At 32.9% G+C, this 70,162-nt stretch overlaps 1 protein-coding gene across 2 annotated transcripts; it reads left to right on the forward strand.

Moving 5' to 3' along the window:
* Positions 1–46,409: 46,409 nt before the first annotated feature.
* LOC118183946 (uncharacterized) lies at positions 46,410–60,545 on the forward strand. Of its 2 annotated transcripts, XR_015041458.1 has the most exons (3): positions 46,410–47,109; positions 58,949–59,134; positions 59,229–60,545. XR_015041458.1 is itself a non-coding variant. In XM_085817890.1 (2 exons), exons 1-2 carry the CDS (start codon positions 46,552–46,554, stop codon positions 58,961–58,963), a joined length of 573 nt encoding a protein of 190 aa, XP_085674016.1. In that variant the 5' UTR covers positions 46,410–46,551; the 3' UTR covers positions 58,964–60,542. The 2 variants fall into 2 exon arrangements, 1 of the variants encoding a protein (XP_085674016.1); XM_085817890.1 differs by having other exon boundaries at positions 58,949–60,542.
* Positions 60,546–70,162: the final 9,617 nt, after the last annotated feature.

Raw genomic sequence — 70,162 nt, forward strand, 5'->3', positions numbered from 1 at the left:
ATGAAGTTTAAACCTGTATTTTTTCTTCAATACCTCCAAAACGCCCTGCTCCATCGGCTGACACACCTCTTATATCTTCGTGTCGTAACTGTTCTGCATCAGGATGGTATGAGGCATTTTCTAAAATGAGAATCATATTGTTTTTTTATTTTAAAAACTTTTTCCCCGATGGAACGAACTGCTGATAAAATCAGTCATTAAATATTGCTATGTTCATCCATGCGTTTGACTAATTCTAGTACCAAACAGATAGATCATAGTTGGTTTCGGTCCCATTAGTATACTTTTTTAGTTTTTAAATGGGCTTTCTCTTGTAAAATTGGCTCTAAAATTGGTGTTCTCTGTTCCCTTTCCTGCCCGAACAAATAATAAAGCACCTCGCTAATTTTTGTCGTATTCACCACCTTTCATACTTTTTCTTTCTTTTATACTATCCGTACATGCTCTTTTTACACACCAAGACTCGATTTCGGACCTCTGCTTTTTCCCTTCTATCAAAGTAGTGCATCCAGCACCTAAATCCATGGTATTTTGGTTTACACTTTTCCCCTTTGTTCAGCCTTTCTAAGGCATCTAGCTTCATTTCCATTGTCAGTCACGCTAGTTTTTTCTTATTTTTTTAAACGTTATTTTCACTTTACATAATATCAAAAGTTCCCAAAAATATGTTAGCACTTATATGCTTAGATGTGACTGAAGAACGATACCCGCAATGAACTGGTGTGTGTTTAGTTTGCAATAAGATTCAGTCACAGAACTTCAAGCAAATCTCCTAACGCTTCGCAACAACAGAAAGGAATGTGAGCCAGCAGCCATTTGCTACCTGACTTTCTTCGTATCCTCGAAAGAAGCAAAGAGTATTACGATATACCTTGAAATTTATAGGCAGTTCCAAGAATTAATGGCATATTGTGAAAATGGCAAAACTTACAGAAAAAGAACACTTCAGTATTTGAACGTACCAGGAAAGATATACTCATAAATAATAATTAGAGGTACTGTATGTAATATTCGATCTGTTGGGCCCTGAGATATCTTAAAACGTTCCTACAAGGTTGTCGAGTTATAGGGAATGTCGAGACATCAGGAGTCAAGTTTGCGGGAGTCTACTGTGCTCAAATCGCTCGGGCAGTGTCCATTTGTCATTGCCTCCTCTCGAAATTATTAATTAGCAAACACATTTGCTCTAAATGTTACTTTTGGTTCATAAGTAACGAATACTGATCACTCTCAAACGAGCATCCATTTTAAACAGCACTACAAAAACGAATTTCAGTAGTCATCCATTGTGCGCGTTGTCAGTCACCCAACTTGCAAGACCCACCAGCGGCCAAGCGGTAAAGTCGCTAAACATTGGTAGTTCGGGTACGTGGCTCGAATCTTACAAATAGGCTGCCTGTTATGGACATTTTTGCGTTTTTCCCCATGTGTAACGTGTATACGAACCTGTTTCCCCGACGAAGGCAATTCCTTCCCTAAGCAGATAGTCCTCGACGCTTTGTCCTAATAGCATAAACCGAAACAAACCTAATTTGCATATTTCATATACTAACTTATTAACACATATCCAATTCTGTGCTCAGTTGCAGATAATTTACATAAATAATTACACCACTGGATAACAGTTAAAAATTTTAATGATTGAACATATTTTTTCAGATTAAGTTTTAATTTTGGAGAGCGGGTATATCATTAAAACTACTTTTAAATATTAGTTTGTCTTGTTAATTAAAAGCTATTATTTTTTAGTGTTTTCGGCTTCCAGCTACTAATCGTTACTATCAAATATTATCATTTAATATTTGAAGCTCAAACAATCTTTTTTTGATTCCCAGAATAACTTACGCCATTTTGCTTCTAAACTCCTTAGGTTATCTAAAGTAAAATCTACTCTTTGATCTTTATCACTTCACGTGTATGACTGATGAGACAACGAATATCTTTTTCCATCGCTAGCTTCTCTTCGACGAGTTTTTTAAAACTTATACTTCTCAGTAAAGTAGAAATGAGTTCTAGGAAATAAAGCTGATATTTTCTTACTTTGCTTGCAAAATTTGAACAAGCATAGCAGGAAAAATCTTTACATTAAAGCCATGTTTTGAATAAACATTTCGCTAACGAAAAATTTAAAAGTTAAATGATGTATTACTTTTCCTTTTGCAAGTAATCATAAAAGTGATTATTTTAAAGGTTTAAATTTATTGCTATTAGGCTGTCTGTAATTATATGTTCAAATAAAGGTTTCTGAAATACTAACGTTAAAAAGAATGGCACTGTCTGGTTGGGAAAGGAAGAATAATTTTGTTTTATATTAATTCATGTAATGGTTGTCTCATAGTCTTTTTATCATACAATTTAGGAGAACAGACAGTTTAAAAAGTGAAATTAATATAAAGCTTCCATTTCACATTACATATTCGTACAATGTACAAAAATTAAAAAGGAAATTATATTTCATTTTTCCTTATGTATCCATGTAATATAATTTTAAATCTTGTTTTACTTGGTTTTCTTACAAACATTTATTAGAGAAAAATGTTAGTAAAATGAGTGTAAAATGTTTTCATCCATATTGTAGCTACATATCAACTACGCTTCATTAATATGAAATGAATGACAAATCGCCTGAATTGAAGAATTCTTATAGGGAATTATTTATGTCTTTGTAAATTCATTTCATAATAGAATATAGAAAAAGTATAGTTTCATTACATAATTCTCAAATAATTGCGATTTAAGCATAAATAATTTTTCCTCGTGTTTTAATTTTCAGCAATATTTAAATGCATCTTATTATAAAAAAATCTGATGTGTACACCACATGTCTTGTACGGAATATTAAATTATACGCATTTTTTCTTGCATTTCATTTAAATTTATTGGATTGAATTAAACCTACTTCGCCGACAGCGCATAAACCACAATAGAATAAATGCATTCTTTAAAATTCACTTTGTTTACCATAGCGACACTCTGGCGCTAGGTTCACTTAACAGTATTATATTTCGTTCATATTATAACTCATAATGCACAAAATTTATATCATTTAAAGAATAGAATTATCTAATCGTTGCCACATGTTCTATTCAAAAACTATAATAAAGCTAGAATGATGTATAAAAGAAATTAAGCAAACAAAACAAAAAAGAAACAGTTTTTCACAGACAATTGAGTATTTCTCATTCAATTAATTCAGTTCTCACTTCGCGAGAAGGCAAAAATACATGAAAACTCAAAATATCTATATTAAAAATTACGAAAAAATCTTAAACACTTATTTCCTCGAAAAAATTCCAGAAAGGATTAACCATGATTTAATTGGCAATAATAAATGAAGGCGTTATCTTTCTTGTTGCGAAGCTAAGTTTTTAGCGAAGTCTTTAGACTGGCAACAAATCCGCTATCCTGCTGTTTCAAATGTAAACAAGAGCAATGGCCGCCATCAAAAACATTATTAGGCTTAGCGGCACTCAAACAACAATTGTTGATAATTCTAAAAATATTGCATAGAGATTTACTAAAGGCATAAAAACCTTAACCGGAAGATAAAAACAACATAATTCAATCATTTTGAAAGCAAAAAATTTACAATTTACAAACATATAAGAGTAAAGAAACTGAGATCACTGAGCCGGGTAACAGAGTGGATATATAGTATATATAAATATATTTATATACGTTTGGTGCGGCCGATTGCAACCAAAATACGAGGTGCACATCTACATGTTATAGCAGTCCTATATACAAAATTTCAACGTTCTGAGGCTATTCGTTTTTGAGTTATGCGAGATACGTAAATTCTCTTCAGAATGCCACGAAAAATTCTCTTCAGAATTAATTTTAAAGCAGTTTTATAATTTTTTGAAGGAAAAGAGTATTTTATTCTGTCCTTACGTACAGATATCACGCAAAACATCGTTAAATTGAGTTTGATTGCAGTCAAAATGGATATTTTCGTTGAAATATGCTGCCTGAATCTTTTCGCGATTACAATAGTTCCTTTTTACTTCGTACAAGGAAGTAAAAAATGTACGCATTGCACACAGCAACAGCATCTACGAGATGGACTATCTACATAGTTACGTAAGCGAAATGCCTTTTTCGTCTGCAAACGTTACCTCTGTGTAGGTGTAAACCCGCATTGTAGAACATTTTATGTACATTTACTGTTTGGATTTCCCGCAGATAAATTGCACTGTTACAACAGGATACACTGTTTAGTCTGCATATTTTACTACAATTAAGACGAATTTAATGAAGAAGACAAATTTTTAGAGACTTTTCGAAGGCACCAGAATTTTCAAGATCTGATAGTAATTTAATCTGAAGTTGAATTCTGAAACGCATAGCTTTCGCCACATTACCATTCCATGTCTATTACATAGTAGAGATGGGAAAACCCACTGTTTTATGTTTGATATAAGGCGCATTTCAAATCCAACTAGACATGCAAGACCATATGACTATATTAAGACCAGTCCAATTAGCACTACAAACGAGAATTCATAGGTATCCCATTAAAGCAACACAGAAAAATTCAATCAAAGAAATCAACCATTAAACCAAAAACACAACTGTTGATCATAATAACAAAAACGCAAAACCAAATAAAAGGGACTAAAATCATAACCACCAATGGAATAAACCAAATTTAAACTCTAGCTGCTCTTTTATGCTATCAGATTAGAACCGTTCCTATATTGAACTGAGTTCTTTTTTGTGACTCATCGCTCACTAACTTTGGTAAAATAAATTGGGAACGAAAAAGAAATCAAGAGCGGTTAGCGAAAATGGAGCGAAGAGCAGAAAATATCAAACGAGTAGCGGGATCGGAAATGTTTAGTCAGGTTGGCGCGAAATGCGAAAAGACTTGAGCGAGCAGTGGGACGGGAAGAATAGACGTCATCAAACGATGTCTTTCATATAAAAATTTTGAGACTCCCTAAAGCTTCCTTTGTAAATAGAACTAACTTTCTGGAATAAAAAAATTCAGAAAGCTGCGGAATGATAAAAATTAAGACTCACTTTTGATATGGAAAAATAAACATTCTTTCTAAAATGGGAATCGAACTTTCTTTGCACACTTCCAACAAAGGCTCTTGGTATATGAAATCTAAAAAAGCTTCGCTTTTTTTGGCGAATCATTCGCTCAGTAAAGCGAATCAATTCGTGAAAGTAACTCATCTCAGTTCCTAGCAAGTTTCCAGCAAGATATCTCCAAGAACTGTGAAAGAACTACCACTACATTATCTGGAATCAACTCTTCATTCGCTCAGTAAAGTGAATCGGTTCCTTGAATCACTTGCTTAGAAGAACATCCAACTCTTTTGCATAGGCGTTTGTAGCTTCACTGAGAACTAACAACTGGAACCTAAAGCTAAAATTGAACCGCGAACCTCTGGAATACTCGCCCAGCGTGCAGCCCACCACACCACGAAGGCATGCCAAGAAGGCGGGAGAAATACCTTATAACTTTTATAATTTAGTTTATGATTACGATTTACTTTAGAAATAGTTAAAAAAAAGGAAAAAGAAAAACACTAATCGCTTAATTAAAAGGCTAATGACTTTACCTTCTGTCTTCGCTTGCTGTTTTATGTTTGCTTTGATCCGTAATGTACTACTGAGAAACGATGAAAATCACACTTTTATTGCTATGCGATGTTAATTGAGGATTGGAAACCAGAAATGTCAAAGTGTATTTAGTTTCTATTAGTGCTAAAATATGCTTTTAATGAAATTTAACTTTTTTGATTTCAGATGTTTAAATGCATATTTGCTCTGTAATTGCTAATTAACGTAGCAAGTATTTAAAGTTTTAAAGTAATGAGAATGAATATTCATTTATGTTGTTAATAATTAGCCAGGACTTTGATAATGGTTATTCGCTTACACGTCAAATTAAACTATCACGGGCTCAAGAGACTAATAAACATATTCTAAAGTATTCATTATTGCTGAAAATAAGTTTCGATCTTAAATAAACACAGAATTCATGTAAATAACAGAATATTCTTTTAATAAGTCTACTTACTACACGTACATAATTTTACTAATTCTATAAGTTCTTTTATTGCTACTTCCAAGAAACAAAACTAACAATAAATATTAGTGACCAAACGACGTTAACTACGTATAAAATTTAAAGTATATGTAATATGAAATCCAGTGTTCTCCCACCTTAGGTTCTTGGGAAACAACTTAACCTACTAAAAATTTTAAAGTGTAAAACTTTTAAAAATAAACACAAAGTTTGAAGTTAAAAAGAAAAAAAAGGAACTAAATTAAAGCAGTCATTGAATAGGCTCCTTACTTCTCTTCTACCCCTGGTTTTCACATATTTTACATCTTTTTGGATATTTTCTACTGAACGTCTTTCAATTCTAGCTTGTTCAAGTCTTTCGTTTGTTTAAAATCAGAAAAATATTCGTTTTGTATTAACAATATGACCTTCTTTTTATCATTTTTGACTTCGTAGGATAACTCTTCAGTAATTCGCGAAGGCTATCATTAGCATTTAGACAATTAAAAATAAATCTTCATATCCAAGCCATCAACCGTATCACTTTGTCATAGCTTGAATCACGCTAGCATTTAGACAGTTAAAGTTGCATCACATTAACATTTAGACAGCATCATCCAAGCAATCAACCGTAACACTTTGTCATAGTCTGAAAAATAAGAATAGTACCAACTTAATCCGTAGTCCTACATTCATTATTTTTCTTTTCATAAGTATTGCAGTTAGATGAATAACATAGAAAACAGATAGAATAATACCCATAGATTTTATTTTCCTCTTTTTCTTGGCTATAAAGTATTCATCAAAATTTTGTTCCGTAATGGGCCAATTAGATTAAGGTTCTAATAACCAAATGGATCCCTCCTACCATTTACTTGATATCAGCTGTCTAGCGGAACATCTTCGCAAAGGCAAAACAACTGGATCTTGGATTCCCGGAAGGTATTTCTATACACCAAATAACTTTATCTAATATTCTTTACTTTGATCCCCCTCCTCTAAAACCGCCATGGAATCGATCCAATAATGTTGTTCAACATCTTTACTTTGAAGCTCTTCTTCAACCGATCTGCACATTCAAGCTCCCACCTTATCAGTCATCATTTCCAGTCAAGAGATAGTCATGGATTTTACAGAAGATACTCTAACTTTCCGCTGAGAGGTAAATTTGGGTATTCTAGGAGCTTTCCACTCGAATGTAGACAGCCGCATCGAAGGCTGAATGACTAGCGTCACGAAACGTATGCAGAGAAATATTTTATCTGCTTCGATCAACCAAAAAAAAAAAAAAAACCGTGATACGTTTACTTCCGTCAGCAAACGAAGTTTTGAAAACCAGCTCATACATTCTTTTCCTGTATAGGCGTCGACTTCAGAATTCCAAGTTATGTTCTCTCGACATCCTTTGCAACAATAATGTGGGTATCTGCAAACCAGAACATAATAAACCAACAGGATCGAATACCTTATGAGTGACCAGAAGAATTATTCTTTTGGACAAGGTTTCAAATTGATAGCTATCTAACTAGCCCAGATTTATCATCAGCATATCTTTTTCTTCTATCTCACAAAAATCCTAACACTGAAGTAGATGGTTGAGGATCATTATCATCGGTGACCTGCCAACCTCTCAAATTGAATATATCACATGTTTCATTTACGCTCGTTACTGAATTATCAATGTAGAAACTCGAAAGAATAATCTTAGCATAATGGATAGTATATCGACATATAAAGTTTTTCTCTCGCCTTCTTCGTATGCCTTCGTGGTGTAATGGTCTGCACACTCGGCGCGTATTCGAGAGGACCATGGTTCTAGTCCCAGAGAAGGAATTTCTCAGTTTTCATGTTTCCTGCTTCGAAAAATAACCTAATGTATCTAATAATTCAGAATAAATTTCCGTATTTTTATATTGTCATTAATACATTTTTCTAATAAATAAGTTATACATTATGGAAAACTGCAAAGGTTTCTATTTCACCAGATAGCCAGTGATATTGTTAACATATTGATTTTATTATTGTCTATATTATTTTGCTTGAAGTCATTAAATTAAAATATTCATGATAAGAAATTATTTGAATATTTTTCCTTCTATGTTATTAGCAGAAGATTCCGAACTAATTATCCTAAAAAAATTTATATTTTTTTGAATTATAATAAAATTTGTGATTTGAGATGCATGATTTTCAGTTTTACGTGGACGTAAAAATCTCATAAAATAAGTGGGAAACTGTGAATATATTTCAGTGCAAAAGCAATAATATCATAGTTTTTATGTGTAGTTCTGTTACATGCTGAATTTATCTTCCTTTTATATTCGCTTTACCTTTTGAGGATGTGTTTAAGCATAAAATGTAATATTAGAAGGACATAAATCATTTCTTTTATTTAGAAGATTGTTCATTCCTATTTTGATGTGCTCAGGGCAAAATCTCGTTTTCTATTATTTTTAGCAGTGAATTTACATCAAAATGACCGAACATGAAATTTTTCAAACTTTTCTGTATCAAATTACAGAAGCAGTATCACCTCAAGATAAGATTTAAGCTAATTTTGAAACTGTCTCTCCTAAATATGCCCTAATTTGATTAGTAAAATCAATACACAGAAATGGAAATGCTTAAATTTATTTAACTATGTCCATGTGTTTAAATATTGTATTTTAGCTGCTGCCAAAGGAATATTTTTTCTCTATATATTTTAATATCTCTATATATTTAATCTTTATTAATCATTAAAAACTAGAGAAAAGGTAAATTTTGGTTACTTATCAATGAGAAAGCAGCAAAGAATTATTTCCTTCTTAGGTATGCTTTCATGAAAGACTTTGTAAAGTCATTAGGTTATACAATGCGAGAACGTGAAAAATGTGCAGTGTCCTCTTCAGGGTTCGAATTCCGTCCTCTCGAATATATGTAGAGCGTGCTTTCAGTTACACCACAAATGCATGCGGAATGGACAGAGAAAATACCTTGTATATTTCACCTTTTAAAGGGAGATTGGGGATAAGAGATGGCCAACTCCTGGTGGTGACAAAATCTCATCCACCACCTTGGATCATCCACCACAAAGGATCCTGTAGAATTTCTTCAATGTCCAGTTATATCAGGAAGGCATGCCGAAAAAAGAGAGAAAATACCTTATAACGTTTCACGTTTCATAAAGGACTTCACTCTTTTTGATAGTAAAAATTTCCTAAATTATTATAACAATATATAATATAGAATTAAAATTACTTTACTTCTCTTCCTAACGTTTAATTAAAACACATTTAATTGCAATCTACGTTTAGTTATATAAAGTCTGCAGAAATTATCAAATAAATATATTATTGTGTAATTATTGTGACAAAGGATCTATAATCAGAGTAAGTGTAATTATTGTCCACACTGATTGCATGTCCATGTCTTCTGTAAATAACCTCTAGAAATATCCTTTATATGCTATCAGATTAGTTAAACTAACTATGTGATAACATTAATATTTTTCCTCAACCGAAAAAAGGAATTTTTTTCACATTCTAACCTACTTTACAAGAAATTCAATGGAAATTGTCAGAAACTTAGTTCAACTACAGCATTAAAAAAAAATCAAAAACACCCAATTCCTTTTTGCTATTCGTTGATATCATATATCTTAAATACAATAAGTCAAACTCAAAATACAAAATTATTTGAGTTTAAAATTAAAATGTAAAAAATTTAATTAAAAATGTAACCCTTGGATATTCTAAATTTTCTATACGTAAAATACGTGTTTACCATAATACAAGTGACAGAGTTTTATGTTTCGTTTATTAATCATATTTAACAAAAGTTACACATTTTAACTAAAATGTGCTTATTCCTGTGATAAAAATTCAAAATATATTTTTCTCAATTAAATTAAAAGTTGGAACTCTTTCTTAGTGCTTTAGACATTATTCGTAGTCTGCTGTATTAAGTTTAATAAAAGAACAGTTTTATTTGTATTAAAAAAATAACTTCCATTATTTCTGTCTTGCTAAGATTAAACTAGGACGTTATTTTTGTTTGACATAAAATAATGAACTTAATAATGTAATACATAGCATAATAATATAATAAATAGTATAAATACTTCACTTACAACTAGAAATAAATCTATGAGCTTACTAAAGCATGCAGACATCCATAAAACATGAAAGTATAAATGCTTCACTTACAACTAGAAATAAATTTATGAGCTTACTAAAACATGCAGACATCCATAAAACATGAAAGTATAAATGCTTCACTTACAAACAGAAATAAATTTATGAGCTTTCTAAAACATGCAGACATCCATAAAACATGAAAGTATAAATGCTCCACTTACAACTAGAAATAAATCTATGAGCTTACTAAAGCATGCAGACATCCATAAAACATGAAAGTATAAATGCTTCACTTACAACTAGAAATAAATTTATGAGCTTACTAAAACATGCAGACATCCATAAAACATGAGAGTATAAATGCTCCACTTACAACTAGAAATAAATCTATGAGTTTACTAAAACATGCAGACATTTATAAAACATGAAAGCATAAATGCTTCACTTACAACCAGAAATAAATTTGTGAGCTTACTAAAACATGCAGATATCCATAAAACATGAAAGTATAAATGCTCCACTTACAACTAGAAATAAATCTATGAGCTTACTAAAGCATGCAGACATCCAAAAAACATGAAAGTATAAATGCTTCACTTACAACTATAAATAAATTTATGAGCTTACTAAAACATGCAGACATCCATAAAACATGAAAATATAAATGCTTCACTTACAACTAGAAATAAATTTATGAGCTTACTAAAAGAAGCAGACATCCATAAAACATGAAAGAATAAATGCTTCTCTTACGACTAGAAATAAATTTATGAGCTTACTAAAACATGCAGACATCCATAAAACATGAAATAAAAATAGTTTAATAGAATAATAATACGGTACATTTTGTTTCCCCAAAATAGGAGGAACATGATAGCAACAGACGTTTGAAAATTAACCGAAATTCTATTATTCTATTATATGTATCACTTTGTACAATTAATTTCTGTAAACTAACTAAAAATTCTCAAAACCTACTTAAAATGACAAGCCAGTTATTGCTTTGTCTGTGAAATTACATCAAAGTCCTAAGAAGGTTTCAAAATTTAACTTTTAAGATTAAGGTGATTCATAACAGTAGGCTACACAACAAATGGCTTAACTAAATATTGGCTCTTATTCTAAGCGTGCAATTTAACTTCGGAGAACAAAACGGTCAATGCCTGATAACTAAACAGAATTAGGCGAAAGAAAAGTACACCTGCGAAGGTCGCTTCCAAAAGCTATGTTTTTAACACTTTCAAAAACACTTTACACACACAAACTTTTAAATGTCCTTAACTCATTTGCATCTTAGTGAGAACTGACTGAAAGGATAAATACAAGTCATAAGAAAGTAGATTAATTAACAGAAACTCTACAAATTTGGGGAAATATTTTTACATTATGAATTCATTTACAGAACCTTTTAATTGGATCATATCTTAACGCATTCATGTATTTAATTCTACTTATAAAATCTCATGATATGTGCTTGATTTTTATTGCCACGTTTTCAACGTTTTATATCTGTTTATGATGAAGTCAGTGCTAAGAAAGTACCACACAGTGCAATGACTTGCTAACCTAGCTTTCCATTTTAGTGGCAATCCTCACCCGTTTATTGATTTCGCGAGGCATCCTGTACTGCTTTCGGGTGGCATATGACAAGGTCCCGCCATTAGTGATTCATTATGTGCTCAGTCCCGTTCAACTCTCCTGTTGTGGCTGAAAGGATATGTTCTCTTGGCCGGCGAAATAGTAACCTCTTGGCATAGATGGATACTTTGACTTGTGTAGTTCCTTTAACAGTTAGATGCATAAGCTCTGACTTTGAGACAATTAATTTCTTACGAATGGTACTTAAGAATATAAACTCTACTTGTCCTAACTAGCTTCAGCTAGTAGGTTTTTATATGAAATATAGCAGGTACTATTTTTAAAATCCATTCTGTTAAATAAATAAATGATCTGTTATTAATATATTCCTGAATTATGGGGAAAATATTTGAATAATTTAATAATTATTGGATCTAGAAATTCGGAAAGTGTATAGTTGCGAAAATACTCTCTATCTCTAAAATGCTATTTTCTTGAAATCATAAAATATGCAAAATATATATATATATATATAACTGAGCTGCGTGAAATTTCTAGTGAGCTGAACGAGACTTATATGTTTTCTTCTCTTATTTATAGGACTATCAAAATCTGAATAAGTAAGTTCTTTCAGTATAGAAAAATTCACGAAAACCGCTTGGATATCATATAGCCAAAAACGATACTGAGCAGCACTTCTCTATCTTAGACTACAGGAGAAAGGAATATTTTGATGCGTTGAAAAATACAGCCACCATCTCGTTTTTGTTTCCACCCAACATTTCACTGAGTGGCCGTGATGGAATATCTGTCTTGGAGATTCGGTATCTCTGAGTCCGGAATGCTTTTACGCCCATCGGGAAAACAAAAAAAGACAACAAAATTTCATAATAGATATCAGAATCTAGGCATTGAGATATATATATAAAGAGAGAGATATATATAGATATATACAGCTATCTGAAGCGTCATTGCTTTTTCTTGGTCCAAGAATGATGTCTTGGACACGATCCATCATGCGATGAGAGGATGCGAAAGGCAAACTCTCTTTTTTGTTTGATGATTTAATGCCTAGTAGGAAATGAAAATGTTTCTAAATATAATTGGCGAATATAGTATAACAATACATAACAAGCCAGAGCTGTGAACTACAAAAAAGTAGGCAATGAGAATTAGAAGGGAAGGAAAGAATTCTTCATTTCTGCACAACTTTTATAAGTAAGTTAAGAAAGGGGTACAAGATATTATTCTAAATATCCCAGCTCTAGCTTACTAAAGAATTCTATTTGCTTAAATGACACCTAAGAAGGGATTTCGAATCATTCAGTGTTTCTGATTTACTGAAAGCTGTACTACTTTCTAAACTTGGCGTTGTTTTATTTATTTATTTATTTATTTTTTGAAGATTTAGAAATCTAATATCAAGAGTTGGCATTTAATATCAAATTATTTAGAAATCTAATATGAAAAGCTTTTAGTGTCTGCTAATAATTGCAAAATCTTTCAGAAACTTTTCTCTGGGCCAATCAAAATTTGTAGAATACATTACTTGTATTTCATTTAATTACAATGCAGGCATTTCAAACAATTACAACTAATGGTAAAAGTACAGTATTAAGAAATAACGTAACACTAATTTTTATCATGCATTTGAGTTTGAGTTAATGTGAAGTATATCAGAGTATTTTTAGTTAAATATTATTTTGTCCGTGAACAGGTATGTGGCTTAAACTAATAACAGAAGAATAGGAGATTCTTTACAAATTTATTTAGAAAACTTTGTGTTCAAGCAAATGCCTTCCTATCTGAATTCAACAATACTGTGGATATATTTTCTTGAATTTATGCATTTTCTTGAATTAAATATATAAGGTATTTCTCCCGTCTTCTTAGTATGTCTGCGTGGTGCGGTGGTCTGCACGCCAGGCGCGAATTCCAGAGTTCCGTGGTTCGATTCCCGGCGAAGGTGTTGCTCATTTTTCATCTTACCCTGCTTCCAAAAATACCTAATGTCTCTACAGTAGCGCCTGAACTAAAGGGTGGTGGATGATGATTCGCCACGCCCAGGATTTGACGACTGGGTCCCCTAAAAACCACAGTCGCCCTTTAAAAGGAGGAGTATATAAGGCATTTCTCCCGCGTTCTTAGCATGACTTCGTGCTGTAGGGCTCTGCACGCTGGACGCGTATTCCAGAGGTTCGTGGTTCGATTCTCTGCGAAGGCGTTGCTCATTTTTCATCTTGCCTGTTTCCAAAAATACCTAATGTCTCTACAAGTACACATTTTCTTGCATTAAATGCACACTTTATTGAACGTGCAGCTAATGAATTTCCGTGTTGTCAACAGGAAATGTAATCCCTCTCGACATCACGTACATCTTGCAGATATCTTGTAAGACACCTTGCAAGCGGGAGGACATCACGTACACATGCAGCTGTCTTGTAAGCACATAGCAATCGGGAATCACAGGTTTCCAATTCCGAAGAGAGTACTGCTTTTTTTTTCGTGTATCCTGTTTATAAATACCTAATGACTCTGCAGTAGCTCCCAAACTATAAGGTGGGGGACGATAATTCGTCATTACTACAGTTTGGCAATTGGATCCTATTCTCCCCAGTCGTTTATTAGGTGGAGAATAATGTAAGGTATTTTATTTCTTGTTCCCGAAAGCCTTCCTAATTGGAAGTACATCCGGCTAAAATCGGGAGGTCCGGAAATCGAATTCCGGTAGGACATGGATAAATTTTTATCTCCTACTTATAAATACTTAATGACTGTAATGCTTATTTGGCAATATGAAGCAACTCCAATGATGGAACACAGAAAAAACTTTATTTAGCACTCAAAAAAATGGCGACATACAAACAAGAAGAGAAAACATATTCTAACATTTAAAAATAAATTACATTCTTCGTGCGAGAGTCGCACGAGGCACTCGAGTCTGGTTTCATATATTGCCATTCACAAATACCTTAATGTTCATCTATTTAAATTATTTAAACTACAAGATTTTAATATTATTTAAAGCTGTTACATGACTCTACAAACTGAATATTATTAATATCACATACGATAATTGCAATAAATTTTAGGATTAAGAATATAACATGCAATTAAATAACTTTCTTTGTAGCAGAAAGCAGAGAAACAGATGTCGGAGCTATTATATTTATCTAGGTACTGAGTATTTAAATTATACTTCGCTTACGGATTTAAACCCCTGGCTCCCAAAAGCAGTATTGTTATCATTTGATTTATGAATTTTTCTTTCTATTATTATGTTAAAGCATTTGAAGAACGCAAATAGCTACAACCCTGATATTTATAAAAGGAAATAGTGAAACTATTGCATAAAATACTCATTTGAAACACCATATGCTGTATTTATAACCTTATTGTGCTGCCCAACAGAAACATTAGTTAGCGACATTCGTCTAACATTCGAGATTCGTCTTCGACTGCCGTACCGAAGAGCCCTGGTTCAAATCCTGGAGACGGCATGGATGTTTGTAAATGTGTACGGCATAGGGACCCTCTAAACATGCGGCGAGCCGAAAGTTCTCTCGAGAGGTTGGTGGTAGGGAAGGAGTGTGGGAGACCCCGGACCTGTCCCACCAGAGTGTTGTCCTTCAGATTGGAGGCGAAACTGAGCGAAGTCATTCTGTCACCTATACGGTTCCCGGGGCCTTGCCAACAACAGAGGCGCAATCTTGCGTCCTTGACATGATGAACTTCGTGGGCTTGCTTTGATATCAAACAAGTGAGATTAGTCGCAACACAAGAACATAATCTTGTTGCCATTGAGAAGCATGGAAATATTATACAAAAGCATATGACTCATTGTGACTCGTATAAAGTGCTATGTACTAACTCTGTTGTTGCCATTGAGCAGTACCAAAATATTCTTAAGAAGCTTGACTTGTTAGCTTGCAAATTGATTTGGTATATTGTCTGTCACCGCATTATAAAAATATGCCATTCAGTTTAGAATTTGTATTAAAGTCGGACCAGGGTTGAATGTATATTGATCGATTTCCTGTAAAAACATTTTATTTTCTCTTTCTTTTGTGACAGCAGAAAGTACTGTTACAACTGCATGTTATATACATAGAAAGCATATATAATATTTAGTAAATCTAACATGATTATTCTGGAAAATATTTCCAGAATCATTCGCACCTCTGTCAGAAGTATTTTCAGAATATGACTGCATAAATGTGTTGATCTTGAATAAAAGTAACAGTACTTTTCCGTTTTGCCGGCGCAAGCGATAAAGTTGCCAATAATGGTACAACCGATGCCAAACGGAATATTCTCGCTGGTAACCTTTTACGCCTCATTTTCAAAACAAGTCGCAGCTTTTTCTTATCAGATTGATTGTTTTTTTCAATACTGGCATATAATTGCATAGAATTTTTATCAGATAGTTCAGCTTTATGTCTAAGGCCATTTTCGGTAATTAAGTCAATTAGAATGCAATCACAGTGCTTACCTGAAGCCGAAAATATAGAAAAGGTAAAGTCAAGGGTTAAATTCAATTCTAATGAGAATGCATTAGCGAAGTAAAGCACTACAGTTTTACATAATTTCTGAGTAAGCTATTCGTACGAATTGAAATAGTTCTTGCATATAAACTTGTGTTCCAAATTAAGATTTAACTTGAAATTAATGTAGATAATTACTGAGAGCATTAGAATTTTGTAGAGTAGTTTACGTGAGATGAGATCGCTTGGGGTCACGTGATATGAACCGGCGAATCAGGATGGTGAACCATGAAAGCATAGTAAATTCTTAAATTAATGTTTTTTTTACAAATTTATTGTCTTTATTTATTGGCTTTTTATAAAATTTTAAGCGATAAAATGTTTATGCCTTCAAAAAAAGAATTCTTAAAACTAACATTTTTTAAATATTTTTTATGTGTATACTGTATGTTGTCGCCAATAAAGTCTGCTTGGCGAGATTTGCGCCGGCGAAACGGAAAAGTACCAAAGTAACTTTTGTTGTTTTAAAATATTAAAATGTTTCATGGTATAAACTCTCTCTAAAATTGAGACATAGGCACTACTGGTAGACGGTTGCACGGATTTTTGGCGATTTACATCGGCGCAATTGTTGGCGCGGTTTTTACAGTCGTCAGCCATCTTGAAAAATGCTGTTTTTACGTATTTCACGCATAGTAAAGTATTCGAAACTTTAAAAAAATAAATATCGTTAAAAATAATAAATTAATTTTTTGCTGAAAACTTTTTTTTTTTTTTTTTTTTTTTTTTTTTTTTTTTTTTTTTTAAAGATGGCTGGCAAATGTAAATAAATACATTTACTAAGAGTATAAAATGCTAAAGTAAGGTTAAATTATTACTTTCTTATAATAGAATAAAAACACCGCTATAAAAACATTGCGCCAGCATTTAATTGGATTAAAATATTACTTAAATTGAATATCGAATTAAAAACATCATACCAACGTTTAAAAGAATTAAAACATTACTTAAATTCAAATACTTTAAAATAAGTTTTATAGGATATAATTATTTAACATTAAAACATATGTGGCAATAAATATCTCAGGAATTTTTGAAAAAAGTGTATTAATTTTTTAATAAAAATTGAAGTATACAATAATAAAGTAAAAGAAAAATATGTACTTACATTTTTAAGCATTTTACATTACGTATAAGTACAAGAAAAAAAAAAAAAAAAGGTCATCTGTTATCCACATCTCTCTCGCACTTCATTGAAGAAGCAATTAGCCAGGTTTCCTCAAAATTTTAAATAAATTTCCTCTGACCCTTGTAACAATAAATAAATCTTTGATTAGGAAATCCAGGTTGGCCAAAATAAGGTCTCAAACGGCAATTTTTTTATGCCGATACCAATAATTCTTGGTAATTACCAATAACAACTTTCATCTTCGAAACGGAGACATCCATTCGCTTTGAAATCTGAGGAATTCGAAGAGATGAATAATAAAATTTTAAAATGGCGCGGTAGTGCACAAATATTCAGTAACCAATCAGGGAGCTGATTACATCACGCCTAGAATTAAAATTATTTAAATAATCATTCATAATAAAATCATATTTAAAAAATGCAAAATTAAATTCTATTTTAATATTTAACAGCCATAAATAATGTTTAAAACATTAGATTAAATTTATAGATATTAAAACCAATTACTTTTAAAATAATGTGACGTCATTCATTACATCATTCACAGCGTAAAATTCCATAAAATGTCATAAACAATAAAATTTTTATTTAAAATAAAAATGCAAAATTAAATTCATTTTTATTATTTAGAAGTCATGAATAATATTTAAAACACGGAATTTATGCATAATAAAAGCATTATTGTTTTAAATAAAATGACAACAAAGTATCGGTTACCATAAATAATTTGCTAGCAATGGGTTTACCATAAGTCGTATCGCTCGCCCAAAAAAAATCACCAAAATTCGTGCAACCGTCTACCAAAGTAGCACCGAGACATATTTACTTCTTTGCACAAACTGATGCAGGATTCAGAAAACAGCCACAAAATTTAATGCTCGTACCTTAAACATAAGTACATTAGCATTAATAATTCAGGAGTAGTAATCTCGTTAAGCAGCGTCTTTGCAAATATAACTAGCTAACTAAATATACTAGCAAATTTTCATTCGTCTTTATAATGCTCTAATTCTTTTCATAAACTACTGATTTTTTTCGCTTAAGCAACGAGGATAATTAATTATTATTCATTAAGTACCAGTAATAGAACTGTTTGGAGAGAATATAACGGGTTCTAGAAGAAATTATTATTTTTTTATTTGTAAATCGACATTATGCTACAATTCAGAGATATCAAAATGTAATTTTTAATTACAAACTACATAAATCGCTTGAATGCGTAACCCATTAGCTTAGTTCTTTAATTCATTTCTGTGTCATTCTATAGGCTTTATATATTCTGCTGTGTTAGGTTTTTTAAATTATTCTTCTCTCTCGCATTCTTCTTCTCTCTGTACTTGTATATCGACTTTTTTGGTTTAGATTTTGATTTATTTACACTTAAGGAAATAATTGTTAGAATGGTGAATTGATTTCCGTAATTGACATTGGTGTCCGAATTCAAATATATAGTCGAGATTTTCTGATATTTACAGATCAAAACATTATCTTCAGAAAGGTTCCGTCACTGCAGTTTGCCTTTCGTAGATGATATAAATAATTTCGTACATGACGTAGATAATGACAGTTTCCAGATAAATGAAATCCTTTTTTTCAATGTAGAAAGAGTAAAAATAACGAGTGTATAAAATGTAAATAAAAGAGTCCATATATTTGGAATTCAGAGTGAAGCTAATATATTTCAAAGTTATATAATTAATTCATTTAAAAAAAGTATTGACTTATAATAATTAATCGTAACATTTAAATTGAAATCATTCTAACTAAATAGGTTACTTAGGAATTTTGATTTAAAGGCAAAATTTGTTTTTATTCCTTGCTTTAAATAAATATTTTTAAAAGTATTGGTGCATATTTAAAATTATGTATGTTATTTTTAAAATATGTTCCTTTTACTGATGTCTAAACGATGTCTACGTTTGTAACATGAATTAAGCTACTTTTTTAAGAACTTCATCTTCCATTATTTGAAGTATTTTTTATATCGTAAAAAATCTTCCATGGAAGACTGTAACCTTAAGGTTTCGCTAATATAAGAAGCTCAATACAGAAAGGCGAATTACCTTAGATGTCTGTAGCGAGTTCTTGAAAGTTATTAATCGTATGCCTTGAATCTTAAATTGCGCTTTTAGTGATCTTGTAAACAAATTTTATCGAACCATCAATTTCAACATAATAATTACAGTTACACATTTAACTTCTTTTCCTGCAACAAACATTAGAATTACACCTGCATAAACTGCAATACTTTTGTTAGAAAGCCTCACAGTTTATTCTGTGTTTTCAGTTTAAAATATGTCTTATAAACTCTTCAAGAGGCCTTTATATTGCATGACGAAAAGTTAATAGGCAGGAAATATTGAGCAAAAGAATTTGAAACTTTAGCAAAAGGCTCATGAGTTTTTTTTTTTTTTTTTTTTTTTTTCCTAAAATGTTTTTAAAGTCATTGCTGAATTTTTCATTAACGGCTGGAATTGTCTCTATATCAACAGTGGTTTTTCGTAAAGAAAGAGATGTGATTTCCTTGTTGAAAGAATTTTTTTACTCTTTTGATTTCGTTGTCAACTGTATTTTCTGTATCTGAAGCGTCCTCTTTATTGGTGTCTATGATTCCCTTCTTCCCGCTGACGATGTCTTGCTTTATTGCCAAAGGAAGTTCAACCAATTAGCTTTAGAAACTTCAGGCGCCTCTTTCATCATCACTACATTAGTATTCTTGTTGTCACTCAGAACTACATTAGTTAAATCCTAATTGTTTGTAATAGACTTGTATATCGACATTTTCTTCCATATAAGCTTCTATGTTTCTAGTAGTTGGTATCCTCCATCTAACAGTAGCAGTCGTGTTCTTAAAATCCGTATATCACTGCAAGAATTAAGAGTTTGATTCTTTAAGAAAATTCAGCTTTGTTCAAAATTTAAAACAATACATGCCGTATATTCAATACCTGACAGAAAGTTTTAATATTGTTAAAGGTATTTTCCCAAAATCCTTCTGACAGCAAAAAAATGAATCCCACGGTTTCTATGAAAATTACATCTGTAGCTCAAAATACTGCAGCAAAAGCTTTCAAACTGCTAAATATTTCATGGAATTTCATCTACAGTGCTGGTCACCCAAATTGCAACACCAAGAAAGACAAGAGATATCACAACAAAATTTATTTAGTAGATAACATGTTGACCAAGTATCATATGATTAAATTTATAGACGTCTGTGAAGTGTGGCTCCTTCCAGATTCAGTAGCCAGAGTAGCCGCCATTGTTGGAAATCACCGCTGCCACACGCCTCGGCATTGATTCAAAGAGACTTTGGATGTGTTCTTGGAGTACAGCAGACTAAGCAGCTTCCACACGTTGCCAAAGTTGATCTGGTGTGGCAGCTTGGGATGTAATCTGGGTCAATCGTTCAGCAACCATGGACCACATGTTTTCTATCGGCGAAAGATCCGGAGAGCGAGCCGGTCAGGGAAGCAATTCAATCTAGCGATTGACAATGAACCATTGGACAATGCGTGCCACGTGTGGTTGCGCATTAACCTGTTGAAATAGGACTGTGGGCAAGCCCTGAATGTAAGGAAGGACAACTGGCTCCAACACCTCGAAGTTGTAGCGCTGGCTGCTTAAAGTATCGGCAATGCGTATTAGAGTAGTGCGAGAGTGATATCCAATACCGCCCCATACCATAATAACTGGTGCATAACGCAGCTGTTCAGCATCCTCTCTGCACGGTGTCTCCAGACTCGAAAACGACCATCGTGGTGTTGCAGACAGAAGCGTGACTCGTCAGTAAAGACAATTTCATTCCATTCTGCCGTCCACATCCTTCTTTCATTGCATCATTAGTGGCGGAGACATCTGTGGTTCTGCATCAAGGGTAGACGAAGCAATGGAAGTCTTGCGGACAGACCACTCTGCCATATCCAATACCGCTCCATACCATAATACCCGGTGCAGGACCAGTGAGGCAGTGCATAACGCAGCTGTTCAGCATCCTCTCTCCACGGTGTCTCCAGACTCGAATCTGACCATCGGGGTGTTGCAGACAGAAGCGTGACTCGTCAGTAAAGACAATTTCATTCCAGTCTGCCGTCCACATCCTTCTTTCATCGTAAAATTGGCGGCGGAGGCATCTGTGGTTGTGCATCAAGGGTAGACGAAATAATGGACGTCTTGCGGACAGACCACTTTGCTGTAAACGGCGTCGAATGGTACGCGCAGACACTGGATGATGCGTTACAGACTGAATGGGCCGTGCTTTGGTTCGTGATGTGACTGAGCAATCCGTCACTACCATGCGCACAATGTTCCTGTCATCACGTGAAGTGGGTGCACTGAGGTGGATGCGATCGAACACGTCGGTCCGTCGCACCCTCCTGCATCCAACGGTCACATATCCGCATTACAGTTGTTTGGTTTCATCCAACACGATTACCGATTTCCCTGAAAGATAATCTACACTGTCGGTAGGCCACTATCCTTCCTCTGTCGAACACGGATACTTGATCAAACGATGATCGCTGTTTACTACAAGGCATAATTGATCTTTTTTTTTTTTTTTTTTTTTTTTTTTGAAAAAAAAACCACAAGAAAAACACAATTGCCGATCTTCAAATCGTCGAAAACTCCAAGCCTTAAATAGCGCTTTGAAATGGCACCACAGGCGCGCGTGGGTGCGTCTACGCTGAAGTTCTAATCATTTGCATATCTCACCTCCGCTAATGCATGTTGTAAATTTCATGTTATTTGCATGCTTCCTTCTGGGTGTTGCATTTACGATGGCCAGCAGTGTATAAACGAAACACTAAACTTTAACAGTTGGGATGCGGTCCTTTAATCGTTATTATTATATTCATTAATATGTATTTCATTGCCATTATTATTTATTTAATTCATATATGGTGACAAAACACTGACTGATATCAAGCTTCTTTATACAGGCTACCCAAATGATCCACAAAGATTTCCAAGAAAATGAAAGCATTCTTACAGATTTCTGAAATTCTGTCAAGCGGGCTGGCGGGCCCAACAGCGGCTAATATACTGGGAATCCCACTCGGATTGAAATCCCAACGAACGAGCCGGCTGCATGACAGTTTTCGTAGTTTTCTCCATGAGTAACGTAGCCAGATCGCATTAGAAAGGTAAAGGGAGGGAAATCTCCCTTTAGGCAAATTTCCTCCCGCTAAGGCATTCATCGCCTTAGGCAGATTTACCTAATCTGCTGTTTGAAACCTAAATTATCCAATCCATTCCATTCCGATTGCGCTGGCCACATCGGTCTTGATTTGTCTCATATGTAACATCATATACAATATTCCTTAAAATGTTCTCCATGAAAGCATCTCATCTATACAAAGCAGATATCTGTCGCTTGATATGCCGATATAAAAACAAGCTAATCTACATGCATCCCATGGGTGTCCATATCATCTCTCTTCTATGTTTTTAATAGTTATTAGAAAAAAGATCATGTTTTAGAAAAAAGATCATGTTATTAGAAAAAAGATAACGTTTTGATCATGTTATTAGAAAGAAGATAACGTTTTGACTGAAAAAATTACCTTTATCCAACAACTTAGCTCTGTCAGAGCTATAGAACAAAATTAAATTTAAAGTCAAAATTTCCATACCCACATCTCAAAATATAGAATGAAGTAAAGCTAATAAAAAAAAATAAGTCGATAACCTGCTTTTAGCCCTTTTTTTTTCCTTCTCTCAAAATTTTGATTTGGTCTGACTGTGGAACCAAAGTAACCCTCTGTATACGATATTTTGAAGGAAATAAAATATACAAAAGTATATTCTTTTAGCAACAGAAACTCATTTATGTTTCAAACTAATGTCATTTATATTGAATTTTCTAAAAGAATGCAGTAACATTATTTTAGAAAATAAAGATTGAATTTGAAGTATACCTGACAATTGATAATTATTTTGTTATAGTTCGACCGTCTCAAGCGCAACCCTGGTTGGCATTCTGCCAAAATACATAAAAATAAAAGGGGCGGTATTTGACTGCGACGTGAAAGGTCTTCTCTTCTCCGGAAAAGCTATGCTGGAAGGAAAGAAAGTCCCCATCCTTCCACTCTATTTTGAGAATAATTCGGTCCGAAATGGCGCATGCGTGTTTGCGCTCATGGTCGCGGATGAGGCGGTCGAACTATACCTTCTGCAGGGAAGGAAAACATTTTAGGCATAATACAACCTTTTGAATGCACACAGTTATAAAATTTAGAAGATGAACATCATATTCCATCTCACAAAGAATCTTTCAAGGCCGGTTAACACAGTGTATCGTGTTCAAGATGCCACAGAAACAACTCTGAAATTACTCCAAAATTTAAATCAGTTTTTCTTTAGTTCTACAGTAAATCATCTCTTAATTGGCAGCAACGGGACCAAGCTGCTTATAGATAAGAGATTTTTCAAATTAAATGGTTACATATTTAAGTGTTCATATTTTTTATACCATCTGTAGAAACTGCAGCATGCGAATTCCATCGGTTGTGATTTTCTACCTACCGACCACAACTAAATAAATAGCATCGACAATGTATAGATTATTTTAAATTAAAGCACATGTACATGCTTTTGCCTTAAAAAATTAAACAACATTTTATAATTGCCATACCTGTTATCATATGAAAATTGTGAATTTCTTATAACTTCGATTATCTGCCTGCTTACAAGAATGCCGCCAGAATTTTTAAAAAAATTTTGTGTATACAGTGAAGTACATCATAACATAATGTACTGACATAAGTCAACGTTGCTTGAAAAATCTTATGAAACTCTACAACCCTTCCTCAGTTTCCTTCTACGTAACTTTTTTGTTGTTGGAATGCAGTTTTTATCTTCATTCTTCAACTCCCTCTCTCATCTTTCCCCAGTACATGTTCAGTTCTTTCGCAGTCATCTTGAGAAAGTTGTTTGACGGGTATAGAACTGTTTACATCTACCTAACTTTGCATGAAGATTCTCTTCGTAAACACGGACATAGAACTAAATCCTTCTTTCACTGTAGAACTAAATCCAAGATGCCGTACGCCGGTGCCGGACGTCTCTTAAAACAAAGAGAATCAACGCCGCTTGACTCGTTTTCTACGAACATAAATCACAGGCTTCAATTTACAATAACAGATCTTTACATATTGTCAGGCAAGAAACAAAGTAAATATATCGTCTTTCAACGGGAATTGTTTTTGAATATCATGGATCACAATATTAAAAGCTCACATCTTCTTAAGATTGTGGAAGAAGACGTGACATTGTAGAGTTACAACATGTAAATTTACCTCAATACAAGTGTGCTGCTAGATTGTATTGATTGTATTGATTGATTGCCAGATTGTATTGATTGTATTGATTGATTGCCAGATTGTACTGTGCCCATTATATTTACTTTATTTTAAAAGCCAAAATTTCGAATTTAAACCTTCAAAAGTGCCGTTATTTTGTTATTGGCTGTTGACTGGGAGCTGGTTACCAGAAATTTTACTGTATTATTATTATCATTTTCCTCTACTTCGATAACTGGATATATGCGTCACTCGGCACAAATCGCTTACCTATGTGCGTACATTTCTGCAAAATATAAAATTATTTTCTAAAGTATCAAGCGTATACGAATTTACAGTAATATGAAAGAAATGCATCGAAGTACATAAATATTCACAAAAAGCACTTTTATAATAAATACACAGAACAAGATCTATAAATTTCCAAATCGTGGAAACGTATTCTATCAAACGTCTAAAACTGAGTAAAGTTTGTTTCGTTTACAATTTTTTAACATGATAGTTTTGTAGTAGCTTGCTTTTACGAGCAACCGTTTAGTTTCTTTTTATTTCTGCTGCTTCGCTGTTGCTTCCTTTATCATTTTAGCAACAGTCACTTCGATAGGATTCTTCAACAGAATGGTATTGTTGGCTAATTTTTATCGACCACAGCAATCATTTCCGTAAAAGCTTTTAACTTTTCTTGCATCCTCTTAACTACGAACATTCAAAGTGATCCCACTTTTGATATCAATTGTTGCTAAATACGAAATTGTGGAGATCTCTTCAAATAACTCCTCCAAATGCGCAAGAATAAATTGATAATTCAGCATAATTAACAAGAATACATAGCCAAACTAACATCTGTAAATAACGGAAGCAAAATATGTTTATTATGTAAATCCTCCTTAGTATACGAGAAATACCACAGATTGCCGATTGCCCAGAGTGAACTTTGAAACGCAATTCGTTTAACTCTTGAAACTCCATAATGACTTCTCTGAAATCACCCAGAATTAATTAGCAAATGGCTGCTTGAGTCGTATTTATATGGTGTTGCCTGGCCTTCTGGAAGCTCCTGAAAAAGTCGCTACAAGAACTTCAAAAATGCGTTTTTCCAAAACTTCCAGAAACTGGCTAAATTGACTACAAATCACCAAATGTGGCTAATTTAGCGACAACGATTAGCGGAGTGAAGCCGCCAAGATACGTCAAGAAACTTTAGTCCTATATTTAGGATTTTACTTGAGCTATTTTCAGAGATAAATATTATTGGATTCAGAATAAAAAATGGAAAAAATAAGCACTTACATACAAAGTTAATGGCTTCAAATTTAATTACCAAAAATAAATTCTAAGTAATATATAAATAAACAAATTAATTAATTAAAATAATAGAATAATAGAAACATATTATAATAATACATGAAAATAACACTATTAAACTGCCTGAAATGTTAAAGAAAGTCAGTAAACTGTAATAAGAGATAGTACTCTTTCTTCAGTGTAGCTCATTGATGATGGGTATTATTTCAGGAAGCAGACTAACAATAACAATGCAACTAAACATGCTGAAATACTTAGAGCAATTTACAATAGTAATATATCTGTGAGATACTACCCAGTCTTCAATGTGGTCGTCATACTATTGATAAAGCTTTAAGTTTCGCCGCTCAAGAACTGGAGAAGTGATCTTTCTATGTTAAAGTCAAATTTGAGCCAAAGAAGAGCTTTCTTTTGGGTATTGCCCAAACTAAGACTAGATCAATACATCCTAGGTGCAAACATTGTGAACAACCAATTAGAATTTCTAAGACAATCAAATATTTGGGCATTACGATCGATGAAAAGCTCACTTTTATACCTCACCTAGATCAAATAAAGATCAAATGCACCCATATTCTTAATAGACTTAGTAAAATTAATCTTCAAGGTCAAATTCTTAAGAGTTTATATAAAAGAGCTATTGAGAGAAAGATCTTGTATGCATGTGGCGTATGGTGGACTGGAACGGTCCGAATGTATAACAAAATTTTGAAAATTCAAAGAATCGCTTTATTGGGGATTACTAAGTGTTTCAGAACTGTTTCCACAGTAGCTCTTCAGATTTTAGCTGGATGTCCTCCGATCGATATTTTAGCGGGAAAAGAATATGCTATTTTTAAATTAAAAGCTGGTAATAAAATTGCAGATTGTTTCAGTGAGATCTTCTCAGCTAGAGATTTTGACTTTGAGAAAGGTTTAGACATTCATCCAGCTTTATTGAAACGGTTGAATTGGCATAAAGGCTTCCCCAATATGACCTGTTACATGGTTTTTACAGATAGATGTAAATTAAATGGTCATGAGGGAGCAGCCTTTTGTGTGTTCTCAGATGAGAAACTAAACTTACAAAGGAAATATAGACTTTCTGACAATGCCTCTGTCTATCAGAGTTAGTGACCCTGCGAGAGACTTTATATTGGCTTATTTCTAATTATGCGCTAGATCCTGTGGAAATCTATAGTGACTGCGAAAGCGTAATCGTTTCAATTACGGATGTTTATCCAAGTAACGATTTAATTAAACAGATAAAAGATATGCTCATTTTTCTTAGCGCTTTCAGAGAAATTAAACTCTTTTGGACGAAGTGTCATATTGGTACCATTGGTAACGAGTTAGCAGATAGACTGGATATGCCACTGAAAATCAAATTATTGATTTTGGAGTAAAGACTACCTTTGACAGTTTGAAATCCTTGTTGAAAATGAAAAGTTTGACTCTATGACAAGGTATGTGGAACGACCCAGATTCTAAAGGAAGATTCACATATAATTTAATCTCAACTGTAAGTGAGAGAAGATGCCTAAGTGGCAAGTATGTAAACCAAGCTTTAACTAATCGTGGACACTTTCCCTTTTATTATAATAGGTTTTCTATTAAACATTGTGCCTGACCATGTGGCATGAGTAATGTCGATGTTGAGCACCTGTTATTTAGATGCTCCTATTGAAAAATATTGTTCTAAGATTCATTCCAGATATTGCTAAATTTAATACTCTAAAGGATCTAAGTAAAAATACAGTGGCTGCTTAATGGGTTTGATTTAGGCCTTGTTTTAGATCTCAATGTCTGTTTAATTAAATAGCTCCACTAAGTCCTGTTAGCCTCTATTGGCGTTACAGGAAGTTTGACGAGTCATACCCAGTCTTCAAAGAAGCTTAAGGGGGCTCATACACCTTAAACCCCTCATGATCTTCGAATATGTGACTGTTGCAAGAATTGAGATATTTTATTTATTTTAAAAGGAATTATTTCCAACTTTTTACAGCTGACTACGTGATATACCTGCTTTGGAAACTAGTAACCAGAAAGTTTGTGTTCCCACAAGTAATTTTGTAATTTAATCCGATTTGTGACAAAATGTTTCGTCACGTTTCCATCTTGCGCGCATGATATTTTAAAAATGATTAATGGTACATACTTGAAATTTGATGGAATTCTTTATATGGACACTATTTTCTAACTGAACCAAAAATCTGATGAATATTTTTAAATTAAAAAAATTTTATGCAAGAAAATATTACAGATTTTTTTAATAAAATACATTTTATAAACTTAACTCCAAGTAAAATAAAAATTTAACATGAAATTCTTAGAAATTTTGGTTCAAGGTAGTTTCCAAATGTTATAAAAGCTCTATATTTAATATGGAATTTAATTATGCACTAGAATGTTTTAAACTGTGCGCGCAAGGTGGAAACATGACGAAAAATTTTGTCACAAAGCGGATTAAATTATAAAAATATTTGTGGCAACACAAACTTTCTGATCATTGTTTCAGAAAGCAGCTATATTATGTAGTCAGCTGTAAAAAGTTGGAAGTAATTGCTTTTAAAATAAATAAGTTATTCCAATTCTTGCAACAGTCACATATTCGAAGATCTTATGGGTTTTAAGGTGTATCAGTCACCTTAAGGATGATCAACATTGTTGCAGGAAACTGATTAAAAGTTTCATACATGTGTTTTCTTTTCACTATCGAAAGAGCACAGCAAATAACTGAGTTATACCTTCTTTTCAATTTCAGATTTAGATTCCAAATAACATATTTTTTGTATTTCGATTTGCTTAGATAAATACTGCAAAATTAACTTCAAATTAGGCAATCCATATAAATAATTAAAGTTATCCATTGTCTCATGTATAAATATATTTTCCTGAATGTAAAAGTTAAACATTTAAAATACTGTTTTTTCGTTTTAATTCTTTGAAAATGTAGAATAATCATTGAATTCAATAAAAAATATTAGATTATTACTTCTATTTCATTAACTACTAAATATTAATCCCATTTACTTCTATTCAAATGTCTTCAAACTAAATTAAGTTCGTTTTATTTGCAATTACGATTTTAATATTATTAAATCCTTTCTTGTATACTTAGAATCATAATAAAAATTTTCAGTTAATTTCTAGTCTTTGTTTACTTAAGCAATTATACCAGAAATCAACAATTAATAATCTTAAAAATATTAGCAAAATAAATAACTCTTCCTTTCTGTTCAGTTTCATAATTCGTTTCATAAATAACCTAAGGACTGAAGCCAGTGTGTTTTGTTGTTATAAAATTTGCATTTTTCATTAATTGAATGGTATATAAATATAGGGATATAATTTTCTTTATGGTTATAAGACGTCTCTGATGGGCGAAAATTTCAATTAAAATGATATTACTTTAGCGTTTAATTGAATTTTACGAAATTAGATTTGCGTTCCGAACTGCTGTTTACTTTACATAATGATTTAATAATTTATAATTTCCTGTTGCCTTATTCCTGAACTTCATATTTTAAGCTAATATTTATCAATTAATATGAAAGCAAATTTTCGGAATTGCTTACATAATTAATCGATAACTCTCACGTATGAAAATTTTGAAATGTTTAGGAAAGCCTACTCCAAACTAAAAAAATTACTAATTTAACGATCTTGATTTCAGAAAATGTCCTAAAGAAGGATTTTTAAATAGGCCGTTATTTTATTTTGCAACATTTAAGATTTATTCGAAGTCTTAAATGTTGCAAAATAACGGCAAGAACAAGTTAAATGTTGCAACATAATAAGCAACAAATATTTTAATTTATGTTTCTGAGGTTAATTTATTTAAATCTGCTTATTTACTTAAATGTTTTCTGTGTTCTTATTTTATAACTTTTCATGACTAGTGAAATCTGAAACATACACTCATATGTTAGTAGGCGCCCTTATTTGTGAAATCAACGAAATTCAAAGTTTTGTAACTGTATTCTAAAATTAATATTTGTTCGTGTTTTATTCTTAAAGTTCTTTACAAATTTGTTGCCTATTCTCTTTTTTTATTCCCATGCTTACATATTTTCAGCGTTTTTATTTTTGTGATTACATATTTTTATAGTTAACTGCTTGGTTATTAGTGAAAATAATTGGTTCAGTTAACAGAGTTATATTTTGCTATTTCACCGAAGAATGGTAAATTTAACCCTAAATCTTCTTAGTGTCAAGCACCAAGTCTTGAACCGTTATTGCAGTACGTAGTACCTTAACAAAGGAAGCCAGCCCATCTACGCTAAACCCCTAATACGAAACATAATCATACGAACTAGCTATATTTCATGACCACTTTGAAAAAAAAAAAAAAAAAAAAAACGATTCCGTTCTCTTTTTTTGTTCGCCTTTAGCAGAGCGATGATATAGGGCTGAATTTTTCAGGAAAAGACATTTTTATGGCGAGGAATTTGTCCTCTGCGAAGCGGCAATTCTTGCGGTCCTCATCTTTTCCTCGGCAATGGGGTGAGTGGGAGAAGTCGCGTATATATGTGTGTAATATCTTTTTCAAAACGTGGCGACCGCCTTGAAAAATGGCTGACCATTCCTTGGCGCCAACGTCGCGAATCTAGGAGAGCTCTTCCTCACAAAAATCTCGTTTCATATGCTGCTCCCCCCCCCCAAATCCTTTTTCTATATATAAATAGTAGTCTCGTAAAACGGAAGTTTGGAACTAGAGATGTATGGGAAATATTTTCTAATTGAAATGTCTGTTCTCGTTTGAGTGAGTGCTAAACAATGCTACGAAGGAGAAATAATTTTTCATGCAAGATAAAGCATTTTGTTCTTGTATGATAAAATGACCAATTTTTCTTTTGCTATAATGTTCAGAGACTTTTATGTTGATTAAACATCATTATTTTGTATTTTCTACTAAGTAGAGACCACTTTTATCTACATTCCTATGTTTAACTTTTCTGTCAATAGCATGTATGTATAGTTGCTTCCTATTAACTACTGATATCAGGATTTTAACTGTTTAATAACTTCATTGCCATCAACATATCGGAATTCAAGTCAAATACCCTTTTGTAATGAAATCTCTTTTTTTTTTTTTTTTTTTTTTTTTTTATACTTATCTCTATCGCAGCTAAGTAAAGGGTTTTCATAAATCTAAGAAACAAATTTTAAAATTCCTCAAAAATTAATTACGCAACTAGTACCAAATTGCACTGAACCTGAAGTAAATTCATTATTTCTTTTTTAACAAATTTAACAAATGTCCACTTTTTTCTGGCATATATTTGGTTTAATTTTGGTGTATCTGGTGATACAATATATTCACGGTTGATGGTACGAAAGACTTCTATGCGTGATTGGAGTACTTACATTCATTTGCTGAAAACTGGCTGATACCACAGCTGAATAAAAACATTATTTGGTTTCCTCTTTCAGCAAGACAGTTGTTCAGTGCACAGCCAAGGAGATCATTATCCAAATCATTTGCGAGAGTAATTTCCCTCAAACTTTTCACCTAAGGTAAAGACTATAGTATATCATTCGAAATTTACCACTAGGACATGCAGAAATTTACCACTAGGACATGTGGCTAGGACATGCAGAGCTAAGATTTTATGCGTTAACATGGTGAGCGCCTCAGTCTTCGGATTTAAACCCATGTGGCGGTTTCTTTCTGAGGTTTATCCAAGATACTGTACCTCCAATTCCCGTTAATATCCAGATCCTGAAAACTATATAGATGATACTGTGGTTTTGATTTATGAAAATGTATAGGCATGAAGTAGGGTGAAACGGATTATCGCATGCGTTTCTCTTGTAGCAGCAAAATCGGATATACAAAGAATTTTTAAAATACATAAAAATAAAAAAATGGTAAATTTGCCTCTGCTTCTCTAAATAAAATTGGTTATTGGTTGCATGACTTATTTTTTATGAATTTTAAAATGTTCCCCGAGTTATGTATAACACAATATTTAAACAGTATTTTAACAATTGTCATTGTTTCGTGTAAATAAACACAAATTCAATCTCTTCCTATTTATGGCATAGCTTCTCTGGCATAGCTTTATAGCTTTATGGCATAGCAAGGATTTCTCTTTGAACCCGTCGTATGCAACAACATTTTTCAGTTCCCAATATAACCCTTGGCCTTATCTGCCTACAAATCTTTGTAGGTTGTTGAGAGTTTTGGTTTATGAGATTACAACAAAGCCTCAAGAGCTATCCACCTAAGGGCAGAAATGCCTTCGTGGAAGAATTCCTGAGGGAAACTGGCTTATATACACGTTACTCATAGGGAAAACCACTAAAACGTCCATGCAGCCAGCCCATTCGCGAGATTCGAAAACTAATAGTGTTCAACGAACTACCAGTGTTCAGAGATTTTGCCACCCAGCCGCTTGTGGACCTGTTGCTGAGAGGTTCTAGAAGTTAAGATGCTTGAAGTTCATATTATTATTTAAAGAAACCATGGTAGTCTTATAAATGGCCAATATTATTTTTACACTAATTAATTTTTCCAGTTTGAATTGTAATTCTTTGATCTTTACTAATAGAAGTTGCTGGGAATTACAGATATAATTACTACGACTGAGACAAGTAGAATATGCTGTTAGATTTGGGACTTAACTTATTAAATATGTATTTAAGAACCGTAAAATAATTAAGCCCTCAAAAGTTATAAACAAGCAGATCAAACTTCACATATTTCAGAGTACTCTAAGTCAGTGATCTCAAATTCAAGTTGCATGCGGGCAGGTAATAGAACAGTAATAATAATGACTCAAAGGAAAAAATTCCAGTTTACATTAATGTTCTATCTGTCTAAAAGCTGGGATCTGAAAGAAATATCAATAGATTATACTTTGTAATTCAGACGTAGCTAGCTGTGAAATTTTCAGAGTGATTTTTATTTCACATAATTCTAATACTTTGAGTTAATTTTAGTAATTCGTTTATTTTTGTGTCTAAAGTAAGTTAAACATCTTACTTTGGACACAAAAATAAACAAATTACTGAAATTTTCTGAGAGGAACAAAAGTTGAGAATTAATAATGACAATCTATTATATTTTAGTTATTAAACATTTATCTGACGTATACACACCGAAAAAATATCTATGCTATGTGCGTCAAAAGAAAATTACTTTATTTCTTACTACAACTTCCAGCACAGCATCTCATGGCGTTTGGGTTTCGATAAAGCTTGTAACTTTGGAGAAAAATTACTAAAAACTATCTTTATTACAAATTTTAAATGTTTATCAATCAGACTAGTTATTCTCACTGCATAGCGATTATTCTTATTTCAAAAATTCTAAAGTGAAGGTATTTATCTTTAGGGTTAATCACATTTGTGTCTTCAAATCTTTGAATAAGATTTATATCACGGTATAAATTAATTAGCTTCCTTTGTCCTTTAATAAGAGTAATGAAAATAATGTAAAACTAGATTTAGATTCATTAAAATCTTAAACGTTTCTTCGAATTCTCGCCACTAAACAACATCATAATAATGCTAATTGATTTATGGCGAACGCATTCGCGGGCGGCGTAATATTGCTTCCGAGAGCGAGATTTGAGACCCTACTCTTAAGTATTTCGTTTTGGATTCTAAATAAGGATCCCAGAGTAATTATTATTTTTTACCAGTGTATAACTCATTAACACATCGAATAATCCCTATCGTAAAATTAATGTAAGATTAATTTCCTTAGCAAAATCTGCAAACATTTCATTATAAATATCTAAAAAGAATATTAAAAAGAGAAATAATTTTTTGATGAAAAGAATCAATGGAATTGATTAAAATACGGTGTACAATAACTTTATTTGATTTTTAATATAAAAATGTAACATTAATCCATTTGCTTATAAAATTCTGCTGAATACTTCATCTGTTGTATAACAAGCCTCAGGTATTTTTTTCTCGTATTCTAATAATCTAAATTATCGTCATTAGTAGTTGCATACTTGTGGGACAAAAATTTCTCAAGTTTTTGTTTTGTTACACACAATATCCGCAAAGGTCTCTACCCAGTCTCTTTTTTTTTTTTTTTTTTTTTTTCAACTCTTGGTAGTATACGTATACATTCAACTACAAAATTTTTTTAAATGACACAAATATTCTCTTTTTAGAATTTTTAAATTTAAAGAAATCAGTTTTGCAAAATCTGGGAAGCCTAACTTTTTATGTCCCTCCGATCCTTATACTTACGTTCAGAAAACTTTTGCACTCGTTATAAAAAGTAAAATGCAAAACGTTTGACTCGTATCACAAAAATTATCCGAGATTTTCAATTTTCAATTTTGCTATTTTTGATGTCATTGTGGATTTCAATTCAAAGGTCGGTTAATAAATAAATTCGAATAATTCGGAGGTTAATCTTTTCCCCTTGCATGCCATTCTATAATATTCTTCTGTGAATTACTAGTGTCTTTGATCTAGAATTTATTTTATTTTGGTATACCAAAAGGATTTTCACACAAGTAATTTATAAGATTTCAAGCTCTGAATATACGTTATTGATATTCTCATGAAAGTGTATTACTCTAAAATCATATTATGATAACCCTTCAAAAAATTCCTTAAAGTACATTTTTCACCATTTGATATTAATGTAAATATTATTACAAGATGGCTACTTGCCAATGTTTTCTGATGCACGAATTCGATAAGATTCTATGGCCAAGAAAATCTCTATTTTTTTAAAATTATATTCTTTAATATTTATCACAATAATCAGCATAGAATGCATTATTTAATTTCTTAACAGCATAAATCTTTTTTAAGCTAATATTTTATCTCTAGTTGCGTAAACTTCACTCTTCAAATGGTGTATGAGCTCTAACTACTATAATGCCCAACTTAAAATTAAATATATCAGTCAATTTTTATTGTACCTATACAAGAGTTTTGTATTTATTTTTTTATAATGAGTATAAAATTATCCTAAATATAAATATAGTGATCGGCGAGAAGGTATAAAAAGTTTGATTTGGTAGTTTTCACAACGAGGTTTTTTTATTAATATTATTTTATTTAGAAGTGCTTAAATATGAATTTTTGCTTTGACATTACATTTGACACATTTTTGAAATTTCAAGCACTGAAAAGCGCCAATTAAGATCTTTAAGTGCGATACCAAATACTTTGTCTGATAAATCCCGATTTCTGATTAAAACTGATAACTAATAACTGCAGGTAGGCATACAATACAGGGTATTTACATATTTTTAGAATGAGTTCTGGGCCCTTTAATTAAGGTTTAAAATGTAGAATTTGTTTTAATTATTCGATCTGATAGCATTTTAGATGGAGTATTAGTCTGCATCATGATTTCCATGATAGTGTGATTTTTCTTGAAACTTCTAAGAGTGTTGCTTTACATTCATCTTCGACCTTTTTCCAGAATCCATCAGTTATGATCGGTCTGAGCTTAGAAAGAGCACTTTTCAAAGACACAATAAAGCATAAGTTAAACAACAAAGGACTTCTAAGAAAGGCATTTTGCCTCTGAAACTGATGTTAGTTTTTGACAGAAACGTTTCTTTCTCTCTTTTACCAAGTTCCAAGACATATTTAGTTGGCGCCAAAATCAACTTCAACCACCTACTTGTCCCACTCAAGAAAGTTAATAGCGTGACCCTACCTAAGAGGAAAAATTATTTTGGCTTCTCCAGACTCTTATCTGAAAATTAACAAAGACATAGAGCAACGCTTTCAAACAAGCAGTAGTTGTCATTGAAATGCCAGCTGAAAAGGGGGTACTGCATTCCTATTCCCATTCTTTTAAGTGATCTTACGTTGTATGATCATCATACAACTTTCTCTCGATACAACGTGATCAATTGGGCTAAATATTCGCTCTTTTCTTCGTTGGAGAAGGCGAAGTGACGAGTTTCTCTTGGTGATGACGATCCAGAACTCATTGTGTGCGTCTCGTTGCTAAGTTATCACGACACTTTTGAAATCGACGAGTCTGTCTCGGGAGAAACAGTGAAGTGGTTCAGTACCATGTCATTTGAGTATTCGTCCACGTTTCAGTCATTTTTTGTACATTCTTTGCTGATGTATAACAATATTCTTAGTTACGTTCCTATCTTTTATTTAAATCCACGAAATCTTATACACTATAACAGCTGTTAATATTCGTAATGAAAGTTTTCTTTTTTTTTTTTTACTTTCTCTGCAATCGACCGAAATTTATCCCTCCAACCGACCGAGGATTTAGCACCAAAATCTAAGATCTCCCAAAGCTGTATTTTCTTAATTATAATAACACAATCACAATGTCGCTGGCTTTCTTTACCTAGATTCGTCATTTTCTTCGAGATCAACTAATTTTTCTACGACCTCCATTTTGATATTTAGGTTCCGCGTACATGGTAACCAGTTTTTTCCAAGATATCATGCTCATTATTCTCATCCAAAATTTCCTGACGTAGCAACTTTTTCCAAATTCATTTTTTTTTTACTTTTTTCCAAGAAGTTCCAATAGTCTGAATAAATTGAACAATGTGATATTTTTTCTAGAAATCATGTAAGCTGCTTCATATCCTTTTACAGTTATTTCACGTGTCTAGAGTATTCCTTAACTGACACTAAAAATAGTTATGAAAAATAAGTTACATGCCACGTTATTAGGCGCAGCGATGTTTTAACGGTCAGGCTGCATTGCGCACAAAAAATAATGCGTGTTTGAATGTGCGGCAAACTTATATTAAAGAATATTTAATTTTTTGGGTACGTTTTATCTATTACCTTAGAAAAACTGAAAATTTACTTATGTATTTGTAATATGCATATTTACTAATTATTTAAAAGGAGATTAGAAGTATTTAGAAGGTTTACTAAAGAAGTTTCGAAAAACTGGAAAAAAAAAAAAAAAAAAGTGCTTCGTTATTACTATTTATGGTGCTGCCATCTATTGACTAAAAGATTAAACTCCCATTCAATTTAAATCCCGCCAACAGATGGCGCATTGCAGTAATTTTTAGAACATTTCAGGTTAATTTTTTAATCTTGAAATTTGCTCAAACTTCGTGAAAATAAGTTTTTTACTTCTCCTCATTAGTTTATAAAAATACAAATGCGTTTTAAATTTTAATATAATCATGTACTGTAAGAACACGATTTCTTTCGCAATTGTTATAGTTTGAAAAGACCTTTTCTTTATTTTCAGCTACTGTTAGAGGTTGTGAAAATGCTTTGTTTAGATTTATTCATTATTCAGTGTAATATACGGATGCTTTATGATATAGACTGGGAATTAATGTTAGGATATTATTTATTTTCCGTTTATCGCATGATGAAAACTATTTAATAGATTTTTTCTACTATAAAGTTAACAGCACTATTTGATAAATTTATTCTACTATAAAGGTTCTAATTTGTTTGAATTGGAATTTTAATCCTAAAACCTTACTACATAGGTAGTGAGGAGTTGTTGCTATGTCTGAAAAAATGCGATAAAGACTTGAAAAGGTTTTTAAATAACAAAACAGAACTTTGAATATAAGGGGAACAACTTTGTACTGCAAAATCTCTGCCTAGGGTATGACGTTGAAACTGTTATGCTTATGCATAAACTATATTAATTAAAATTTGCTTTGTATTAAAAAATTATTCTGAAAGTGAATAGGCTGTCAAACAGATACGTTGGAGATTTCGATATTTTATTATTATTATTATTATTATTATTATTATTATTATTATTATTATTATTATACTCTGAAGTATCGTAACTGCTATTTCATCATGAAGTTTGACAACTGACTGCCTGATGTTGGCCATATTCCAAAAAAATTAATTTTTCTGACACTTATTGATATACATAAAGCAATTTAAAGAGTTTTAAACTTTTTTACCTCCCGACATCATACATACCTAGATAGGAAAGAGAAATAATATTTTCTATCCAGATATTCGACGGAGATTTCTTAGTGAATAAGTATGAATTTGGGTCCCCACAACCAATTTTTGCTATTTTTACAATGACATCTGACTGTCTGTGTGCCTATATGTGTATCAAGATTTTTTCGTCCACTATAACTCTTACATGAAACTTCCAAAAATTTCCCTTTTCCGTATTTCAACTTTCAATATTCATATAAAGAATTGATTAGATTTTGTGCATTTGAATGGCATAACTAATTTTAATGAAAAAATGCATTAAAGCACAAACCAAAAATTTTTAATTTTAAAGTCTAAAACTTATCTCTAATATCTATATATCAATGGGTGTGGTGTGGCGTAGTGTATTTAATTATGGCAAAGTACACTAGGGCTATTTGTCTGAGAGGAGGGATGCCTTCGTGGAGGACTTTCTAAGGGAAACTGGCTCGTATACACGTTACACATGGGGAAAACCACGAAAACACCCATACAACCAGCCCGCTCGCGGGATTCGAACCTCGGACCGAACTACCAGTGTTCAGCGACTTTACCGCTCGGCCGCTGGTGGGCCTATATATCAATGGAAGCAGTATACTAATTTTGGCTAATACTGATAAACCGGAGGTGATGCTTCACTAGAAGATCTGAAAAGACTTAGTGTGTTTTCAAGTAATCCATAACTTCCCAAATTCTGCATTTAAAATAAGTATGTGATTGAGTACAATATATTACACTTACAAACATTAAACTTATTTTTTTAATTATGATAAATGCAACTAGAATAAGCTTGTTATGAAAACGAGCTTCTGTTATGAAACAATTAAATCCTCAATTTTGTGTTCGTTTCACTTTTGCATTGAATCGCTTTTCAAGTAAAATTATGTTTCCACTCAATGTTATCGCTATGCACTATTTTTAAAGAAATAATACAGCAAAAATAAAGAATATAAAAAATGAACGGCAGTACTAAGCTCTCTATTTGGAATTTTAAAGATATGCTGATTTTAAATATTTTGTGATGTTGAATTTTTATGTTGCGTAAGCGCGAAGAAAATGATGTTTAATAAATAAAGCTAAAATGACAAATAAAACGTTGATAATCCTATTAAGAAAACTGAACACTGATATCATATACTGAGAAAGGTCTCAAAATATTGATGAAACTGAGACTGGACTGCAAATGGACATACAGCACTTAACATACTATCGCGTATTCTGAATATATGGTGTTTTAAAAAAAATTTACGGTTTTTAAGTCATTGATTTGCGAATCCGAAACACTATATGACCAGGGGATGCAGTATTCAGGATACCATACGTTTGAAAACTGATATGTGTATATGAGAATCACTTTCCGTTGTATGGGAGAATGAAATAATGAAAAACGAGTAGCGTTTTATTATTAACATTCAGCCATAACATTTATAAACAAAGTAGATTTTATTTACAGATGAACAAACTAAAGTGATAGTTTATTTAAAGCTCGTTGCTATTCTCATATGCTGCCGACATCAGATTTTTCGTTCATTTTTTATAAATTATTATTTAACTATGCGTCGTCTAAAGTGTAGAACACGTGATTTTGTTGCCTCTGCTTTCCCAGTTCATCTCTGAACGGTTGCTTTCCTTGCTTAGAAATGTTAACGTTAAAAATGGGAAAACAGATATTTTTCCCCCTTAAGCGCAAATGTATATTATTTCCTTCACGTAATTTAACTAATATAAAATGTTTAAAAGGGAAATTTTGTTGTTTATATTTTACCCAAAATATATTTTTGAAATATTGTCCGAAACAATGAATGTAAAAGGGAGCCATTTCCTTTTCAGGAGAAAAGAAATTTAGTAATACTTTTCCAAGAAAAAGATATCTCGAGGTAAGTTTCACTTTGAAACAAAACATTTGCAATCAAACTTCATTTCACCGAAAAGCGTAGAGTCCGAATTCAGATCGAATAACCGAACAAAAGATTTTCTCTATTTGGGAAAAGTTCTGCTTTAGCCATTGATATATTAAAAATTAATTAATAGTTTTAAAAATTCTGAAAGCTTTTAGATTTTATATTACGCCCAAGAAGGTTTTTTTCTGCCTTTACATACACATGCATATTTCCAGAGCATTTCGGCTAATATTCCTTTGCTTAAAAATATTTAGAAACAGCATATCTGTAGAATTTCGGATAGACAGTCTCGCGAGCTGAAGATAAAAATAATATTTTCGTACAATGTTGCCACTGTTCGCTTTGAAATTTTTGAGTTTGTTAATCAAAAATTCCTTAACGTTTTACAAAATATGAAATAGATAATAAAACAAACTCGAAATTTAAAATTCGGTCTTCCAGGTGCCCATATACTGATGGAGGACTATGTTATTCAGAATTTGATGGCTCTAGGTATCGTTGTTTTTACACATTGGGAGAAACATTTATACATTCATGTAGATTCTTCATTATTTAATTTCATTAATTATAATACAGGAAAATACTATTTGGTGGCAATAATCTGAAAAGCTATACAGCGCTTTTAGTGATTAGGCGCAAAATGCCGCTTCATGACTAATAGCCCTTCTGGGCTAACGCCCCTTTGGGCTAAAAGATATTCCCAACTACACAATTTAGTCTGCTGTTCTTTTTATGTTGATACCTTTTCATTTTTCTGTGGCAGTAGAGTAAATTCGTAAGGGAATATTTTTCGGGAGCGATATGATTTCTGAATCCGAGTTCTAGAATCAATTCTTAAAAAAACGAAATAATAGATGGCAGCGTCAATCATAATGCCCATGTGGAGCTTTCTCTGAGATAGTATCTAGTATAATACCTCCCATTTCTTCAGAATATTTGAAAGCGATATGAAATCAAACCAACGTAGCTTGTTAATATTTTAGTATTCCGTTTAGTTATTCGTACATAACCAGAATTTTGTTTAACGAAATCTTATAATATTTTTGTTTCTTCCTCCAAGTTGCATTCCCTTCTACTGGCAACATTTTCTCATACCTCAAATTTTCATATTAGCATTTTTCCCCGAGTTATTTCTTGCTCTTTATGCAAGAATTAAATTCGTAAACAAAGAGAAAATAAAATAACAATTGCTTCAATCAAACAATGGGAGATTTCTCTCGAAGATAGCTTATGAGTTAGAGAATATATAGAATGAGTTTATAATGCAAGGTAACTAGTGAGTTTATATTACATAACATACGGCAAACATATGGCAAAATAAAAGTTATTCATAGTTAAAAAAGAAAACATACTGCAGTAATTCTCTTTTTCCAGTATATTTTATTTGACTTCAAGAAAACGTATCAAATCCCATCGTGCTACTTTTTTTTTTTTTTTTTTTTTTTTTTTTAAAGTTTTGTAAAATAATTTCCAAATATGTCAGAAGAGAAAATAATATTCTTTTGGAGCTGTGACTTTCTAGAAAAACTATTTCTAATACTATAAATAATGTATTTTTGTTCAGTGTTCAGTCAATTAAATTTTTTATTCTCTTAAAAATTTTGCTTCAGTTTTTTTTTTTTTTTTTTTTTTTTTTTTTTTTTTTTTACGTACTGAGAAAAACTTTTTAAAAAATTCTTTTAAAACCTCCATTCAGAAGAAAAAATTTTAATTATTTTTGTAAATATTAAAAAATTAATGTTAGTAAAGTATACCAAATAATATTCGGTATATATTCTGAGGAAATATGCGAAAATGAATTCTCTTAAATTTCTGTTTACTTATATAACATTTAACCATATTTTTATTCGTTTTCTTAAATATGATATGCATAACTTAAGTATATATGCTAGAAATTAGTAAAGTTTTGTTTGAATTTTGATAACTAAAATTCAGTAACAATTTTGGCTAAGCATTTCTAGTCATTTCTATTCATTTCAATAAATTAACTGACTACTTTTCTACTCATTAATTAACATTTCTACTCTGTTGAATAAATTAATGTTAAGTTTAATTTCTGCTAAATTTAAACTTAACGTTAATTCATTTAAATGCTCTTAATTTTGTTTTAGTTAAAGAAGGAAAAAATGTTTCGTAATTTGTGGTGTAAGTAAAAATACATTATTTTCTAACGCTATGATTTTTATTGAAATAAAGCAAGAAAAAGAGAAAACTCAGAACTCGTACATTTTCTCTAACTATGTATTTAATAGACTGAAGGAGGACAATCTAATTTTCAAGAATTTTAGAATATTCGGAATTGCTGCTATTTTAGTTAGATATTTTGAGTTGTAACTCTTTTCATTAATAATAATTCTGTATTTATTAACTTCTAAGTTAAATTGAATTTCAGTTTGCATTTATTTTTAGGATTTTTAAGCTTACAATTTATTTATTTGTCATAAAAATTAAATTCATTATCTTAAATTTCAAATAAGTAAAACAAATACTGGAATGATATGATTTAATTAAATTAAAAGAAATTTCTGAAAAATCATAAGGTGAAAATAAGTGTTTAAATGATTAACATTAATAGCTGAAAGAATTACAACGTCGAAAGTTGTCACTTTTCAGTAAATAAATATTACAATTTAAATATTTTGAAATGAAGTGAAGTAGATAAATATTTTAAAGTGTAGGAATGTGGCAATTACACCCCTTCTTTCTCTGAGTATTTGTTTGATGAATATTAAAATCCTTACTAATTAGTCACTTGTATATGATCACTTAATGCTGGTAATTTCAGCCTAGGTTTCAACAGTATTACAACGTGCCAATATTTTACAGCGGCATTCCGCATCCATTACGTAAGATCTATAAGAGTTCTTAGAAAGTCTTCTGTGAAGAGAAGATTCTGTCATTAATTAGCTACCAGAATCTATTATCTTGAAATAAAATTTGGAGCATTATCTTCTTTCGCACACATTCTCGCTTACTTTCTGACCAAGTCTCCTAAGGGAATGTCTTGTAGATTTCAATATCTGCATCTTTCCTGAAATCAAATGAGTCAATTTGTACAGAAAAAATAAATGAATAAATAAATAAATAAGGCGTTAACTCTAAAAGTTTATTGGATCCTTGCATGAATATGCCTCTCTGACCACACAGCGGCTATTACGTAGTTCGATAAGTACGATACTTTCTTACACCTCTTTCTTCCGTCTTTTATCAGAAATTTAAAAATCTTTTCTATTAGCGTGATCATCTATCTGCTCTTGTGGAACATGACAGGCCGGAAGCCATTTTGCTACACAGATACCACAAATATGCAAAAATATCATATAAAAGTAAATAGAGGCAGCGAATTGTTTTGTGCTAAAGCTGTTATCGCACACAAAGGAAATTCTGCACAATTAACACTTTGATACAAATTTCCCCTTTCCTACTTATTTACCATACATAAAGAAAGATATATAATAATTGCAGTCGTGTAAGAAAATTTTGCATGGCAACGAATAAACCGTGTTTGAATACTTCCTACGAGCGCTACGAATTTAGCCCTGAAATTTCAGAGTTACTTCAAATGTCACGAATAAATGGCATTTTCTTGACTATAATTAAAACACGATTGCTGTGTGCCTTAAGCTTTTCGTCCAGTATACATCAACCCAAAATTGGATATATTAAAAGTTCGCTGATATTTCCATGTGTAATGAACACGAAAAGCCACCATACCATAACAGAATTGTGCGTCCATAACGTTGAGAGGAGAGGAGAGCTCTGCATTTAACTAGAGAAAATCGTGAACAGAGCGAAATTCAACACCATACGCAAGCGGTATACGATATTTCAAAGTTATATTCTTCGGAATGTGTATGGCATTCAGAGGTGGAGAAGAATCAGGCAAAAAGCAGTGTTCAACTACCAGAGGTTCGAGTGTTTTCTAGTTCTATTAATTCCTTGAGAAATGTGCTACACCATACTTCTGACTGAAAATTTCAGCTCAAGGCAGTAGCACTGCAGCATCGTGATTATGTTAGTTAAATATATCTGGGATGTGGTGAGAGATAGGGGCACATAATTATGCGAACATCAGGGAAAAATCCATTGGGACATCATTGTTAAACGGAACATTACCTACAGACATGTTCAAGACCAAATTCGGTTTTAGATGTGATGTCACAGAACGATAGCCTACAGCTTATAAAGCAGGCAAATATCTTGTTTTACACTCGCTATGTCTTTCTGTCCATACAACGAAAAGTCAAGCTTAGAGCGAAAAAAAGACGAATAGAAAGAAGGCAATTTTGTTTCAGAGAAAAAAAAATCGAATCATTTGATATGAAAATATTTAAATCAAGGTAAACGAATGGGTTAAAAAAGAAAAAAAAAAAAAAAATAAGAACCTGTCATTTATGAAAAATTATTAAATATGGTTTTAAGACAGAAAAGATGAAAGAGAAGCGTGAACTTAACCATGAATGTATCTCAATGGGCAATAAACAACGTGTCGAAAATTAGAGAAGTTCATGTGATCTATCACTTAATAATGCAAGCCCTAATGTGCTGTTATAAATATATAGTATGTTGAGTGAGTAATAACCTTATATGAGTGAAAAGGGATAAAAAAGAAAAATGCTTCGGTTCAGTTGTTGAACTCTCCTGAACATTTGTTTTTCATCATTTCATCAAAGGAAACAACGAAGCTAAAAAACCCTCTGAATAGGAGTGTAGCGCTTTAAAAAACATTTTTAAATATTTTGTAGCGCTTTGAAAAAAAAAAAAAAAAAGTTTACTTGAACTGGTTGAAACGTTGGCATAGCCAAAGGAAAAATGTGGGGGTCCAATTCGATAACAGTTCGAAATCGATATAGAAAGCTAACTTAAAGCTAAGACGGAAAGGTAAAATCAAAATGATCAAATAAAAAATAAGAGAGAAGTCCAAACACAAAATACAAGCCAATACGCTTACTTCCAATATGAGACATAACAGCAACAAAAACTAAAACAAAAATCAGACAAAAGTAGATTTTCATATATTTTTAGAGCACATCAGCAGACAAAAGTTACCATTTGAGACTATATCACCCCAGAAAAAACTATGTATACACATTTTGATGTGTTCAAAGTAGCAATAAGTTAGAACGGGCATTTAAGCTTCAGATAAAAGAATTAAATATTTGGAGTAAATTACCAAATATTACATATATTCACATAGTCCTAAGTAACGGGACTTTTATAGCCACGACGACCAGCGGCCGAGCGGTAAAGTCGCTGAACACTGGTAGTTCGGTCCGAGGTTCGAATCTCACGAACGGGCTGGCTGCATGGGCGTTTTCGTGGTTTTCCCATGTGTAACGTGTATACGAGCCAGTTTCCCTTAGAAAGTCCTCCACGAAGGCATCCCTCCCCTTAGGCAGATAGCCCTCGTGTGCTTTGCCATAATTAAATACACACCACCATAGTTTTATAGCCACGAAGATTCCTGGGAGTTACACAGTAAGAAAAGAAATTACACTTATGATCAAGAGAAACCAGCTGAAACACGGCCAGGTAAGACTTAACAATCAAACAGAAAAGTAGAAAAGGAAATTTCTGGCAATAAATCACGAATGAGTAAGTTAGGCTTTAGAAATGGCTCTAATTTTTATTTATTAACTATCCCTGTGATGGGATAAAATTTATAAATCTAAGTACCGAAATTTTTAAAACAAAAATAAATGAGTAAGTGAAAAAAATCGCTCCGTGTTCGTACGCATTCCTAATTTCAAGGAGCGTAACATTCTCCCTTTTCCTCATTTGCTCCGAATACTGAAGGTCAACTAACTACGGTCTCTGTCAAGAAGAACGCCCTCCTCTTAAGTGTGTGTGTGTGTGATTATGGCAAAGCCTGGAGGACTATCTGCTTAAGGGGACGGATGCCCTCGTGGAGGACTTTCTAACAGAAACTACTCTTTACACATGGGGAAAACCACGAAAACACCCATGCAGCCAGCCCGTTCGTAGGATTCGAACCTCGGAACGAACTACCAGTTTTCAGCGACTTTACCGCTCGGGCACTGGTGGGCTGCTCTTTACTTAAGACCAAGAGGTGTCTGATCAGTAAAATCTAATACAAATGAAGAAGAACGGAAGGAAAACATCCTACTTTGAGCATGAGATTTCAGATTATATCCATAAAGAAATATTTTAAATTCTTGAAAGGAAGATTGTATCCTTCTATAACTACTGAGAACAATAATGATGGTCCGTGTTGATAAAATAATTAAATAAATAAATTAAAAACTCCGAACTTTCTTAACTTCCGATTAAGAACGTTGACAAACTGAGGAAAAACTCTAAAACACATAAACACATTTCGCATCCTTTGCTACGTCCACTGCCCATTTGTCATGAGGTGCTGAATATTTATTGGCAGTATGACAGTCGCAGAAACATTATCTTGGATCTTGGATCATTACTTTGCCGCTGGTACACAATTTCTAAGAATTTAAACCAATAGTTCAAACTATGCTCTAAAGTCTTTCGTTTAATTTTATAAAATAAGGGTACATGAGGTTTGCAGATATATGCGACGACAAACGCTGAGAGTTTACGGAAGTTAGCGGGTCTCACATGACCGATGGCAACACTAAGAGGTTACCGTAATTTGCGCCAAAATTGAAAAATGAAGCCAAATGTAATTTTTCGAAGTAAGCATTAGACGTTTTCGCCATTTTGCTTGCACGTGCTGCTGTGGGGGAAGCAAGGTATGTAGTATTAGCGCTGATATTTTGTGTTTTAATTATCTTATTTTAGTTATGTGTTTGTCTAAGCAATCCAAAAAGATGAAAATACTCATAATCGGGGATTCTATGATTAAGATTAAATATTTACAAGAATATTTGTCTGCGAATTTATCTGATTACGAAGTTGATTTTCTTTGCTTTCCAGGAGCTAGGATTGAAGGGTTGACACGTGAGATTGCTTTTATGAACAACCATTTTCATTTAGTTTTTGCCCACGTTGGTACCAATAATTCAAATGACGATTTAGATGAAATTCATCGTAAATTTGGTTATCTATATAAGGGAATTGAACGATTAAACCCGAAGGTCATTCTGTTTTCAGGTGTTCTCCCACGATGCCCGGATTTATATCGAGATTGTAACACGTATCATCATAGGAAGATACTAAACATAAATTCAAGATTTCTCGCAACATACGAAGGTAAAGATGGGTTTTTCTTTTGCAGCTCTTTTGACTATTCTTGGAGTACTTGTTTATCAAGAAACGGTTTACACCTAAATCGGAGAGGTAATCAGCAGCTGGGGAAAATTTTTGTAAAAGATATCAGGATAAGTTTGACCGTTGCAGAGGTAAGTGCACCATTTTGTTCTACATCCCTTAGCAGTTTCCCAGCATTAACCAGTATTCCTTCCGTTCTGAGTACTCATTTGGGTAGTAATCTTGGTGCTTCTGTTTCCAAACCACTCTTTTCAGATGTTGTGAAACGTTCTTTAGTTTCCAGTGTTCGGGTTTGTAATTCTAGAGACTTTTTGTGCCATGTTTCTTCTAAACCGCTTTATTCAGATGTTTTAAAGCATGATTGTTTTACTAGCTCTGTTTTGAATACTAATCCCAGTATTCCGAGTTTATCAGATTTTCCACTTCTTGAATATTCACTTGGCACTAATGTAAATTTTTGGATCCACCTCCTAAGCCACTTTACTCAGATGTTTTAAAACATGGATTTTCTAGTATGATTTTGGATAGCAGTTCCAGTGTTTTGGATGTATTAGATTTTCCAGGGAACAGCTTTAGTATTGGTCCTTCTGATTTGGCGACAAACATCGGTCGCCAATGTATACCGGCTTTCAAGATCGGAAAAAAATGGCGGATTGTCAACAAAATCCGATCTAGACTAAATACTAACTGTACATCTAAACATTATAAGAGAATAAAAGTATATCTTAATAAGAATATATCTAAACTTTATAATAATAACATTTAAAGACATGAATAATTTATAATAATAACATTTAAAGAAATGAGTACCTAAGTGCTTGCCATATAGTCAAATTTTTATATATAAATTGTACTCTTACTTTTATTATAGAGTTTTTATTACAAAAAATTCAGATTTCTGTTAGATAAAATGTTTAAGTAACGTAGAAAATTGGCATAAAATTTAAAATAAAAAGTCGACTGTTATGTCAACATACTATTAATAAAAGTAATAATACTCAGTGAAGGTTATTCATACACAGCTACTATTAGGTTTACAAAATTTGAGAACTGTAAATTATAAGCAATATATTCCATAATCTAAGCAACATTATATTTCTTATAGTCAGTCAAATTATAAAAATGTTATAAAAGCAATAATTTTGGTCCTGATTTGAACCTATGAATTCATGCAATTACACATGCCTATAGTTCTAATATGAGGCAAAAAAGTATTTTTAGACCATGGTAATTTTGATCTCCTTAGCAAAGGAAACACAAAGAGTTTACCTTAAGCTACTCAAAATGTGTTTTTTTTTCTCCCTTGGGGAATGGAGTTTATAATAATATGCAGAGTTGACATATGAAAAAATGTCAAGACTCATGTGATGTAATATTAAAAGCATCAGTTTTAACTGTCAAATTTTAGCTTTTTTAAAAATATTTTAAATGTTGTGCTTTCCTAACACAAACGTAACTTTAAGAAAAACATGCAATTTATCCCTCCTGCCATCAAAGCTCCGATACTTACCAAATTCAATAAAGTTACGTGGAGAGAAATGGCGCCATGTTTTTGAGCTCAGTATTTAGGGTTACCAAGGTTATCATAATTTTACACTTATTGCTCCAAAATGTCGCCAAAAAGGACTAATACTAAAGCTGTGCCTTTTCCAGCTCTCGAATGTACTGTCCACACTACATCAGGTGTTTTAAATTCTACTGGATCTCAACTTCCTGATACTGCAGCTATTTCTGAACTTTCTGGAAATTCAGTGTCTTAATTCTCAACCTGCAGGCTCTTCGAATTCCATTTCATCATCATCTCATCTTGGTATCAGTTTCAATTCTTGTACTTCCATGTCGAATTTTCCAGTTTTTAAGAGTTCATTTGTTTGCTCTGATTCAAATTTGCAGAAGGCTACTATATCTGTATCTAAATTTTCTTTTATGTCATTAGTCACTTCTCAGCCTACTGGCTTTTGAGGCTCTGTTTCATCTACTCAGCTTGTCACCAATTCCAATACTTGCCCATCAGTTGTTGGTTCTTGTGCAAATTTTAATTCTTACCATCCATATTTTCATTTTAACAAGTTTTCTATTCTTAAAAATATTCAGAATGTTCTAACATTAAGTTTGGGGGTGCAAATGATGTACAGAAATATGAAAATGGGTATGTTGAAGAAAACTGCAAAGTTATTACCTCTGTTAACCCAAATATAAAGACTATAATTTGTCCATGTTGTGAGAAAGATTTCTCTTGTAAAGAAACTTTATCAAGACGTAACTGTAAAATTTTAAATAAGGATAATTTATGTACTACCATAAAGAATGATGAAATAGAAAATAAATATCCAAGAACGTGCGAGGTATGCATGAAGTCATATGGGTAAAATCCTAGTATACGGTGCAGCCTTGGCGCGATTTTGACAATTATCGCCAACACCAAAAATGATCCAAAGAACGTCTATGTATATATTATACACTATCACTACATAGTACATACTATATAACTATGTATAACTATATACATTCTTTGAATGACCCGTTTACTACTCATCGTATATGTTTCGTTTTTACTGCTCATCATAAAGTAGCCAAATCCCGTATGCACCGGATACTAGGATTAAGCCGTCACGTGCTTCAAGACAGTCATTTTTTAATCATAAGAAAGGTGTAAATCTGTGTCTTCTGAAATTGATTCAAAATCATATATTTGTGACAACTGTGAAATAGACTGTAAAACCCGCAGTAACCTTTTTCATCATAAGAAGTTTTGCTGTTCTAAAAATAATTTAAATATTCGTAAACCGTGTGTTTTTCCTGATTGCAAGGCATCCTTCCAGTTTATTAGTGATCATAATAAACATTTAGCTGAATTTCACAATTCTGAGATGGATGTGAAGGAGCTTACATTTTCATCAATGGTGGAGTTTCAGCTGTGGTTAGAATGTCATTCTAAGGAAACATTCAGTTCTTTTAAGAAGTGTTCTGGGAGTAAACATAAAGTTAATAAAGCATACCATTATTATTGTTGTCACTTCACTGTAACACAAAAAAAAAAAAAAAAAAAAAAACCAGTGCCAATTTCAAGTAGAAAAAATCTTAAATGTTCTTTACCATTAGGCTTCAGATGTCCATCCAGAATTTTAGTTTCTGAGGAACAAGATCTTGCGACGGCTATTTTTTATTCAGGTCACAATCATGAGCTGTCGTTTGAAAATACCAAATTTCAACAGCTTAGTCAGAATTGTCGTGATCAAATCAAAACTTATGCTCAGTTAGGTGTTTCCACCGATCAAATTCAAGAATTTATCTGAGATGGAAGTGGATCACGTGATAATAGAGAGAGCTTAAGTATTAAAGATAATTTTGTAACATGTAGGACTATAAATTACTATGTAAAGCATGTAATGATTTCTTCTCTTAGTGATGATTCACTTTCTGTTGCTGCCATAGTTGAGAAACTTGGGCAGGAATCGTATGACCCTATTCTTATTTACAAACCTCAAGGAAAACCAACATTGTATGGTCCGAAAGGCCTTGACACACTGTCTTTTGCACTAGGATTACAGACAAAGGAGCAAAAAGAAATGATGATTAAAGGTTATAGCAGGATTTAATGTATAGATTCTACTCACAAAACAAATCAGTATGATTTTTATTTGCTAAATTTAATTGTCCCAGATGAATTTGGTAGTGGTTACCCCGTAGCACATTTTATTTCAAATCAGTTGGATCAGGATATGATGTACAATTTATTTCTCAGTATCAAATGTGTAATACCTGAACTTAATATTAATTGTTTAATGACAGATGATGATAAAACTACACATCCTGCATTTGAAAAACCATTTGGTCCAGGTATTAAACATATACTATGTAAATGGCATGTACGTCGTGCATGGCAACGTAGTTTATTTCGAATGGTTTCAAGTCAAAAACTTAGGGATGAAATTTATTTTAATTTAGTTATATTGCTTGAAGAAACTAATTCTTTATTTATTTCTATGATGGATAATTTTCTTCAAAAGTTTCGAGCTGTTGTACCATCATTTGTAAATTATTTTAAGGAGTATTATTATTGCCGAGCAAGTCTGTGGTCAATGGCATACAGAAACTTCCCTCATGCATTCACAGATACTAACATGTATTGCGAGTCATTTCACAATAAATTGAAAATTATGTACTTAAAACGCAAATTTAACAGATTCCTCGATAATTTAATTAATGTGCTTTTAAAAATTGAAGAAGATATTTACATGGCTTATAAGTATAAAGTTGAAATTAACTGTAAAGAGAGCATCTACCAGCCAACTTATAATAAATGAAATGAATCTGGAATGAAAATACCTGATAGTGATGTAACAGAAACATGTCCTTGTTTGTGGTCTATAAAATCACAGACACATAAAAATATTCAATATACAGTTAAGCGGTTGCATGAACTATGTTCAGAAACAGATCATTGTTATTCAAAGTGTATTAACCTCTCCTGTCTAAATCTGTGTCATCATTTATATAATTGTAATTGTCCAGACTTCAGCACACTATGTAAACACGTACATAAAATACACTCAATTACATGCAGGCAACCAAGTCCTTCTGTAATTGCAACAGATATCCTTAAAGCAGAAAACTCCTCCCCTCTAGAATTGATTAAAAAATCTAATGCTATTTCAGATACTGTTGTGTGTCACTGAACCTAAAATTAACACTTGTAAGACTTTAATGTCTGAATTATTAGTTATGTTGCCGCATCCGACAATCCAAAAGATATTAATACCTAGTATAACAAAGAAATTAAAAGATATAGTTTCTAATTGTAAAGGTGCAATAAAATCAAACCATTTTGAAAGATTTTTCTGATAAAATGCCATTTACTCAGGTTGCTCCAAATTTAAAATTATCACGTCAAACTCTGTTTCGTACAACATCTGTGAAAGGTATAAAATGTAAAATTCTAGATTATCCCGATACTTATAATAAAAAAAATGTCAAGGAAGGTTTGTTGGGGTTATCAAATAATATTAATGTGAATGATCATAAATCATCACAGAATACCACAATTAAGGTTAAGGGTAGCAATTTACTTAAATGTAATTCTTTTACCTCTGAGCTTAATGTATCCGATACTTCAAAATGTGTTCTGCGAGCTGGGGAAACACTTCTAACATTTCTCGATATAAAATCTCTTGATACTTATATTTCAAATGAAGAAATTTTAGCCCTGAAGGCTGTAAATAATAATTTTCAGCTTGGCTGGCTTAGTGACAATATTATTGATGCTTTTTTTTTTTTACCATTCTTCCATAGCTGCCAAATGTTACCATACACCATTTTTTCAGTCAGGTTATAAAACTCAAAATGTATGGAAAAAAGCTGATTTTGCATCTGTTGATTTCTTTTTATTCCATCTCTTATCAATAATAATCATTGGGTTTTACTTGTTGCAAAGATTAAAGATAGAAAGTTTCAGTTTTATGATCCACTTGGTTTTAATGCCGTTCAAAATTCTGTGTATTCATTAATTCATTTGTGGCAAAGTATCCTTAATAATGTTTTAGATATATGTGATAATTGGTATTGTTCGTTTCCCAATCACGCTATTCAGAATGATGGCATGAGTTGTGGAGTATTCATTTGTTATTATGCCTATCAGATTAGCAGAAATTTAGATGTTAAACAGGCTTTCAATTCATATGAATTTAGGAAGTTTATTTTTACACAATTAGGTGGAGAGATTGTGAAAATATAGATGTTAAATATATAATTCATTTGTTTTAAATATTATTTAATTTTTGTTTTCTGATTAAACTTACGTAGGTAGTATTTTATCTTGTGTTTCCTGTGCCCTAAGCTTTTTTATATATTTTACTGTCGTAACTTGTAAATTCAAAGACTGCATTTAGTATGAATTTTCTTTTTTCTTGCTTTAAACCTTGAATTGAGTGTTTGTAAAATTTAATTCCGAAATGTATTTCCCGTATTAAATTGGTCTTGTCTTATTTTTAGTAACACTTGATGGTACTTAGCTTCAAAATTGGCTGTTTAAAGCCTTGTAACATAGTTTTTATATAGGCCTTAAATTATCATTTTTCTTTCAACTAGCTGATATAATTTTCTTTGAATGTTCAGAATTGACGTTACCAAAAGAGCAGCTGTGTAAAAATGTTAGTTTAGGGGAACCAGCATGGTAACGAGCTTGCACAGTACCTCTTGGGTGGCATGGAAACCTGTGTATTTTTATATTGTCTCAATGGATTTGAAAAAAAAATTTTAAGTATTCTTTATAGTTAATTCTTACGTTAGATTTTCACAATGTGTTATGTGTTAAAATACTGTTTTTATGCTTTTCTAGTACTATAACCTTTTAACAGTGACAGGAGGATAAAAGCACCAAAAATAAACCCACTGTGGTTATTGCCTATGTGACAAAAGTAAATTCTTCTAGCTATTGCCTATGATCTAAAGTGATACTTCGGTTCCTTTGCAAAGTAGTATAAACACAAAGTAAAGATCCAATTGTAATTCAAAAAGTAAAAACTCAAATATATGAAATACTAATTAAGAAAATTAGAAAATGGTGAAAGCTTAACTTGATTCAAAGTTAAAAGTTTATATGTATGTAGAATAAAGTTTAAGCTATCTCAAAACATATTAGAAAAAATACTACAAAAAATGTTGAAAAAGAAAAACTACTACTAAGCAGCGGTAAATGGGAAAATGCAAGGCGACGCTGCTTAGCTGTAGTTTTTTTTTGGGGGGGGGTAGTATTTTTTCTAATGTGTTTTGAGATAGCTTAAACTTTATTCTACATATTAACTTTTAAGTTTAAATCAAGTTAAGCTTTCTAATTTTCTTAACTATTATTTCATATATTTTATGTTTTTACTTTTTGAATTAGAATTGAATCTTTACTTTGTGTTTATGCTACTTAGCAAAGGAACCAAAGTATCACTTTAACTCATAGGCAGTAGCTAGAAGAATTTACTTTTTAAATTTTATTTACATAAATATATTTAATGTACATGTAAAATTTCTTTTTCATACATTCTTAATGTTAAATTTTCATTTTTGTCTTATGAGAATATGTTTTTGTACACTTGTTTTTACAAAGTTTGCATTGTTTTAAATAATCAAAGGCAGAAGTGTCATAAAGCAATTTTTTCAGGTAAGACTTGCTCTTATAAGAATTATATATTCCGATTTGAAGATTGCATTTCAAGTTTGATAGAATGACCAGTTTCTGTTTTTTTATGAGCAATTTGAATAATTTTACTAAACAGCTTTTTAAATCTTGATTTTTACTGGAGAAAAAGACGAAACTCTTTCACATCTATTAATTATAAAAGTCAACTAATTTCTGGTCAGGACAATAATTACTTGGTTTGTTGATTGCACTTCGCTTTTAATTCCATTTTAAATATGTTAATGAGTAAATTCATTCCTTTTAATATAATTCTATTTTTATTTTTCAAAGAAGAAAATGTATTCAATAATCCCCCTGAGAAAATTCGTAATATCTCAATTTAATTTTTATTATTACTAATATTGGGAGAGTCAACGGTGGTCCTAAACTGACTGAGTAGTCTTAATTTTTCACTTGTCAGATATACTTTCTTTACTCATTAGCAGATGTTATTTCATTGACATTTTTAAATTAAGACAAGTTGTTAATCAAATCTATTATTTATAGCTATATATCAGAAGTGCATATACTAGTGTCAAATTTTCTGTTTTAAATGAACCATTAAAACCCAGCAGGTAATCGAATATATGTTTATCAGTAGCTATCTGTAGAGTGAAACAGCAACTGCCAGCAGTGTGAAGCTAAAACACAACTTTTAAATGTTTTAATTTTAATAAAATACAATAAGGTATTCGTATTTGCATAGCGTTGGGGATTATCATCAAGATAAAAAATTTGGCAATTAGGGCATTAATGTTTTAGAGCTTAGGATAAAAATGCAGATTTAAAATAGTTAATTTTCATGGTGTTCCAAATGGAGGAAATGTAGATTGTATTTATAAAACTACCTTTTAATATATTTTTGAATTTGCCACAAGAAGGCATGCGGCTTCTCTTAAAAGATCACAAGATAAACTATTTCGTAATTCAAAATTTCACAAAGGACATTATATGACCTCTAATGCAAAAGGATATTGTCTGATTTTGACTTAGCAAGAAAGGAAGGTAAGAAAACAGTTATAAAGCAATTCAAGAAAGGGCCAGCTTACCAAAAATTTTAGTTCAAGGAATTCGACTTTCAAAAAGGATGACTCTTAGTTTGTAATAAGTACTATTTTCACAATAAAAACTTCTTAATATTCAGTTAATTGATTAAAAAAAAAAAGCATACGACTGCTGTCACAAACATCCTGAGGGTAGTTGACCCTATCAGTTTCACCTGTGGCTAAGTGAATAAAACAGCTCTAAACTTTTATCACTTAACAAAGGTTTGAATGCTGACAAAGAGGCTAGTTTCACACTGCTTTTATAGCTTTGCTCATACTGTGTATGTAAATATGAGCCAGTCTTTATGAAGTCCTCCATGCTGTGACGAATTCAGAAGGCAACAGGTAGTGTAAATAAATTTATTGAGGTTCTTTCTAGGCTATATGCAAAAATAAACTCACTGTAGGGTGAGGGGGGGAGAACTATAACAACCAGACATTGTGAATAAAGTTTCCATTTAGCACTGATTCTAGATAAAAGCTCTTGTTTCAAAATAATTCAAGATGAGGCTGTTTAGAATTAATCGTCTCTCCAAGTCAGTGGTTCCTGGACTGAATTGGATGCTGTCTGGTAAGGTAACACGAGCCCGGCTACCTCGCTGTAAACTCTTGGCAGAGATACTAATGTCACTCTACGCAGAGCGAAATAAAATTTGTGCGTGGCCAAGCTGGAAAAACCAAGATAAGGTTTCTCTCTTCACTTACTGTAACTCACTCTCACTCCTTCTCTAAAACTGTATTCCGTGATTTTGTTCCAGTTGTCCTGGGCATGTTGAAAAAATATTGAGGATCCTCATTTGTTCGTAATTTTAAAAGTGCCTCATGACTGGCAAGAAAACCTTGATTAAAAACCGGATATAATGAAGACAGCCTGGGGACTCAAACCAGGTGGTCTGAGACAACGCACCTATAAACTGATGAAAGGGAACAGAACAATGTCTCCCTTCGGACAACTATAAGAGGAACAAAAACTTGAGTTTGTTTTGTGGTTGCTGGTCACTTTCTTTCTGAGAATTCGTTAAGAAATGCTCTGTCCATGGGAACTTTCAAAGCCGCCATTCTTTTACTCAGAATGTTGTGGTGGTCGATACAATAGCTTAAGCCGTTACAATGCCCTGTTCTGTTAATCAATTAAACATTAACTTTTGCAAAGTTCGAACATAGATAGAATTTTTTTTTAACAGATCAGTGCATATTTTGCTGATTGGAGGTTTTTCTCTCTGGGAGCTATAGAAAAAGTTATTTTTTTAATCAAAATCCTCAATGTCTTGGAGTCAGTCTTCATCTTATTTTGAAAAATTCCATAAGTGGAAGAATGTATATTGGATCAGTTTTTAAGCTAATAAATCAGTTCATGTATACATAGGGTATGAAGAAATATGCTCTGTGTAAGTAAACTGAAAGCATTTTTCCAAATAACTTTAAAATAAGAATCGCAAAAAAACGCTTCTTGAAGTAATTCTTGAATAGCAATAGGTAATAAAGAAGAAATATTAAGAATTATTTCCTTCAAGATTGAGCTAACTTGAATAAAATGTAAAATTATTTTTTCAAAATAAATCTGAGTATGTAACTTAAGTGAAGATTGAAATATAAAAAAATTCAGTACATAAATGAAATAAAATTTGTATATTCAGTAAGCATCAGGGATGTAATTTTTAAGCTTTCTCTTTTATGTAGGCAACAAAAAAAATCTATCCCGAACTAAAATATTTTGTGAAAATAATTAAATTTCAGTGAAATGGTAAAATTTGGTTTAACTGCAGTAATTAAGTTTGTATGATTTTATTGCTATTTTATTTGCACATTTACTAAAAATTTGTATATTCAGTAAGCGTCAGGGATGTAATTTTTAAGATTTCTCTTTTATCTATCCCTAACTAAGGAACAAAAAAAAATCTATTTTAACTAAAGGAATATGTGAAAATGATAATAAAATTTCAATGAAATGGTAAAAATCGGTTTAACTGCAGTAATTAAGTTTATGATTTTATTGCTATTTCATTAGCACATTTACTACTATAATAATACATATTTTGACTCTCGTAAATATTACACAGTAAGAGATGGACTATGAAATGCTTGGGATATGCAAATTCTTGATAAATAAAATTTCCAGATAATAATATATAAAATGCAATTGGCAAAAAGTCCTGTTAATGGAGAAAGAAATTTCAGGTCTAATACTATAAAAACTGTCTTCTTATTTGTTATCAGCTTCTAATCAAAAGCCTACAATTAAATTATGTAACGTTTAAAAAAAACTTCACACATAAATTAGTATGTATTTGCTATGCTTTTGGCATATGAAATTAAAATATCTTCTTATTAAATGTCATCATGAAAATTAAAGGAGGTGTTGCCAAATTTGCACCATTCATTCCAGTGGGAGCTTAAAGAAAGTGGCCAATTTTTTATTTAATATCATGATTCAAGTTAAGGATATAGCATATCAAAAACTTAAATTTTGTATGATAATTTTGCACTTTGTATCACCATTGTTCATTCATTTTTTCCCAGTTTAATGTCATAAATTATAATTAATCCGATGCTAAAGTCTTTCATTAAATTTTGCTTGTTTTCACCTTTTTCAAAACTTTATTATTTTGTTTTTTATATGTTGAAGAATCTTCCATTTTTGCAGTCAAGTTCTGGCAAAGATTTTCAGTCAGTAGGTGGATAATTAATCAAAATACATACAATATTAATTTCCTGTCACACTAAAAGATGTTTAGAAATTGTTACCTATAGCCTATTCAACTTGAGGACCAATTTAATGAAAAATCTGTTAGTAAAACAAGTGAAAACAATTTCTGATAGAACACCTGTGTTCAAGTGCACTTCCAAATTCCACTCTATGCAGTGACCTTGGTCCTTTTTGCTCACCACAAGAAATTTATGTTCCCCTCTAGTAGTAACAAAGGACTTCTAATGGGAACTGAACTGTGTAACTTCCCACAATTGGTGAGAAGAATCAGAGCCAACAATAAGGATTATTATAGTTACTGTTAGCCTTGGGTGAGGCCTATTCTCTGGAGGAATTCTTAGAACAGTATGATGGATATAACAGTGGGGAAGAGGAAATGTAAGAAAGGTGTGTAAATGTAAATCTGTTCACAATTTAGAAGTTATCAGCAGGGTTTCTGGAGGCCTGTCCCTGCTTTATATGTCACTTAAATTTTCTGAAATTAAAAATTTTCCAGTTAGTTGATAGTCCAGCTTTTACTGTATTTTAACATTTAAGTGTTATGGATATATAATATTGCTGTATTTAATAATTATTTAAGTAAATTATATTCATAAGTGTGTCACTGGCTGCTATCCACATAGGTATTTGTTGCGCGGGCAAGTATCACAATGGGATTTGTCCAGTGGTCTTTTATCCGGGAACCTATTTTAACTTGTTCTGGAATTTTCAAATATAATTTAGGAAATGACTGAAAAGAATTAAGCATAATTTCCTGCTTTTTATATGGAAACCAGATTTCTATTTTTCGGTAACTTATTGGGAATTTCTTCTTGTATGACTGGTTTCATAAAGGCTGATTACATACAAAATATACAGATGATTGATGAATTAGATATTAATGAAGTTTTTAATGTAACAGGATATTTAATCTTGATTGTGCTGTTATTAAGGATTTAAATTTTGTGTAACATTAAAAGTGAAATTATAAATTTAAGTTTTATTGTCTTTATGTAACATATTTTTTTATGCTTTAAAACACTTTTTTGTTGAAATAATTTTTTTTTTAGTTGCATGGTAGCTGAATGATCTCTTATATGGATGGATGGATGCCATGCCAGTATAAGAAGAAATTAAGTCACAATGGCAATTGTTTTTGTGATTGACTGTGCAATATATTTGTAAAGCTTTCAGAAAATAATTGCTTTTAGGACATATAAAAATATGTTCCCCATATAGAATTTAAAGAACATCTGGTAAAGTTACATTTGAATTCTTGTTAATTGTTAAAAAAGCAGATGGTATATTTCACAGAAGATGGATGATATGTTTCACTTGTTTTTATTCCAGATTTCTGTTATTTTCAAATATTGCAACTAAATATTCCTCAGATTTAAGAAATGTGGCCAGCACATCTCTAACCATTTTGAGACGTGGAATTGACAGAATAGTAACGAGCTTTAAGTGAACTATCAGTATTATCAGTATCTAGTTGATCATTTATAAATGAAATCTAATTAATTTGTTAACTTTATGGCTCAGTCTTAATTATAAACACTAGTCATTTTTTAGTATTCATTCCTCCCATCAAATATAAAAAAAAATAATGATACATGAAGTCATCCTGTGGTCATATATGGTTTCGGATTCACAAATCAATGACTTAATCATATATTTTTTTAAATCTTTAGAATTCTCAATATAGTGTCAACTATGTCAGTCCATTTCTTTGTATAGTTGCTAAATTGTATCCTTAAAAATAACACATAACAGTAACATTTGGTGGAAGCAAAGCATTTTTATTGGAAAAGTGAAATAAATATGAAATTATGGACTAAGGCTAATACATTTAATTGCTTCATAATGAATTTATTCTCATAGCATTTAGCACAATTCCAAAATACATTTAACGCTTATAAATATAATATGTTGTTCTCAATCACATACCTATTTTAAATACCAAATTTCAGAAGTTTCTCTTGTCTTTTTACAAAAGCTTGTTCCAAGTGTTAAAAGTATCACTTCCAGTGTATTAATATTAAGAAAAATCTAGTTGTTCCCATTGATATAAGTCTTAAATGCCAAAACTGGAAAGTAAGAAGATGCAGATTTGATATAGTGTGGAGAAATCTGTAAAATTAAAAAAGATAGCATTAAATACAAAGTAGTGGTTTTTGCTTATTATTAAAGCAAAAAGCATTACTTTGTATTTAATGCACCCATTCATATCTTTTTTTTACTTTATATCTTTTTTTATACTAAGTTCCAATACAGCTTGCAAAAGAATTTTTTTCCATTAAAAGAAAAGAAAGATAAGACCGGATTTTAACCATATTTAGGCATAAAACTCTTGTAGCAGTTCTAATTGAAAAGTTAAATATAATGGGAAAAGAAACTTTATTTAAAAAATTCCATAATTTAGAGCTTAATCTTACTAAGCATGCTAACTATAAATATTTATATTCATTATTTGTAAAGAAATTATAATTTTATGATCATTATATGTACTATTCTTCTGTATCTAAAATTCAATTTTTTTTTAATTTTATTTTTCTGTAGAAATCAGAATTCAGAAACCTAAATATATATGATTTATGGATTCTAATTTTCTCTATGATTATTTGTGATTTAAAATATTTGCATCAATAATGTTTTAGTAAATTTTGATATTTCTGCTTTAATAAAAGGAAAATTTCTAATAAAATATGCATATAATTTATAAGATTTTTATTTATTCAATTTTATATAGAGAGATATTTTAAGCTAATCTAATTAAATGGATTACAATTAATGATTTAATTAAAAATTAATAAATGGGTAATAAAAATATGCTTTATATGCACATTTTCAAATTTGTAAAAATGTCATTTGCACATTGACTGCTTACAAGTTTTGCTCTTGGTTGGAGTATAAGTAGTGTAAACAGGCCTTATGAGCTTCAAGCAAAGTACCACTTCTAGTTGTCCAATTTTGCCCAAAATCTAATCAACTCTTTATGTACGAATGTAGAAAGCTTAAATATGGAAAATGGGAATTTTTGGAAGTTCCAGCAAGCGTTATTGTTGATGAAAAAATTTTCACACACAAACAGACATCATTCTATAAAAACAGCTGAAACATGTTGTTGAGTTCCCTAATTCGTGCTTTTTCGTGGAAAACATGATTTAGAACAGCGGAAAAAAGGTTGTAAAGCCCTCTAGAAAGGCACGATCCAAATCACTTTTCTGCCCTCCTTTATTACTGTTCCCTAATGAGAAGAGTCATTATAGAGGCCCACCAGCGGCCGAGCGCTAACGCCGCTGAACACTGGTAGTTCGGTCTGAGGTTCGAATCCCGTGAACGGGCTGGCTGCATGGGCGTTTTCGTGGTTTTCCCCATGTGTAAAGTGTATACGAGCTAGTTTCCCATAAAAAGTCCTCCATGAAGGCATCCCTCCCTTAAGGCAGATAGCCCTCGAGTGCTTTGCCGTAATCTAATAAACCAAACCATTATAGTGGTTATTTGTGCCCTCCCCATGAAAGTAGTAAAATTTACAGAATGAAAAACATTCTAAAATTTTGTAACATCAGTTTGACACCTGAAGAGATATGTTGCTAGCCACTGCTCAGAAAAATGAAACGTAAGTGAAATATAAATATAAACACATAAGCATAGGGCCCGTACGCACTTGGGGCTATAGGGCGTATGCACTTGAGGTTACGCATGTGTTCCTCAGCGGACACATGCGTTAAGACGGCCTTGGCATAACTACACTGAAGTGCAAAATTAAGAAAATTTGCAAATTATGTCTATTTTTACAAAAAGTATTGAACCAAAGATACTAATTATGGCTCTAAAGAATTATGATGAAACATGTCGAATATAAAGCGTACGCATATCTGCGGAGGGTATCTAGGCCGCACGAAGGGTTTTTGGCGATTTGTGTACTTGTACTTCTTCACAACATTTGCTGTGTTTCTCGCAAGAGTGGGGGTAAATTTTATGACGTATCAGGTAAAATTAGTAGCCAAGAATGTATAGATGATGGAATAAGGGGGGGATTATCAGTAGATTGGAGATAGGACAGTCAAAAGCGCAGATGCCTGCAATGTAAAGTAGTGTCATTTGCAATTTCCGGAAGTAGTTTCACTACAATGGATCTATATCGTTCCTATTTTATATGCACTTCCGAGAAGTACACAATGGATCTATATCAAGAAGACCTGGACAAGGTCCACAAACATTTAAAACGATGAAAGAATCATAATTTAGCACATTCAGGGTGGCGACACAGGACCGCTACAGCTGTTACGTGAGATGTGTGCTGTCAATGTAACTCGAGGTTTACGGTCTACAGTTGCCTCAAAGCTTCGTGAGATAGGGCTGTATGCCAGGAAAATCTCTGGTTGCGTTCTGCTCACTGCAGCACGGAAGAGAGCATGTATAGCATAGTATAGATGACACGTGCCTTGAGCCAGATTTCAGCGGAGCAGCGTGCTTTTTCACAGGTGAGCCGCGATTCATCCTGGGGCACTGATTCTTAGCGTATCTTTATCTGGAGAGAGTATGCAACAAGATACCACCCCCCTCTTCATCAGAAAAAAGATCATTATGGTTGTGGAAGTGTAATGGTTTGAACAGGCATTATGTTGAATAGCCACACATCCTGCATGTGTTTGACAAATGCTTTCAGACTATTACAAGGTACAGAGAGACCTTAGAGTTCTCTTTTTGACTTTCCAGGAGCGCAGTTGGTGGTGGGTTCCTGTTAATAAACGATAACGGTCGTCTATAAAGGGCTCAGCTAGTCAACCATTACTTGTAAAGTAAAGTAAGTATATTTGTCAACATAGACTGGCCAGCTAGATGTCCTCACCTTAATCCTATAAAACATGTCTTCGACGACGCTTTTGGTAGTCCAGTTTAATCTCGCCATTTCCCCCTCCAAGAACTAAAGCGAAGTTGAAAACTGCCTTGCTGTAGAAGTGGGATCGCCTGACACAGGGATTCCTTAACTGCCTCATGTCCAGTATGGCGTCACCTTGCGCGACCTGTCTGGCTGTGAGAGGGACACATAGCCCATATTACACTTACTTTTAGTTCGATATCACAACGTGGATTTTCGACATCCTTGCATCGTGAACTTTATTGACAATCGCGCATATATGATATGATTTTTGAATAGTACATCTCTTTCTCTTTTATAAATGTATATTCATAGCAAATTTCGTCAAAATCTGCTCATTAGTTTTCAGAAGTTCATTGCTAGTTGCCTAAAATATGGATACTTTTGTGGAGGAACCCACCAGCGAAAGAGTGGTAAGATCGCTGAACACTGGTAGGTCAACCGGGCTTAAAATTCTGGCGAACATGAAAAGTTTCATGGCTTTCCTCATATAAAACGTGAATGTGTGCCTGCTTTCCTTAGGAAGTCTTCTACGATGGCATCTCTTCCCACACAGATAGTCCTCGAATTTCTTTAATTAATTAATTTAACTTTTAAGTTCGTCGAAGACTTCGAGAGAAAGCGGCTTATAAATCACGTTAGACACGAGGGAAAAGCAACAAGCTGCAATTTCGAGTTTTGACTTGCCAGCAGCTACACTGACTACCAATAAGTATTTGGACACCTGTGATAGAAAAGAAAAAATAATTTTATTCAAAATCAATAATTGGTAGAGCCTCCACGAGAGGTAATTACAGCGTGGACCCTCCACGGCATAGTTTTCACAAGTCTTTGTATGACAGCTAGTGGTATATTCTTCCACTCGGCTTGGAGAAGACATAGAAGTTCCTTCGCCAATTTTGCACGGGTATTGCACCCCTAAATTCGGCGATGCAACTCGTCCCAGAGGTTTTCGATAGGGTTCAGGTCTGGACTCTTGGCAGGACAGTCCATTCGATGAACTCCATTGGCGCCATACCAAGCCTTGGTTAACGTCGAAACATGACAACTGGCATTGTCGTCCTGAAAGTAACAGGGGTCCAACCCGTAAAACTGCCACAACGTAGGAAGCACATTATCATCCAAAATAGTGCAGTAGGCATCGGAGTTGAGCTTACCATGAATGGGGACCAAGGGTCCCAGCCCATACCAGGAGAAACACCCCCAGACCATAATTCCACCTCCACCGAACTTGACTGTTGGCACAATGCATTCTGGCAGGAGACGTTCTTCAGGTAGACGCCAGACCCAGACCCTGCCAGCCGAACGGTAAAGGGTGAACCTTGATTCGTCACTCCAAAGAACCCATTTCCACTGATCTACGGTCCAATTTCGATGTGCTTTGCACCACATTAACCGAACAGCGCAGTTGGACTTTGTGATCAAAGGCTTATGGGCAGCATCACGACCATTAAAACCAAGCAAATGTGCTTCCTTACGGATGGTATTCACTGAAACAATACTCCCGGATGCCTGTAGAAACTCCTCGCGGATGAGGGACATTGGTTGGGTGTGGTTCTTCCGAATTTCTCTGGACAGCACTCGTCGGTCTCTATCTTCCAGTTTCGTTGGTCTGCCGACTCGGGGCACATTCCGACAATCATCGCACACCTTGCACTTCTTAATCACATAGGCCACTGTCGATGTACTTCAGATCATTAGACATGTCCCTTAAGGATCGGCCACATTTGTGATACCCGATAATTATACCTTTCTCGAAATCAGAGAGCTCCGAACTGCGAGGCATCTTGCACGCGACTAAAGCCGATGCTGTTTCCTACACGATATATACCTGCGGAGTCCGTGACGTACCTTAGGACCGCAGATATCATCATTTGCATAGGTGTCCAAATACTTATTGGTAGTCAGTGTATAACCACTAGATTATGCATATGAATCAACATGAAAATGTCAAGCTTATTTTTCCAGCGTAGAGTTGTCATCCCATTTGTGAAACGCACTGTTCGTTTCTCCTCTATTCAGATATTTTTTCCCTTATATCATTTTGGATATGCTTCCTATACAGAATAATAGTTCAATATGCATTTGTTTTATTTTCATTTAATAAATTTTAAAAAAAGTTTGGGGGATGAAAAGAAATTACCCATCAATAATTTATGGCCTTTGTTTTTAAGTTCCACTCCTTTTTTCACGACATTATAAGATACCAACAAAATGCTTCGTAACTTTTCCAGAAATATTATCAGTAAATTTGCCAGCATACTTAACGCCTGTTTCACACTAAATTACTTTCCTGATCTCTGTTATCAAGCAAAGACCTTTCTTCTCCCCAAACCTGACGGATATCGACCTATCAGTCTGTTATCCAGCCTAGGAAAAATTTTGGAACGAATTATACTTACAAGAATCGAGCCATATTTTTCATCTTTTACCTAACGATCAATAAGGCTTCAGAAAAAATCTTAGCATGACTTGCCAACTCGTGAGAATTGTTGAATTCGTCGGATCTGCATTTCACAATAAGTGTTGCGCTCCTTATGCTGGACGTGGCAAAAGCATTTGACCGCCTCTGCCATGAGAGGCTCATCTTCAAGCTTATCAAACTAGGACTTCCTAAAGAACTTATACTTCTGATCTTCTCCTTTTTGCAAAACTGTACATTCTTCGTTGCACAAGGAAATGAAAAGTCAACTCCAAGACCTATAAGATCCAGTATCCCGCAAGGCAGTATCTTTGGTTCTGAGCTTTACCGCCGAATTTCGTGTTTTTTTAGGGATGCATGCCGCTCCAAATCTGCAAGAGTAACGATGATTTTCGCCAGCTAAACGCTTTTACTTACTGCTCAACAACGGCCTGTATCCCCTCAAAGCACACATATTCCATTACAAAATCTCTTTATTTCATTCCCTCTATCTGCCTTTCATTTTTGGCTGCTATTTTTTAATCACTTTGTATATGTGTATGTTTGTATAAGATAAAAATTCTATTTTTATTTCAGGATCTTTAATTTTTAATATGGAAATTCTTCCTTTTTGAATTGCGTTATATACCAGGCTCTGTTTTATTTCAAATAAAATTTAAGAAGTAAACATTATTTGCCGATAGCTTTGAGGGAACGCTTTGATGATTAAAAATGTCTTATTGCAACATAATCTCTCTCAAAAAATTCAAAATATTTTAAAACGCGGCAAACTCTTCCAAGCCCGCATCTGTTAACATAATTAGCACCTAATTTACCTGCTGAAATTTACATGTGTGTGCAAATTAAATGCCCATCACTTGAAACTGTACGTTGCTAAAAACGAAGGATCAAATATTTCGAATCATAAATTCGTCACAATCAAGAATAACGCCATAATAATAATAAAAAAAAAAACTGAATTTTTTTTTTTTTTTTTTTTTTTTTTTTTTTTTTTTTTAAGTACAAATTTGGTAAATTACTTTAGAAGTTCCAAAAACTCTTGATTTGGAATATTATTTTTCGTCCTATCTAACGGTACAAAAATCGAAATTCTGCACTGTTTAAAACAAGGATATGAGAGAAAATACATTACCCAACATTGGAAAATGCAGCACCAAGCAGGACAGGCCTAAAAATTACGCAAATTTCAGGGTAGACGCACCTCACCGAATTATGCGAATGATGTGAGATGTGCAGCTCTCCAACGCACGTTGAAAAAGATATAAGGGAAGGAACCTGCAGAATGTTCAAATTTAGTGCCGTTTTTTCTGCTAGGGAAATCATCGTACAAAATCTGTTCTTATCTTAGAGGACGCGTCTAATAGCAGAGAATGCTAGGCCGTCAACGGAGGCAGTTACAGCAGAATTTAAGAGGGGCATGGTGATCGGACTGAGAAAGGCAGGTTGGTCCATACGGCAAATCTCAGCTGACACACACCTTGATGCGTCCACAGTACCAGCTGTGGCAACGATGGTTGGAACAAGGAAATGTGCCAAGTTCGACGGGTGCCGGTGCAGCCAGAGTGACTTCAGCACGTATGGACCGACGCATTCGACGACAGGAGGTGGTGCACTCGCAAGTCACTTCTATCTCCATTCTGCAGCATGTTCAAGACAACCTACATGCTCCAATATCGACCAGAGCTATTTGCCGTCGATTGGTGGCTAGTGGCCTGCATTCGTGGCGTCCGCTAAGAAACTGCAATTGACCCCACATCATACACTCCAACGTCTACAATGGTGCCGTGCTCGAGCGATGTGGACGACGGAATGGCACAAAGGTCGTGTTCTCAGGATGAGACAAGCTTCTGTTTCTCCAATGATAGTCTCCGCGTACGAGTGTGGCGTCGATGTGGAGACAGGTTCAATCCCGGCAGCAATTGTGGAACGCTCCACTGCGCGACATCATGGTTTTGGGGCCAACTGCTTACGATTCCAGGTCACCTCTAGTTCGTATTCAAGGCACTATGACGGCCCAATGATACGTGGATCATGTGCTGCGGCTGCTGACACTTCTGTACCTTCAGGGAGTGGCCAATGCCCTCTGTCAGCAGTACAACGCCCGACCACACACTGCTCGCATGAGCCAACGTATTCTGGAAGGTATCTTTTTGTTAGTGAAATTGCGCTTTGCGACGCTGCCAACGGGCTCACAGGCCACAGAACAACCCTCGTTTCGGCCTGTGTTATTGAAGTAAATCCACTTTTTATCACAAGTGACGATCCGGTCCAGAATTTTGTCCTTGCGTTGATATTCGAGCAGATTAGTGCAGGCCCGAACACGTATATCCTTATCTTTTTTTAGACAGTTCATGTGGCACCCAGCGATTGAACTTATACGTCAAGTTTATGCGACGTATAGCGCGGCTAATGGATATGGTACTAACGTCTAACTCCTTAGTAAGCTTTCGATGAGTTCTATACTGATTTTCTTCTACAAGTTCTCGCAAGCGGGCCTCAACGTCAGTAGGCCTGCCAGAGCGCTCTGCTTTTGAGCCCAGTCCTTGTTTTTGAACTTTCGGTTCCAAACCTTCACAGTGTCATATGTTACGACATTAGTACCTAAAGTTGTAGCACATGATTTGGTGACATTTTGTAGCTGATTTTTTTAAACAGAATTGGAAGTAAATGATGGTTCTAATCTGGTAGCGTGATAGTTCTATTTCAGACACCTTGTACTTAATAGTAACTATAATTTTTTACAAATTTCACAACACGGTGTATAAACTAGTTCTCCCGCCTTATTAGCATGCATTCGCAGTTTAGTGGTCAGCACGCTGGGCGCGTATTCCATAGGTCCGTGGTTCGATTACCGGCGAAGGTGTTGCTCATTTTTAACTTCTCCTGCTCCCAAAACATACCTAATATCTCTACAGTGGCGCCCGAGCTAAAAGGGTGGTTGATGATGATTCTCCACACCCAGGATTTGGTGATTGGGTTCCCAAAAACCCCAGCCTCCCTTTAAAAGGGAGAGTATATAAAGAATTTCTCCTGCCTTCGTAGTGTAGTGGTCAGCACACTCGGCAAGTATTCTAGAGGTCTGTGGTTCGATTCCCGGCCAAGGTGTTTGCTAATTTTTCCCTTGTTCTGCTTTCAAAAAATACCTAATATCTCTATGAGTGTTCTAAAGCAAATCTCTTTTTTTCAAATGCCAAAAACCATTTGACAAAATATGATTAAACACGCCAGCGTATTATGTTTGCGAAGACGGTATTTGCGGTGGCGGGAAAGTTTCGTTAAAACCCAATGTATATGTATGTTATTATGATTCCCCTTAAAAAGTCGGGATCTGTCCATGGAATCAGCAATAATTCTTCTGCTTTACTCTACTATTTAGTTTTTATTTACACTGCTGTACCTTTATTTATAATCTGGTAGCTTATATTCAAATCTAAAAATGCTTTCTTAATTGCCAATTATTACCACAATAGCCCACTTTTGCATTCTAAATTTCATTTCGAATTTCCCAGGAGAAAATTTCCTTTATTTTGCTTTGTTATTCTCCCTCCTTTCAGCATGCCTTCGTGATGTAACGGTTAGCACACTCGTTTCGTATTCGAAAGGACGAGGGTATTTCTCATTTCCCATATCCTCTTGCTCGAAAATAACCTAATGACTCTACAGTGGCCCCGACCTAAAAGATGGTGGATGATGATTCTTCGATCAGGATTTGGCGATTGGGTTCCCTAAGGTATTTCCCCCCCTCCTTTCTGCATGCTTTCGTGGTGTAATGGTAGTACACTCGGTGCGTATTCGAGAGGTCTAGGTTCGAGTCCCGGCGAAGGCATTGCTAATTTTTCACATCTCCCATATCAAAGAAATCCTGACAATCTACAACTGAATTGAATTATTTATATAAATATAAAAAAGAGGGATTGTCATTGATTAGAATGAAGACATAAAATTATTTCTGAAAACATTTTTTAGAAATTTGATATTTAGCTTTAAATATAAGTAACCTAATTTGAAGAGAAGGTGAAAATGTAATAAATTGATAAAAGAACTAATTTTGTAGGAGGGGGGGGGGAATTCTCGTAGTAGAAATGAAAGAAGTAATATACGTTTTAATCTTACAACAACAACAAACAAACAAACAAACAAACAAACAAAAAAAAACTGAGATATGTAAATTTAACGAGTTATCTTTTGACTTTCATTTTCTAATCAGTGAAAAATTAACATTAATAAAATTTAAGCTATCCAAATGAAGAAGCTTATAATTTAGCATTTAAATACCTAAATGATATACAAATAAAAATTTCATCACAACTTTCTAGCTTTAAAAACCAGTTATTTGAACAGTAAGACTGCTTTAAATCTTTTGAAGATAATTCTCTAATTACAGCCTAGTTCAATCATAATGAAATTTGAAGCTGAAATAAGGCTAATATTCCCAGTTACTGTTGCTGATGGTAAGAGAAGCTTCTATAATCTTAAAATAACAAAAAATTATGAAACATCCTCATCTATTCTCTGTATAGAATATGAATTAAGCTATCAAATTCCTTCTGGAAAAAATATTGATCATTTTGTTCTATAAAGGTAAGGAGAATTAAATTATATACAGTCAAAAGTCTTTAATCCGGACTCGTTGGGACTTCGGCGATTCCGGATTATCGATTTTTCCAGATTATAGATCATCAGTTTAAATCTGGTAAGATGGCATGCAGAAGTTATAAAATTAAAAATATGAAACCGTAATTTATGAAATAAAGAACAATTATGATCTAAAGGGTATCAATATTTACAAAAAAAAAAAAAAAAAAAAGCTTAATATTTATTTGTTTATTAAACATTTCTTTCAATGTAAGTTGTTTATGTTGCTTCGTTTTATGTGATAATACTTTCTCTTTAATTCTATAAACAGGCATAATTTCTTCTTCAGTTACAAAGCTCCGCTGTTCAAGTTCTATAATTGCTGTGTCGAGAATAACGACT

This window comes from Stegodyphus dumicola, chromosome 6 (assembly GCF_044657685.1).
Source record: "Stegodyphus dumicola isolate Sdum_Otavi_A_Nest chromosome 6, ASM4465768v1".
Lineage (NCBI taxonomy): Eukaryota > Metazoa > Arthropoda > Arachnida > Araneae > Eresidae > Stegodyphus > Stegodyphus dumicola.

Coding starts and splice junctions, on each gene's coding strand:
- LOC118183946 (XM_085817890.1), top strand. CDS start 46,552: ATGTGTTTGTCTAAGCAATCCAAAAAGATGAAAATACTCATAATCGGG.